At 34.5% G+C, this 72,089-nt stretch overlaps 1 protein-coding gene across 1 annotated transcript; it reads left to right on the top strand.

Moving 5' to 3' along the window:
* The first annotated feature begins 19,655 nt into the window (after nucleotides 1-19,655).
* Nucleotides 19,656-28,218, top strand: LOC115972837. The gene is made up of 2 exons (XM_031093076.1): nucleotides 19,656-19,985; nucleotides 28,102-28,218. The coding sequence occupies exons 1-2, from the start codon at nucleotides 19,656-19,658 to the stop codon at nucleotides 28,216-28,218; spliced, it is 447 nt and encodes a 148-aa protein (XP_030948936.1).
* Nucleotides 28,219-72,089: the final 43,871 nt, after the last annotated feature.

Consider the following 72,089-nt stretch of genomic DNA (forward strand, 5'->3'; position numbering starts at 1 on the left):
ATTGGTAGATAATTATCTTTATTAAATAAATTAAATAGAGATAATTATTTATCTTTATTGATTATTATCTTTATCAAAATATGATCTTTATCAAAATAGGTAAATAGAGATAATTATCTCTAAGAAGAATTTGGACCAATCAAGAGTCTGCTACACTTTCAAGCATATCAATTCATAGTAGAGCTTATCCTCTGAAATCACTCTAAATATAGGACATCCCCTCTCATTTTCATGACGAAGTTTTCAAGAGGCCTAAGCTCTGGAGAAATTCCGTCTCAAGAAACTTTGAAGAACTTGAAGCATCTTTGAAGAACTTGAAGAACAACAAATCTCTATCAAGCTCAAGGCTAGAGATTCGTTGAGAAGACAGTTCAATCCATCTTCCAACCAAATTCAAGAAGATCTATTGTTCGAGTTCTTTGAAGTTCTATTGGAATTAAGCTAAAAAGCCTCCATAAACCTCAACAAACCCAATTCTTTGATGCTCAACGGATCAAGCCTCTAATGCCCCGAAGAACTTCAACCCTAGAGCCTTCACATTCAAAGACTTGAAGAACAATAAATCTCTAATAAGCTTGAAACTAGAGATTTATTGTGAAGACCGATCAATCCATCTTCCAATTAAAGTCAAGAAGATTCTTGTTCGAGTCAAATTCTATGAAGATAGAATCAAAGAGTATTCTTTTGTAAAAGAATCAAAATAGAGATTGTACTCATTATACATCAATACAAATTTATATTTGCAAACCTATTTCTTTTCAATTGTTTGATTTTCTGCAATTGAGAAAAATTTGTGTTTGCAGAGATATAATTATAGAAAGCAAAACAGAGGTGATCACATGGGCTTGGCCATTGCCTATTAGTTATTGCCTACCACTTTTGCTTTGTCCCACTATTGCCATGGCAACAATCTAAAGTCTTTTTTACGATAGAATTTGTAATCATCAAAGATTATAAGAGTGAATTATTTTTTTCAAGTCCAAAAAGTTTAACTTCTAAAGGCTTTTTCTAAGATAGAATCTGAAGACATCAAAGATGGTAAGGGCAAATTATTTTTTTTAAGGCCAAAGAGTTTCACTTCAAACTAGTTTGGAGTTACCTTGTTAGAACTTATTATATGATGATTAAAAATATTATATTCATGTGTTGTTTTAGTTACATAACTTTTTAAATGAATGGTGCAACTTATTTAAATAATACAAATAGATGATTTTATAAATCATCACGTAATGAATTGAAAAAGATAATTCCAAACTAGTTTAGAGTCAAACTTTTTTCTTTCATCATCATCCCCTATGACCGAGAGGAGTGAGGCTAATGATAATCCATATTGCATTTTTAAAATGTTACGGTTAAAAAAAAAAAAAAAAAATAGAGGCTTATGAGGTAAAACAAAAATTACGAAAAAGTTTACCTCTTAACCAGTTTGAAAAAATATTCCACAACCAACTATGTGTCGATTTATATCATTATCCATGTATATTATTTAAATGACTCACATGACTTATTAGAAAATTCATACGACTAAAAGTCTAAAACTACACATAAATTGTCTTTTCAACTGTCACATAGGGGTTGGAGAAAGATTCCTCCAAACTAATTTGGAAATAAACATTTTCCATAAAGAAAAAAGAATAAAGTATAAAATTAAGTGGATTAAAATCTTTTTTGCTTTACTTTGAAATGTTTAAAAAAAAGTTACATTTGATATTTTTTTTTTTTTTTTTAAGTAAAAGATAGAAAACATTTGATAGTGTACATGATGTAACATTCTAAGACCACATTGGCACATTCCACTAATAAATAAGGGTCGATAATAGATCAAATAAAATAAGTGTTAAAAATCGATGGTAACTGATTTTAAAGGACATGTAACATTATATATGTGCACTTACTTTCAATAATGATCTAAAGTAAAAGTCACAATTTACACCTTCCTATACCAACGTGCCGCATTAAATTTTTACAAATTAAAAAACCAATATTAATACACGCTATCATATTCCTATTAAATCATATTCAATGTGTGTGGGTTCTAGTTAGCTCAACTGGTAAAATCTCTGATAGTTGTATAAGAGATTTGAGGTTCAATCCCCGCTTACACCAAAAACTGATTGGTGTCTTGGTCTGATGACAAAGAGCTATCATCAGGAGCGGACGCCATAAGTTAAAACTCTCTCAAAAAAAAAAAAAAAAATCAATGAGTAATTATCAAATATTGAAACAACCATTTTAATCTTAGATTTCAAGCTCCTTCCCTTGCTTCAAGCCTTGTACGTGGCCATCAATGTAGAGGGAGTGAGGATTATGTGCGAATAGGGGATTGCTTGAGAACTACAACAAGGAAGGAGGGTTGGGTTTGTTTGTTTCTTGTATTAGATTTTTTAGTGAATAGCAACAAAAATAACTTAACTGTTATTTCATACTTCTCTTTAATTGAGAAAGTTTAAAAACATCTATCTTTTATGTCATAATTTTGACACAAATTTGATATGGTCGAATGTGAGTGGTGGTGAAAAACTTTAATGGATCATTATGAAAGTGATCATTATCTATCACTCACAATTGACCACTTCAATAAGTTATGGCAAATAGAATGGTCCTAAACAAACTATCTTTAATTAGGTTTACCAAAAAAAAAAAAACTATCTTTAATTAGGAAGTATATTGGTTTAATACATGTACACCAATTTTAATTTACACAGTGCTTATATAGTAGCTATGTCATATTTGAAATTTTGCGCTAAGGAGTATGGAGATTTGAGTCTTAAGGCTCTTAAAACAGAGCAATCCAAGATGAACAATTTTCTGTCTGTTTTCATAATTGTTTAGATAGCTCATACTCCGCATACCTATTAAACTTTTCAATGTGAGATCTAACAAACTTCCGTGCAAATGTGCAATACACATTTATCTAATCTAATTTGATATCCGACCCATTTGAGAATCATATGAGATATTGTAAAATGTAGAGACATTTGACCACCGAATGCTCCTTGATTAAAGGATTTACAAATTAATGAATGAGTAAAATATTTGTCCAAAATCCTTCCCAAAGGAAAATAAAAAATAAAAAATTATAGTCCAAATTTAAAAGTATAGAGGTAAAGACTACCTTTTTATTTCTTTACTCCTTTTTCATCTTGTATTTGTAGTAACTATGCTACGGTGCTACCTACCGTGTTAGGAATTCTTTTGGTTTGCTTTGTTTTGTTTTTTAGTTTTTGGAGGGACCGCTTTAGGAAATCTCAGTTGATTACAATTTCATTAGAGGAAAATAACTATTATGGTGGACCGCTTAGATTAGATTGGTCTTTGCTGCTTTTACCAAAAGTGATGGGGCTTCTGAGTACTGATTTTAAATGAAACGAATTGTGAGCCAAGGAAAACAAAGTAGTCAACAAAAGGCTGTCTTGACTTGACTTAACCATTTTTCCTTTTTAAAGATTAAAATTCATTAAACAAGAGCAACAAGGTATAATTGGAGTTCTCGGTAGAGTTAGGGTTGGCAGCGCCTTCTCTCCATACTGTAGCATTGTGTTTCCCTCATTTTCAAGGAGGACGTTGAGTCCCTATAATAACTAGGTTACTAGTTGCTAGGACATATATAATTCACTTGTTAGGAACATATGTCATTATTTTATGTAATTGGCTAATCCTTTAACAAAACGTACTTTACTTGTAATTGAGTAGATCTAGGATGTGTTTAATATTTCAAGAAACCATATTTCAAGACCAAGTGTTAAAGTCATGCAAGTCTATCCAAGATTCAAGTTGTGAAAGTGTCTGTCATTAAAGCTCGACAGCTAGCATCTATCGAGCTTTAAAAACTGTTCCAGCCCCGTGGCTCGACAGCAGCTCGATAGATAGCTATTTGTCGAGGTTTAGGAAAAATAGAGTTTTAGATCTATTTTGACTCTAATCCGTGATTGTATATTTAGGTTTTCTTTTTTCACAACCCTAGACATATAAAAGGATTATTTTAAGGACCGTCAAAGGTGGACACAAGTTGCACAAGTGTTGAGCAAAGTTTGTTTAAGCAAATTGTGACCGGAGACAGAATTTGCCCTAGTTCATCTCTCTTGTGAAGAAGTTGTTGTATTTGTACATCGAAGGGTTTTGTAACCAAGGAACTTCTCCATTTTGATTGTGTGATTAACTGGAGAATTTTGCAGCCAATAACCTTCTCTAGTTAGTGATTGAAGTTGCGTATTGGAATTTACGCAATTGGTTAGTCACATACTGGGAGCTATGCATTACAAGGAGAGATTATCACTATAGAATAAGTCCAATTGGGTATTGGGGTAAGGGTTCAACTGCAGGTTGGTATAAGGTACTAGGATTCCTTTACTTGTAATCGTTTGTCTTGATAATAGTGGATTTTCGAGAGTGGTGACCTTAAAATCACCCGATGGGGTTTTCTCTATGTTGGTTTTCCCCATTCGTAAACAAATCACCGTGTCAATTTAATTTCCGCTGCACTTAGTTTAATTGGTGATTTATTTGTGCTACCACGTGCTTTACATGTTAATTTGATTAATTAATAAACTTGGCTAATTAATCAATTGATTAATCATAAGGGGTCAATACATTTTTGGCCTATCAAGTGGTATCAAAGCAGGCACACTCTAATTAGGTTTCAATCTTTACTGTGTTAATCCATTGACCCGTGTTGTCATGGCTGCAACCAGCTTGAAGAGATCTTTGATTTCAAATACATCTTGTTTTTCTAATCTCTACTTATTTGAGTGTATCAAAAAATACAAGTCTAAAAGTTGTTTGAATTCTCTTGTGATGACCATTGTAAAAGATCTCAGTTTGCCTAAGAAGAAACTAGACTGTCTCAGAATGAAACTGTGTAAAGGAGTTTATTTTAGAAGAGTGAAAGCTAAAGGTTTAGCTCGTAAAAGGTACATGAGGAAAAGCACCATTCCTACTGATCCGTCATCTTAGCACGAAGTGTGTCTTATGATGAAGTCGGCATTTAAAGTTATGGACACATGTTTGTGGTACCTTGACAACGGTTGCTCAAGACACATGACTAGAGACTGATCTCTCTTCAAGGTTTCGAGTCTAAGAAAGGTGGCAATGTCACTTTTAGTGATGGGAGCAAATCACAGATTAAAGGAAAGGGAATTATCTCTCTACTTGGATTGTTGAACATTGCAAATGTTCTATATGTAGAAGGTCTAAGGGTGAATTTGTTGAGTATAAGTCAGATATGTGATCAAGACTTCATGGTGCTATTCTCAAAAGGAAAGTGTCTTGTTATGGATGAATCAGGAAAGAAACTCATAAGTGGCGTTCGCACTCTAGACAACTGTTATGGATTGGTTCCTGATGCTGATATTGTGTGCAATAGCATTCATTTTCCAAATGAAGATCTATGGCATCAATGGATGGGACATGCTAGTTACAAACATCTTTCTATTGTATCTAAGCATGAATCACTCTTAGGGATACTAAAGCTTATTAGAATGAGCAATGTGGTGTGTGGACCATGTCAACTTAGGAAACAAACGAAAGCTAAGCATCCGGGCACTCAGACATTAGTTACATCTAGACCATTAAAGCTTCTACATTTGGATCTTATGGGTCCAACTAGAACCGAGTCTCTCGGTGGTAAGAGATACATCATAGTTGTGGTAGACGACTTTAATAGGTACACTTAGGTCATTCTCCTACGATCCAAGTCTAATGCTCCTGAGCATATTGAAGCTTTGTGCACAAGAATGCAGAATGAAAAGAGCCTGAAGATTAATCGAATTCAAAGTGACCGTGGTAAAGAATTCGAGAACTCGTATATGGAGTCCTTTTGCACAAGATCAAGTATATCTTAGGAATTCTTTGCACCTATTACTCCTTAGCAGAATGGTGTAGTAGAAAGAAAGAACATGGTTATTTAGGAGATGGCCAGAGCCATGTTGTACAACAAGGATGTGGCTAGAAACTCATGGGGAGAAGTCATTAACACTGCATGTCATACAGTTAATAGGGTGTACTTCAAACCCGGTACCAAGAAGACTCCATATGAGTTATGGAAAGGAAGGAAGCCGAATGTGAAGTATTTCAGAATCTTTGGAAGTACTTGTTTCATCCTCAAGGATAGAGAGAATGTGGGAAAGTTTGACTCCTGGAGCGATGAAGGAATATTTCTGGGCTACTCCTCTACAAGCAAGGCTTATCGAGTATACAAAAAAAAAAAAACTATGAAAGTAATGGAGATAGTGAATGTTGTTATTGATGAGTCTTCAGATTCTGGTTCTAAGAAAGGTATTAAGGAATTCCCCATAGAAATTCTTCCTCCTGAGCCTAAGGAAGTTCAAGAAATTGTTGAACAAGAACCTGCATCTTCAAGTACTCTTGGTACTCCCAGTGTTGTGGAAGATTCTGCAGATATACCTACTTCACCAGATTCTAAATCCCATGAGGAGAAAAGACCTTCCTCTAGGATTAAATTAAATCATCCTCCAGAAGTTATTGTAGGAAACATTAATGAACTCACATTAAGGAAACGTACAGTCGATAAATGTGTAGCTAACTCTGTGTCTTATTCTTGTTATTTGTCACAGGTTGAACCCACTAAAGTTGAGGAAGCTCTTCAGGATGAAAATTAGGTCGAAGCAATGCATGATGGACTGCTTCAGTTCAAAGAAATGATGTCTGGACTCTAGTACCTAGACCGGAGGGTGAGCACATCATTGGCACAAAGTGGATATTCCGCAATAAAATTGATGATGAGGGCAATGTGATCCGCAACAAAGCTCGGCTTGTAGCTTAAAGAACCTCACAAATGGAAGGAATAGACTATGATGAAACATTTGCCCCAGTTGCCCATATAGAGTCCATCAGAATTCTCCTAGCCCTTGCATGTCACTTAAAATTCAAGCTTTACCAGATGGATGTAAAGACTACTTTTTTGAATGGGGTACTTAAAGAAGATGTCTATGTGGCTCAACCAAAAGGATTCATTGATCCACACTTTCCGGATCATGTGTTATACCTCAAGAAGGCACTTTATGGGTTGAAGCAAGCCCCTAGAGCTTGGTATGATCGGCTCACACAATACTTATTGTCACATGGGTTTACTAGAGGAAAAGCTGATCAGACTCTCTTCATCAAAAGGGAAGATGGCGAGTTGATAGTTGCTCAAGTCTATGCTGATGATATCATCTTTGGGTCGACTAAGGATGAACTTGCTTATAGCGTCTCAAAACTCATGCAAGTCGATTTCGAGATGAGCATGATAGGAGAGCTGACTCACTTCCTTAGATTGCAGATTCGTTAACAAGATTTAGTTATATTCCTATCTCAATCTAAATATGCTAAGAATCTTGGGAAAAAGTTTGGTTTAGAATCTGCTAGTTCTGTCAGAACCCCTATGAGCCCAAATGTTAAACTCACTGTTGACTTATTAGGTAAAAGTGTCGATTCATCTCTCTATAGAAGCATGAAAGATAGTCTTCTTTATCTTACTGCTAGTAGACCTGACATTAGCTACGGTGTAGAAGTGTGTGCTAGATATTAGGCTAATCCTAAAGAGTCTCATACGACTGCTTTAAAAAGAATCATAAAGTATGTCAAATCCACTACTGATTTCAGTGTGTGGTACAGCAAAGACACAAATGATGTCTTAGCTGGGTACTCTGACGCTGATTAGGCTAGGAATGCAGATGATAGAAAGAGTACTTCGAGGGGTTGTTTTTATGTAGGTAATAATCTTGTCTCCTAGATGAGCAAAAAGCAGAATTTCATTTCATTATCCACTATAGAAGCTGAGTACATCGCTGCCGGTAGCTGTTGCACCCAACTCTTATGGATGCAAAAACTCCTCCATGATTATGGTATTTGTCAAGAGCATCTCACCATCTATTGTGACAATACCAGTGCCATCAACATCTCTAAGAATCCGGTTCAACATTCTCGACCCAAACACATAAAGATTCGACATCACTTCATTCGAGAGCTTATCGAAGATGGTACTCTCACTCTTGAGTTTATTCACATTGATGATTAGAAAGCTGACTTGTTTACCAAACCTCTTAACAACAAATGTTTTGAATTCCTTCGTCAAAACATTGGTGTTATCTCCATGGATTGATCTATTTCTCTCCTCCTTCTTCCTCATGCATTTGCATCTAGTTTTCATGCTTTGCTTTGCTTTGCGTAACATGTTTTTGTTTGTTATTTTCAGTTTTATTTATTTATTTTTTCATAAAAATTAAAAAAAATGAAAAATCAGAAAATACAAAAACAGTGTGTGTTTGTATACATTGGTACTTGTGTACCTTGGATGGTTATTGAAGCAAAGTGTGATGCCCCATCATGTGATGTGTGAGGGTGTGTAATGAGTCCCACATCGGGTATTTACTGGGTTGAACTGGGCTTTATTAACAACTGTAAGGAGCCTCAATTGTGACTAGTCCTTTTGAGGTATAGCACAGATGTGGCTAGCACTTTTCCTTAGGTTGTTACATATGGTATTAGAGCCGGCCCGGTAATCCCGTGTGGGCTCAGAGACACTACCCTATAAAGTGGGCCCTAACGAGGACATTAGGGATTTAAGTGGGGGAGATTGTGATGCCCCAATTTGATTGATTGTGTGATGTGTAAGGGTGTGTAATGAGTCCCATATCGGGTATTTACTAGGTTGAACTGGGCTTTATTAACAATTGTAAGGAGCCTCAATTGTGACTAGTCCTTTTGAGGTATAGTGCAGATGTGGCTAACGCTTTTCCTTAAGTTGTTACATAAACAATATTTATGGTATCAAAGCCAGCCCGGTAATCCCATGTGGGTTTAGAGACACTACCCCACAAAGTGGGCCCTAACGAGGACGTTAGGGATTTAAGTGGGGGAGATTGTGATGCCCCAATTTGATTGATTGTGTGATATGTGTGGGTCTGTGATAGTCCTACATCAGGTATTTACTAGGTTGAACTGGGCTTTATTAACAACTACAAGGAGCCTAATTGTGACTAGTCCTTTTGAGATATAGCGCAGATATGGCTAGCACTTTTCCTTGGGTTGTTACACAAAGTTTTCTAAATTTTGTATCTTTTGTAACTTAGATGAGTATCTCTATGCACAACTAAGTAAGTGAGCTTTGTGGCTCTTGTTTGTGATGAGTAAGATTAGTTATCTCTTGTACTTAACACTCGTATCACTTTTTTTGACAGGAAAGACTAAAAAATCCTAAGAGAAAGGCATAAATAACCATCTCACCATTGTTGCCCGCCAATCATGAATAACATTTGTGTGCTTTGGCATAACAAAATTGGAATATCAAATGCTTAACATAATTAGATATTTCTTTCTATCTCTTATATGTCCATGCATGGTTTGCTCAAAAGAAAAATATGCAAAGAAAAACAAAAAACAAAAAGATCAAAATGCTTTTAAATATGATTGCAAGCGTGTATTCTAGGAGATATGGAGTTATAAGATGTACCTCAAAGGTGATAGTCCCCATCAAACAGTTATGATTGTGTGTAAGTTAAAGTGATTTGCTCATATCTCAAATCATCATAACTAGTTGGCACTTATGCAATCTTTCAATGTTTTTCACACAACATGCATTATTCTTTGCTATTCTTGATACATGTGCAAGTACAATGTGATTTGGCCATCACAAGGTTTACATGTGTTACTATATGCTTACTAAATTGTTTTAACTTGTTTTTGGAATATAAAATTGGTTAGACTTGTTTAGTGTGTGTATGTGTTTTGGGATCAAAATGCTTGACATTTTTCTTGTTGAGAAATGTTTTTGAGAGTTTAAAATGTTGATTGGATCTTTGGTTGAGTTGCATGTTTGATTGCATTCATATCTGTGTTTTTCCCTTCTTGAAAAACTATTTTTAAGCAATCTTGACACCCCCTCGACACCTGGCTTATCTATTGAGCCCCTCAGCTGTTTTTTTTTTTTTTTTTTTTTTTTTTTTTTTTTTTTTTTTTTGTCATAATCTCGACACCTCTTGACAACTAGGTGGACCGATCGACAAACTTTCTAGGTCCTCGATAGCTCCTCGACAGCTAGGTGGATCGATCGAGCTTCTTTATAAACTTTTATGTTGAATTGTTCCTCGACATAATCTCAATGGATGGCTCAATAGCTGGACACACATTTAAACCTCGACACCTCCTCGACACATCCCGATCAATCGAGCTTTATGAGATTCCTATTTAAGCATTGTTCTTGATTTCTTTCTCACTTTTCTCGATCTCTCTCTTAACAGACTCGTCTCCTCACCTCCCAAACACTCACTTCTCTCTCAAAACCTTTAAACCCACATGATTTTTGGCCTGTCCTTGCTTCAAATCACTTGGTGTGATCTCTTTTTCTCTCATTATTCATGCATTTCATGCATTTAGACCTAGGTTTTGGGGTTTTTGAAAAATTTTGGGGTTTTTCAAAATTGTTAAGTTTTTATTGAAATTTTGGGATAGGTTTTTGTTTAAATGATCTTTAAACCTCATGCATTGTAGCACGTGAGCATTATAACAATATTATCATGCATTTAGATGTGTGCAACTGATTGTGTGTTGGTAGGCTAGGATTGGGATAAGTCCATGATGCTTTTTATGTTGCATGTCACATGTTCATGCGTTCCCATGCATTTGTTCTTTCTCTTCAATATATCTTGATATACTTGAATTGTTTTTGAGACTTTTCTGATTGTCTCTCTCTCTCCCCCTCTCTTTTGTTTGCGTTAGTCTATGTCTATGGCACCCAAACGCAAGTCTACTTCGTCCTGAAACCCTCTTCGTTCCGGGGCATCCACTTCGTCTGATCCTACTCCTTCATCTATTCAGTTCCATGATGAGGATGCCTGAAAGGCCTTCTCAGAGAACTTTTCTCGACAAGGCATTCATTCTGAACGCCAAGTCATTCTGGCAGACTTTGCTGACACTGACCTACCCACTGTGTGACGTCCCGGTCACATATCCATCCATGCTGATCCAGGAGTTTTACTCCAACATGCATGGATTTGATTTTTCAGTACCTCATTTCATCACTTGCGTTCAAGGTACGCGCATTGCTGTCACATCACAAATTATTGCGGATGTGCTCCGTGTCCCCAAGGTTAAGTTTCTTGACTACCCTAGTTGTGATCGTCTGAGGACTATGTCTAAAGACGAGCTTATATCTACTTTTTTTGAGCACCCTTCTGAGTGGAGTGAGTGTCAATTCACTTACTGTTCAGGCTTTGCAAAAGGCCCTCAGTTTTTTAACATGGTCATGACTTTTTTTCTTCACCCTCTATTTCACTATAACTCTATCACAGAGTCTCGTGCTCAATTTTTGTTGTCCCTTCTTGAGCATATTACTATAGATTTTCCTTCTCACTTTATTCTTTCTATCATAGATGTCTCTAGGGATACGACGTCTCGTGATAAGCTCATCTTCCCTTCCGCTATCACGAGGATATTACGCCATTTTTCTGTTCCCTTTCCAGCGTCTGACCACTTTACCTACATGTGTGCCATAGATGCCGCTACCATTAAATGAAGTGAGGCACAGTTTAGGTCGAGGCAGTCTGGGTCAGCAGCTCCTCCCACCCGTTCAGCTCCATCTCGATCTGCTCCATCTGCATCTGCTCCCTCCTCTTCTACGAGCAATGTGACTCTCGGAGACATCATGGCGCAGCTTCAACGCATGGATGCTCGCCTTGATACACTCTCTACTGAGTTGTATCAGGTGAACATCCATGTTAGCCATATTGCCCGACGACAGGCGGTCATGGGTGGCTTCATTTTTTAGACTTCTCCTCCACCTACTTCAGAGGCTTCTAAGGATGAAGATGATGATGCTACTGCTTCCTAGGATGATGATGATGATGCAGATGCTAGCTCTTCTGATATAGATGAGATGTCTACTTGACACTCTTACTCTTTGTCACTTATGACAAAAAGGGGAAGTAGTTTTGGATGTGAGGGTAGTCATACTTAAGGGGAGAGTTAGTATAGGACCATTTTGTTAGGGGAGTGTTGATATTTGAGGGATGTAGTGAGGATTATTTGTATCTTTTTCTTTTCTCCTTTTTAGATATTTATATCTTGTACTTGGGTCGTATGACCATTATTGACATACATTGTACTTATTTTCTTTATATGTTAATGTATGTTTCTTTCACCTACCCTTACATGTGTTTTTTTTTTTTTTCTCTCTTTATGCACATGCTTCTTATTACTTTTATGCAATCTATTATTTCTGTTTTACACAAAAATGCCTTGATGTGTTTTGTTTACAATGTTTCAGAAATATAGGTTGTCAAAGTCTACTTGCCATAAACTCTCTTCTTGCATAGTTTTTCAAGAGTTTGCGTTAGGATAGATTTTATTGTATTCAACAAGTGAATATGAGTTGAGTGATTTATGACTTCTCTCATATGTTCATTTGTTTGTTGCAGTTTTGTCACAAATTGACAAAGGGGGAATTGTTAGGACATATATGATTCACTTGTTAGGAACATATGTCACAATTTTATGTAATTGGCTAATCATTTGACAAAACACACTTTAATTATAATTGGGTAGAACTAGGATGTGTTTAATACTTCAAGAAACCTTGTTTCAAGACCAACTGTTAAAGCCATGGGAGTCTGTCCAAGATTCAAGTTGAGAAAGTGTCTGTCATTAAAGCTCGACAGCTAGCATCTATCGAGCTTTAAGAGTTGTTCCAGCCCCGTGGCTCGACAGCAGCTCGACAGATAGCTATCTGTCAAGGTTTATGTAAAACAAAGTTTTAGATCTGTTTTGACTCTAATCCGTGATTGTATGTTTGGGCGTTCTTTTTTCACAACCCTAGACATATAAAATAATTATTTTAAGGGCCATCAAAGGTGGACACAAGTTGAACAAGTGTTGAGCAAAGTTTGTTCAAGCAAATTGTGATCGGAGATAGAATTTGCCCTAATTCATCTCTCTTGTGAAGAAGTTGTTATGTTTGTACACCGTAGGGTTTTGTAACCAAGGAGCCTCTCGATCTTCATTGTGTGATGAACTGAAAAATTTTGCTGCCAACAACCTTCTCTAGTTGGTGATTAAAGTCGCGTACTGGGATCCGCATAATTGGTTAGTCACGTACTGGGAGCCATGCATTACAAAGAGAGATTGTCACTACAGAACAAGTCGAATTGGGTATTAGGGTAAAGGTTCAACTATAGGTTGGTATAAGGTACTGAGATTCCTTTACTTGTAACCGCTTATTTTGATAATAGTGGATTCTCGAGAGTGGTGACCTTAAAATCACGCGGCGAGGTTTTTGCCATGTTGGTTTTCCCCATTAGTAAACAAATTACCATGTCAATTTAATTTCCGCTACACTTAGTTTAATTGGTGATTTGTTTGTGCTACTACACACTTTGTATGTTAATTTGATTAATTAATAAATTTGGCTAATTAATCAATTGATTAATCACAAGGGATCAATACATTTTTGGCCTATCAATAGTAAGGTTGGCTTCTTATTCTAGTGAGGTAAGGGATACAGTCTCTAGGCTGGTATGGAGGACCTAGCTAATAGTTGGACAAAACTTTCTCTATCGAAGAAAGAATAGATAAACTCGACTCGAAAAAGAATAAGAAAGACCAAAGTTTTGTCTTAGCAGCAAAGTTCATTACTCATCGGTCATTGAATGTAAAAGCGGTGGCCAAGACTTTCAGGCTGTTATGGCGCACTAGAGACAACTTTGAAGTCAATGACGCAGGGAATAATTGTTTACTCTTTGCTTTTCAATCAGATGAGGATATTGAGAAAGTCCTTATAGGGAAATCGTGGTCTTTTGATAGACATATTGTAGTGTTTCAACGCAACAAAACTTCTACTCCCATTAAAGAGCTTAAATTCGATAGGGTTTCTTTTTGGATTCAGATTCATAACCTACCTTATTCCCACTTATCAATAGAGGTTGCACTTAGCTTAGAGGAGTCCTTTGGTATAGTCTCTAAGCCGATAGACACATCAGAGATGAAAGGGGGGAATTTCCTACGTGTAAGAGTTGCCATTGATGTATCTAAACCACTCTGCCGTGGAAGAAGAGTTGATTTTGATGATGACAATGAGGGATGGGTGTCACTCATGTATGAGAGATTGCCTAATCTCTGTTATTGGTGTGGGCACTTAACTCACGATGACAAGGACTGTGCACTTTGGCTTAGAAGTAAAGGCACTCTGTCTAGTAACGACCAGCAATTTGGGCCGTGGCTTCGGGCAAATCAGTTCAATCAGTCGAGGAAAACTGTCGTTGAAGTCCAAGATTACAATAAACCGAATTCAAGGCCAATGAAGAATATGGTGTAGAATACAAGGAAGGTCATTATGGGATAATTCAAGCCACATGAATCTGCAACGACAAAGGATTTCAGTGGAAAGATGGGGAATGGTGCTATTTCAGAGGTTATAGAATTTTCGAGGCAAGTCCAACCACATGCAGATTTTTTGGGAATACTTCAGGAGATAGATGAGGCAATCAACGTGGATAATATTTTTCAAAAATCAAATGTTGCGGATATGGAGTTGTCTTTGAATTAGGATGGCAAAATGGCGTGTTTAATAGGATCAGATGTGCTCGCTAAGTTTTCGAGGTCTTAAATTTGAATAGGGAAGAGGATGTCTCTAACAACAGATTGGTGTACACGTGGGATCTGATAACTTGTTCAGTCCAAGATGGATTAACAAGCCCACAAGTAAGAAGTCTAGGAAAGGTGGGGCCTCAAGGAGTAAAGCAAAAGCCCAACAGATCTCAAGAAGCCCAACATGTGAGTCTGAGATAATTGGCGCTCAAAAGAAAGGAACGTGGTTCCAAGTCAGTAGACCTCACGCAATGTTCACTAAGGAGGATCTTGTTGAGAAAGAAGGACCAAAAAGAAATATAAGTAAAGCAGGGTGGAAGAGGAGTCCAGGGAGAAAGAAAAAAGGATTAAAGTTGATGATGAAGCTAAACAATTTAGTTTGCTTTTGGCATCGGAGTTTAGATCGGCAGAGGTTGCTGGGCAACCCCGTCGGGACCAATGAGTCTCTTAAGCTGAAACTGTCAGAGGCTTGGGAACCTCTAGTCAGTCAATGCCTTGAAAAAGGTAGTTAAAAGAGAAGAACTTTACATTTTCTTTTTAATGGAGACAAAATTGAATGAAGATTGGATGGTTATGGTTCATGATAAATGCAGATTTAAACATGGTTTATTTGTTTCAAGCAACGACTCTAGTGGTGGATTGGCAATGTTATGGAAGGAAGAGGTTCAATTGAACGTAAAGACATTTTCTATGTCTCATATCAATGCTTGGGTGGATGGTGGATCTGAGGTTGGTTGGTGGCACTTAACTGGCTTTTATGGTAATCCAAAAATTGCGAGGCGACTGGAATCATGGGCAAAGCTTATGCATTTGCATTCTACTTCTTCACTTCCATGGTTGGTCATTGGGGATTTTAATGAGCTTATGGGGATGTCTGAGAAGGAAGGTGGCAGCAATAAACCAAGGTAGCAAATGGCAAATTTTGTTAACGCGGTTAATTGGTGTGGTCTTAGGGACATTTGATTTATTGGTACAAAATTTACTTGGCTGTATGAAAGGAGCGATGGGTTTAAAATAAAAGAAAGATTGGACAGAGCTCTTGCTACAACAAATTGTGTAAATTTATTCCCTATTGCACGTCTGCACCACCTAACTTCTTCAGCCTCGGATCATTCTCCTTTGGCTTTGTGTTTTGAAAGGAAAATCAATGCTAAGAAAACAAAGAAGATGTTCAGATTTAAGTCAATGTGGCTCAAGGACTCTCAGTGTGAGGAGGTGGTTTTGGATGCTTGGATCGAAGGTTTGGCTTCTCAAACAAATTTCCCGTTGATTGCTTGTTTGAATGTTTGTAGGTCTCAGTTGGATGCTTGGAACAAGGTAGAGTTCGGTCGTGTAGGGAAGAATATTATCGAATTATAAAAGCATTTAGAATGGCTAGAACTACAACCGTGCTCTCCAAGCACTATCCAGGACATGAGAAACACTCATGTTGAATTAAATTGTTGGCATGAGAAAGAAGACGTTATGTGGCACCAACGATCTAGAATTAATTGGTACCAATCTGGAGATAGGAACAAGGGTTTCTTTCATGCCAAAGCTTCATCAAGATAGAAGAAAAACCAAATGGAGGGGCTGTTGAATGTAAATGGGGTGTGGCAGGATAATGAAGTAATGGGTGAGATGGTGGTTAATTATTATAAAGATCTCTTCACTTCCAGCAACTCGACAGAGTTTTCGGAGATATTAGAAGCAGTGCAGCCAAAGGAAACTCCCATCATGAATCAGAAACTCACAATGGATTTTACTGCAGATGAAGTTAGAATGGTTTTGAAGTTGATGTACCCCCTCAAGGCGTCGGGACCAGACAATATGACCCCTTTATTTTATCAGCATTTTTGGCCAAACATAGGAGATATGGTTACACAAACTATCCTAGATTTTCTTAATCTTGGTCTATCTCCGCCCAATTTCAATGAGACCCATATTGTTCTTATACCAAATGTTAAGGAGCCAAAAAGGGTGACTAATTGTAGGCCTAGCTTGTGTAATGTGGTGTTTAAAATTGCATCAAAAGCAATTGCAAATAGATTGAAGAAATTTCTACCATCCTTTATTAGTGATACCCAAAGTGCTTTTGTGCATGGAAGATTAATTACTGATAATGTTTTGGTCACTTTTGAAGCAATGCACCATATCATCCAAAAGAAAGGGGAAGATGGGCAATATGGCATTGAAATTAGATATGAGTAAGACCTATGATAGAATAAAATGGGTTTGGCTAGGGAAAATAATGAGCAAGTTGGGTTTTGATGAGAAGTGGAGGAAGCTTGTCATGCAGTGTATTATATTGGTTACATGTTAGGACATATGTGTTTCACATGTTAAGAACATATGTCATGATTTTATGTAATTGGCTTATCCTTTGACAAAACACACTTTACTTATATTTGGGTAGATTTAGGATGTGTTTAAATACTTCAAAAAACCATGTTTCAAGATCAAGTGTTGAAGTCTTCAAGTTTGTCCAAGAAAACAAGTTCATAGTGCAAATTCATTAAAGCTCGACAACTAGCTCGACAGTTGTATCTATCGAGCTTAAGAAAGCTGTTCTACATTCGGTGTGCTCGACACCTTCTCGACAGTTGTTCGGCACCTCCTATCTGTCGAGGTTTAAGATTTTCATAATTCAAATATGATTTTCTTGGGACCCATGAATTTGTCTTTGGGCTTTCTTTTCTCCTAACCCTAGACATATAAAAGGATCAGTTTAAGGGCCATCAAACAGTTCACAAATTGCACAAGCTTTGAGCAAACTTTGTTCAAGCAAATTGTGACTGGAGACGAAGTTCTTACCCTAGTTCATCTCTTTCTCTTGAAGAAGTTGCTATGTATGTGCACAATAGGGTTTTGTGACCAAGCATTTTCTTGATCTTTATCGTGTGGATGAACTGAAGAACTTTGCAACCAACAACCTTCTTAGTTGGTGATTAAAGTCACATACTGGGATCCGCGCAATTGGTTAGTCACGTACTTGGGAGTCGTGCATTGAAAGGGGAACTGTCACTACAAAACAAATCCAATTGGGTATTCAGGTAAAGGTTCAACTATAGGTTGGTAAGGTACTTGATATTCCTTTACTTGTAACCGCTTGTTGTGATAATAGTGGAGTTTCGGGAGTGGTGACCTAAAAATCACCCGGTGGGGTTTTTGCCGTTAAGTTTTCCCCATTCGTAAACAAATCACCGTGTTATTTATTTTCCGCTGCATAATTAGTTTATTGGTGATTTGTTTATGCTACTACGCGTTTGCATGATAAATTGATTAATTAACAACTTGACTAATTAAAATATTAATTTCTATCACAAGAGGTCATTCAGTTTGTGGTTTATCATTACATATTCAGTAAAGGTGATCAATGGGAAGCCTGGGGGCATATTACCCCAACTAGGGGTATACGATAGGAAGATCAATTATCACTATACCTATTTCTGTTATGTGCTGAAGGTCTTTCATCTCTGATTAAGAAGGCGGTGGATGATGGTGTTATGGAAGGTTTAGTAGTTTGTCGTGGTGGCCCTAAACTATCACATTTATTCTTTGTAGATAATAGTCTCATTTTCTGCAAAAGCATCACTTGAAGAATGTAACTCCCTGCAAAGAATCCTCATAGTTTATGAACAAGCTTCTGGTCAACAGCTAAACTGAGCAAATACTTCGCTCTTTTTTAGCAACAGTACACCTGAGGGCATTCAATAGGAGATAAAAAGCAAGTTTGGGGCACAAGTGATTAGACAGCATAAGAAGTACCTGGGCCTTCCATCTTTGGTAGGAAGAAATAAGAGGAACACGTTCAATGCCATAAAGGAGAAGCTTAGTAAAAAATTAGCGGGGTGGAAGGAGAAATTACTCTCTAAGGCAAGCAAGGAGGTGCTAATAAAGGCTATAGCTCAAGCCATACCTACCTACACAATGGGATGCTTTAAAATACCAGACTATTTATGTGATGATATAACTATTATGATTCGGAATTTTTTGTGGGGTCAAAAAAGGGATGAGAGGAAGATGGTATGGCTTAGTTGGGATAAATTGTGTGAGCCTAAGGCAGAAGGTGTAGGCTTCCACCAATTAAAGCAGTTCAATCTTGCATTACTAGCTAAATAGGGTTGGAGACTTTAGACACAACATGAGTCATTGGTATATCAAGTATATAAGGCGAAATATTTCTCCCACAGTGATTTTATTCATGCATCACTCGGCACTAATCCCTCCTATACTTGGAGAAGCACAACGGCAGCCTAACATCTGGTGCAAAAAGGGATTCGTCAGAATGTAGGCAATGGTGAATCTATTCATGTATGGGAGGACAAATGGGTCCCATCTCCCTCAACTTTCAAAGTCACCTCTCCATGGTAATTCCTACGTGCTAAAACTCAGGTCAGTGAATTAATTTCACATGAAGAGGCAGCTTGGAAACCCAGATCATTGAAGCCATTTTCCTTCCTCACGAAGCTGAATTGATCAAAAGCATACCTCTAAGCATACGCTTGCCTAAAGATAAGCTAGTGTGGGCTGCCACTCCTAATGGTTTATTTAGTTTCCGCAACGCTTATATGTTGGCAGTGGAGGATTTTCGGCCTAACAACAGAGGGGCCAGCTCGGATAACAGCAAAAATCCTAGATTTTGGAAGCTACTATGGAGCTTGTAGATTCCTCACAAGGTTCACCATTTTGCCTAGAGAGCTTGCCGAGGTGTCTTGCCAACAAAGGAGAACCTATCGCGGAGGGGTGTTCAACTGGATGCTTGTTATGATGAATGCAAGGAGGAAGCTGAGACCTCGTGACATCTCTTCTGGTCATGTCAGCGGGCAAGGGAAGTCTGGCAATGCACCAAGCTCAAGTTCCATTTTGATCAAGCTCAGGTTAAGTCCTTCTATGACCTGTTATGGCTATTGCTGATGTCTGACTCTCATGACGAAAGGGATGCAGCACTAGTGGTAACTCTGGCATGGTCAATATGGTTTAATCGCAATGAGGTTCAACATGGGGGTAACAAGAAGAGTGGCATGACTCTTGTTCAGTGGGCGCAGTAATGTTTGCAGGAATATTAGGAGGCAAATAATGTGGATTTTATACCAGCAATGCCTCGGGTGGTTGGGTGGATTCCTCCTCCAGTGCTGAGATACAAGGTCAATGTGGATGGAGCGGTTTTCTTAGCTCAAAAATCTACTGGTGTTGGGGTGCTGATTTGGGATTCCTATGGACAGGTCATTGCTACTTTGGGCAAGAAAATCAATGCTTTTTTGGGGGCAATGGAAGTGGAAGGGAAGGCGTTTGATGCTGGTCTGGAGTTTGCTCGGGACGTTGGTGTTCAAGACTACATCCTTGAGGGTGACTTAGTGGGGATTTTTAACGGTTTCCGTGGTTTCTCTACACCACCATCCTTAATAGCTTCTATAGTTAGGGGTATGGTAATGGCGTGGGGGTCTTTAGGCTGGGTTGAATTTTCTCATGTTTAGAGGCAAGGTAATAGACCAGCACATCTATTAGCAAAATATGTGTTAGGCATTGTTGATTTTTTCGACTTGGATAGAAGAGAATCCTTACTTTTTAGAGCAAAGTCTTCTCCATTATGTATCTTTTCTTGGTGTTTCTTAATAAAACTCTCAGTCTAACCATAAAAAATAAAAAAAATAAAGATAAATTGGGACATCCTTCTCAAAAAATAAAATAGAATAGAAATAACAAAACAAAACAAAAAAAAAACTGGTACATAAACTTTTTATAACTAGAATCTAACAGTACACGCAATTATAAGTATATATAACTATAATTTTTTTTTTTTTTTTTTAATGGATATAAGTTATAACCATACTACTTTAACTCATCAGTTACTTTAATATTAGTTTATGCCCTCCAATAACCTCTAGATACATGGATTTATGCATGGTTTTAAAAACTGGACCGGGGAAAAACTAGATTTGTCTCCAATTTCCGGTTTTTCTCGGGTTTGACCAGTTTTTGGCCTTTTTTTGGGGACTAGACTGGCCTCTTGTTCCTGGTTCAGCCGGTTGGACTGGCCGGTCTGGTTTGTTTTTAAAACCATGGTTATATGTGTGTGTATATATATATATACAGGGTTGGGTTCAAGTTACACCTAGTATAACTCTAAGTAATACATGTTTAGAAAATATAAAACATGCAATCCAATGGTGAAATTTTCAAAATATTAATTCATTAACAAGTCATTAAGTAGTGTAACATTGCTTAGAGTTATACTAGGTGTAACTTGAACCCAACCCATATATATATATATATATATATATATTTAGTGTTTTTGATTAAGATGTTTAGGATTTGAATTTCTCTCCCTCTCCCCTACATAAAATGTATCTAAAACAAAATTAGCATATATTCATTAATTTGATCATAGTAACATATATAATTTTATAGGAGTAGTAACATGTGACCATTAGCTTTTTTGTTGTCCTAAATTGCTTGTATTATTTCTCATAATTTTTTTTTCAAAATAAAATTAGAGTTATATTTAGTATTTTCTAATCATAAACTTAATTAACTCATTATTATAGGAGGTTAATTGAGCCAAACTTAAGAGTGTTAGTAGTTTAGTTACGTTATAGTTAGAAGCCAAAATACAAGCAAACAAACAAACAAAATACAAAACAAAAATACATGTTAGACAACGAATTCTCAGTGCAGATGAAGGATGTTCTTTCACACCTTTCTCTTGTAATCCTAGCTGATTTGACTATTATTCCTTAATAAGATTACAGTTTTCTTCTAAAAAAATTAATTACAAAGCAAAAATTTTACATACACAATTTTATTTTTCAGTTCTTTTATTTATTTATTTATTTATTTGCCAATTGTGAGTGATAAGTTTTCAATAGTAGATAATATGATATTAGTGGTAGGCTAATGTGAAATCAATAACAAGTTGTCATCTCAAGAATTCTGAAAATTGTTGTGTTCGCAACATTATAGAAGGAATTTATTGTTTCAAGAATTTAAATTACTTTAAACTTTCATAATAAGTCTCTCTCTTTTGTAATTTGATTACATTTTCTTAAGAGGCAAATATAACTTTTATGGTGGACCACTTAGGTTAGCCTATGCTTAGGACCGTCCATCAATAACCTAACTTTGACGAATCTAGCCGACCAATAAAAGGATTCAAACCAACTATTTAGATAGGGACAGATTTTGGGCTTTTGCTTTGGTGATGTAATGGTGAGTTTTTGGCCCAATTTTTTAGTGACGTGAGGTAGGCCCAAAATAACTTGTGAAGGATATATGTGATTCTATGTATTTTTTTGGCTGACTAAGCAACTGAAAATTTTAGCTTATCTACACTTTTAGATTATTTTTCTTACTATTTATAAGTTTTATTGCATTTTTTGATACTATCCATGGGTTCCACTATACTATTTAACTTATTTTTTAACCTATTTTCTACACTTACAGTAAAAAGTTTTCAGCTTCAACTAAATAAGCTGTTCCCAAATGGACATCGAGTAAATGAAATATAATAAGATTAAAACGTTTGACTTGGAAAAAATTGTCTCTCAATAATATGCAATCATTCAAAATAGTCTTTATCTATTAATATTTCTTTCCTCAATCCAAGCTTTAGCAGGTAATTGGAGATTGTGCTTGTATGGAAAAGCTTAGGTAGTTGAGTAATTATTGAGTACTCCTGAAGTATAAATACGTACTTTCCCCTCTCACATTTGTAAGTATCACTAAAACTAATTAAATTTATTGTGAAACCCATAATTCATGTGAGAGGAAAGAATACACATTTATAATACTCTCGGATTATTCAATAATTTTCCTAGCTATTCAAAGAACATTGTACATCATGGTTCTTTAAATAAACAAAGAAGTTGATGTTTTGATGTTCTAAACAATGATACGGAAACACGAGAAAATACAATATAAGAAAACTCGAGAATTGTTATGCAATCCCTTTATCAATTGAGGATATAAAAGATATGAATTTTACTTTATTTTTTTGTGCAAGATATTCGGAGGTTGCAATCATTGAATTGAATGATAGGAACCTTGCGGTCCCCACCTCAACCGAGTGATTGGCCAAAACTAAAGTAGGATGAAAATGAAAGTTAATAATGGAAAAATGATCACTAAAATGAAGACAAATTTGCTAGAATGAGAAAAAGAAACGTAAATAAATAATCAAAAGTGTTTGGCCATTGCCCACCACTTTTGCTTTACCCTCTTATAAAGGCTATAATAATATGGTAGGTTCTAGTTAATTCAATTGGTAAAATCTCTGATAATTAAATAAGAGATTTGGGATTCAATCTTCATCTATACCAAAAACCAATTGATGTCTTAAATTGATAATAAAGAGTTATCATCAAGAGCGGAAGCCATAGATTGAAACTCTCTCTAATTTTTTATCTTTTTTTAAATCTATAATGATGCTGTGAGATTCGTGAGAATCCTATTGGGCCATAACCATTCTTGTGTCTCCTAGCTTAGGTAGGACCATTTCTATCACCCATAATTTCTTTGTCGCGCTCCTCTTGCATTATCCTTTTTTTTTTCTTTTTCTTTTCTATTATAACATAGTGAAGTACCAAAAATAATTTTAACGTTTTTTATTTTTAAACAAAGAGTACAAATTTAAAAATTTTCTTATATATATATATATATATATATATATATATTTTTTTTCTTTTTAATTTTGTTATCAAGCATTAACAAATGACGAGGAGATTCATTTAAAAATAAAAGCAACAAAGGGGAAGTTAGGCTAAAGAATTTAAAAATCCATGGAGACCTAAATTTGCTAACAATTGCAAAATAATGAAGATAATAATTTTTTTAAAAAAAATATGAAGTATCCATTGATCATTATTTATATACTTTGCAAAGAATGTGACATAATTTGCATACACGTGTGTGTGTATATACACATATGAATATAAAAATGCTATGCAATTAGGATGCATCAAGAAATCAAGAATGGTGGGTGAGAATTATAAGGACCCTTTTGCTTTTATGTAATCTCATTAAACCTACACAAAGTTCAGATTCAACAGAGAATTTGAAGTAACTTCTAACATCCATGTCGTTGGAATATAATTGTCTTTAAGAGCGGGCATCCCAGGGATACTTTACAATAATTTGTTAGTGCGTTTGGTTGTGTAAAGACAGATAATTATTCTTCATTTATTAGTGATTAATATAAGATTATATATATATATATATATATATATTTATATATAAACTTTTTCAGCATATGATTTTTCATTATACATGCATCATGCAAATTGATTATGAGCTTCTGTGTTCGAAATCTCTAAACAAAAAACAAGGGTCATTTTTAAAAGATTCTTCATTTTAATACATTATATGTATTGGACAGGAGACTATATACACTTAACATAGTCGGATACTAAAAAAGAAAAACTATATTAATATCACACTAAAATAAATAAGGTTGACATTATGTCAATGAGAAATAGTATGGAAAGTGGAAACACGAGAAAAAAACTTTGTAAGAAAATTCGAGAATTGCTATTTAATTCCCTTGCCAATTGATGGTATAAGATCTTATTTTTAGTCTATTTTTAAACGCAACAGCTTCGAAGGTTGTTTGGCATGATTCACGTAGTCCAGCTGGTCACCATTCTTGGGTTGAATGATTAGGAACTTTGTAGTGCAGTGCCCTTTATTGAGTGACTGGCTAAACTAAAAGCAACATGATTGATTTGATGGGAAATGAATGAAAGGTAATAATGGAAAAAGTGAATTGGAAAATGAAAACGATTGATTGAAGAGGACAAAAAAAGGTGATTATGCCATAGTGTTTCAGGTAAGAGAAGAGATAGAATTATAGAAACAAAAAACAAAGGTGATCACGTGGGCTTGGCCATTGCCTATTGGCTATTACCTACCACTTTTGCATTATCCCACTATTGCCATGTCGAGAATCAAAAGTCTTTTTTTAAGATAGAATCTGAAATCATCAAAGATGATATGCGCAAATTATTGTTTTCAAGTCAAAAAAGTTAAACTTCTAAAGTTTTTTTTAATGGATTTTACTAATGTATGCCCTTAGGGCACACATTAATTTCCATTTTTAGAAAAAAATTTCTCGAGAATTGAAAAAGTAATGACAGCTTTTTAAATTCCCAAGAAAATGTTTCCAAAAATAGAATGTTTAATGTGTGCCTTAAGGGCACACATTAACCGAATCCTTTTTTAATATAGAATCTGAAGTCATCAAAGAGGATAAGTGCAAATTATTGTTTTCAAGGCAAAAAAGTTTGATTTCAAACCTGCTGAGAGTTATCTTGCTACAATTTATTATGTGCGATTAAAAATATTATATTTATGTGTAATTTTAGATATATAATTTTTTAAATGAGACATATAACTTATTTAAGTAATATATATATGTAATACTAATGGTCACATAATGAGTTAAAAAAGATAATTCTAATCTAGTTTGGAGTTAAACATTTTCCTTTCATCATCATTCCCTGTGACGGAGAGGAGAAAGGCTAACAAATAATCCATATTACATTTTTTAAGATGTTATGTCTTTTAAAGAAAAAAAAATGCTTATAAAGTAATACAAAAATTACGACAAAATTTACCTCTTAACTTGTTTGAAAGAATATCCCTCAACCGACTATGTGTCAATTTATAATTTATAAAATTATTCATGTATATTATTTAAATAACTCACATAACTCATTAAAAAATCATGCAACTAAAAGTTTAAAAGTATACATGGAAGGTATTTTCAACCATTACATAGAGGTGGGAGAAAGATTCCTCCAAACTAGTTTGGAGACAAATTATTGGAGCATTACACAAACTTTTTCCATAAAAGAATAAAGCATACAATTAAGTGGGTTAAACCCTTTTCTACTTTAATTTGAAATTTAAAAAAAAAAAATGATTATGTATTTTTTTTAAGTAAAAGATAAAAATCATTTGATTATGTGTACATAATGTAACATTCTAAGACCACATTGGCACATTCCACTAATAAATAAGGGTTGATAATTGATAAAATAAAATAAAATAAGTGTTGAAAAATGATGGTAAGTGATTTTAAAGGACATGTGACGTTATATATGTGCAACGTAATTTCAATAATGATCATATGTAAAAATCCCAATTTACTCTTTCCAATACCAATATGCCACATCAAATTTTTACAAATTAAAAAATAAATATTAATATGTTGGATTATATATTAAGTATATTAATTATTATTATTATGTGAAAATATATGGCTATTTCAAGTGTTCTAGCACATTCTTCTTAAGCCAAATTCATAGAATTTAGAATTGGGTTGTATGATATGTATTAGGAAATATTTAACGACTATTTCGTTTCATCCCCATATTATCGTAAAACTTATAGCATTTATTATTCTTTTCAATAGTTTTCATGTTGAGTAATGCTATAACCACAAATTATTTTATAATATTTTTACAAATTGTTGTTGCGGCTCAATTTTTATTGATTCTCATTTAGGCCCATCAATAACATCACTTTTTTATTTACCAATAATTACTCACCATATCAATAATTTCTATAAAAATTTTGTAAAAAAGTTTACATCTCTATCATTTTCCTTTTATATATATTGAATATCAAGAATTTGTATCTCGGCAAGGTTACATGTACATTTTTTTTTAATTAATTTACATTTATAAAAAAATTATTGAGGTTGCTTCAACACAGCTTGAAATCCCGGTCAGAAGTTTCAACTTTTAACATTAAATTTTAAATGATACCATTGACTAAGTCAAGTTACAATTATAAAGTATACTTGTAAATGGTAATCACTTATATACTTTAAATACACCTAATAAATATTCAAGGTGCAAATTTTAACATAGTTTGAGGAATTACAATTAGGTGTACTCGCAATCCTTATATAGTATAAATCTATTGATACAAATCTCATATCTTACTGCTTTTGTTCTATTTTGTGCTCCACTAATCATGATATGTTATGTATTTGATTCTTTTTCTCAATTCTATAAGAAAATTTAAATAAATACATGACAAATTGTGATTGGTGAAACACTAAAAATAAGATAGAAGATTTGTATAATTGTATTCCAAATCTACCTAATAAATAACCAATTAGGTTCAAAATTTGGATAATTTGGGAAATTACAAAATTTGAGCTAATCTTAGTTTGTACATGAAATTAAAACGGCTTAAGTTATAAACTTCTCATAGAAAAATGGACAATTGTTCCCAATTCAAAGGGGTCTACCTTCACAATTGGATGTATTCCACTTTGGGAGGATTTTTCAAAACTTAAAACGGACCAATCAGTTTTTGGCAACCGATAAGCAGAATGGCAGAGCCATCATCACAGACACTAAAGAAAGATGGCTTAATGGTTTTTCTAGAAATAAAGCACCATGTTAAGCATTATAGCAAAATTGTGAAAGTTATGTGATGGCCTCAACATGGCAATGGAATCCAATATCCACAAGCTTTTCATAGAAGTAGATGTCCAATCTGTTATCTCTCCCCGAGAGAGACTCTAACCTAAGGTTTTGAATGAGTCAAGTCGAGCTAAGTTTTAAATTTTTAGATTTGTTTATTTTATTTTATTTTGAACATAAGTCAAGCTTGAACTCATTACTAAACAAGATTAACTTATTCTTTTCTTTTCTTTTCTTTTTTTTCTTTTTTTTTTTTTTCATATAGAATAAGAGCATGACAAAAATAAATATGAAATAAAATTACCCTTCACAAATCTATGAAGTAATTTTTACCATGAATGGGCTATTTATATTATCAATGAACTTCAAATAATAATTTAATGTCATATAAACCTATTTATAAGCATATACAATTAAATCTTAAGTCTATATAAGTATATTTTTGATGAAACTACAATATTAGTTCCTTAAGTTCACCTTGTGTGCGTAATTGATCCCTTAAATTTGAAGCAAGCACAATTGGTCCTTCAAGTTTTAAAACTGAGTTGTATTAGTCCTTTTACTAACTGCCGTTGGTAGTGTTACTTACGTCAATTGGTCCTTCAAGTTTTAAAACTGAGTTATATTAGTCCTTTTACTAACTGCCGTTGGTAGTGTTATTTACGTGGCTAACGGAACAATGACTTAGCATTTTTTAATGACGTGGCATTTTTTTAATTAAAAAAATTACAAATTGTTTGGTGCTGATTGGGTCTTAGTGCCGACTTACTTGTTAAACCTTACAAGTAAGTTAAAGATTAAAAATAAAAAAAAAAAAAATTTAAAAAAAAAAAAAAAAAAAAATTAAAAAAAAAAAAAAAAAAAAAAACTGCTTGCGTACGGAGGCTTCAGCCTTCAGCGAGTGTCCCACCCCTGTGGCTTTTAAAAAATATTTACTGATTTAGTTTTTTTTTTTTTTTAAATGTTTGTTGAAATCCAAATCATGTAGCGTCGTGTCTTCCATTGACTTGATTTGATTTCCTTAATGAATTTTTCTTGTTGATGTATATGGAATGGCCCCTCTTCATGAACTGCGGTAATCTGACATCTTAAACAAATTTCCATTGTCTAGGAAGTGAAGAGGATGGAAGTAAACTACCTGCAGTATCATTCAATCCAGATGGCCTACCGTGTTGCTCAACGGCTTATATGTTTGAAGTACTCCGGCCAAGATGAGAATTCAATTTGAAAAGCATTGCAGGATCTAAAAGGGCAATATATTGACGGAGGGCTCTAGAGTTTGGTGTAAAGCAAAATTATGTATTTTGGTACTTACTTGGTACTGAAAGAACAATATAATTGGTTTGCTATCTGGCCTGGAGATGTATCGCCAAACTTTTGCAAAATAATCATTATGTCTGTGTTAACCAAAAGCCAGAATGTGCAGGTTCAAGTTTTAATTAAGAAAATTTGTAATTTTTTTAATGATGCGGCTAGGGCTTGGGTTCCTCACTCTCTCCCCTTCTCTCTCTCTCTCTTGTTACTAGGTTGTGAATCAAATTGCTTATTACTAACTTTATTTTGTAATTTTTTTATTAAAAAAATGGCACATCATTAAAAAAAATGCCAAGTCTTGTTCCGTTAGCCACATAAGTAACACCATTAACGGAAGTTAGTAAAAGAACTAATACAACCCAGTCTTAAAACTTGAAGGATCAATTGTGCTCGCTTCAAACTTGAGGGATCAATTACGCATACAAGATAAATTTGAAGGACCAACGTTGTAGTTTTGCCTATATTTTTAAACAAATATAAATATAATATATCGCTAAATTGAGCTTCATGTTCGCAAAATTATATTTACAAACACATTATTATGTTTGAGTTTGGATGTTTAAATTGTCAAGCCTAAACTTGGACTTGGGCTAAGTTTGACTTGTTTGCCAAACAAATTAATATTAATAAGCATTTTTCTTGAGCTACATTTTGTTTTGTTTTTTTTTTTTTTTTTTTTTTTTTTTTTTTTAGAAACACAAACATAAGGGTGAGAGAATAAAGTTTTAACACAAAAATACACATCAAACGAGTCAAAACTTCATAAATATACTAATATATTATATTAAAGATAATTTTCTCCCCCTATAAAAGACAAATGTAAAATCAAAACTTGCTTTTTCTTATTATTATATTAGAAAGCTTGTAACAAGTTATTACCCTGTTTTGACATTCTGAAATCAAAAATCAAGAAAAAACGAAAATTAAGAAAAATCCTAATTTCCCCCGACATGCAAAATAATGCCAAGAAAAAACTCAAACCTCCCCACTTAGCTAGATTTAGTAAAACCAAGTCAAATCCGGAAATTTGGGAGCATGATCTGAAGTTTGACCTTTGACCAAGTTTTACTTACTTTGACTGCTTCATTCTCAAAATCCGACCGTTCAATTGCACCACTATTTTTTGTCAATATCAATATTTGACCACATTATTTCAATCCAATGGTGGGTTCATGAATCGAAGACTGCCTGAAAATCATTAGCAATAAACATTAATCTCTACACTTGTAACTCAAATAACTTTGACTACCTTGACTGCAAGATATATCCAACCATCGGATTTCAATGATTTTTCACCCACATGAATTATCTTCCCATAACCTTCAGATCCAACAGTGTGTTTCCCAACCACAGGCAAAACGGACGAGACATCATTAAACCGAGCCAGAACTAGGGTTTAATTCATAATATGAAACTTCTAGCTTCTCACTTTTCTGGTATTAGTTTTTCCCATGTTTGCTGTCAAGGGAACGTTGTAGCGCATCTTTTGCTAGAAGGGCAATTATTTTACCCAATTTACTTGTTTGGATGAAAGATGTGCCACCAAACATTCTTTATGTTGTTCAAGCTGATATGTCCTCTTTAGGGGCGGCTTCACATAGAGTCTAGGGTGGTCACAGGACTACCCTGACCTAGGAAAAAAAATTATTATGTATAAATTTAAAAAAAAAAAAAATTTATCCTAAAAAAAATTGTGACCACCCTAAATTTTTTTAGGCCCAACATATTTAAACTTTGGCAATAAACTTAGTTGTAAACTAATGCTACAACTCCATTCAATATTTTTTTTATTGGATGTGAATTTTAACAAATCCACCATTTAATTACATTTTCTTTTTTTATCCTCCATACTTGCAAAATTTCAAGAAAATTAAAGTTCAATAGCTATGTTATCAATCAAATGTTTAAATTTCAAGTTTTTGTAATCTAAAATTATACATATAAAATAAGTTCATGGATTGAATAGTAAATAACATCTGATTGGCATGAAATTTGTCGTGTTTTAAGAACATAGAGAACATGCAATTCAACAGTTAGATTTTCAAAATATGTATCAATATTAATTTGTTTAGTGAGATTTGTAGCCTTAGGCTACAACTAAGTTTGTAGCCAAATTTTGTTCTTAAACTTTAATCCCCTTAACAATATATTAGTTCCTTACAAACAAAAAGAAAAAGTCCAAAAAGAAAATTTATTTAACTAAAATTTTGAAAGATATGTAGCTTGCAATGTTAATAATAAAACTATCATATAATGATTTCAAAATAAGAAAATTTGTAGAAAAAAATTATAAGATTTTATGTGTTTGCGCGTATGTTTTTTCGTTAATATATGAAGTTCTCTTTTTATTTAAATTTTGTATAATTTAAGTTTTTTAATGACTATTCTCAAAAAAATTCCTAAAACCGTTACTGGTCCTTTTTTTATTAAAAATGAAATTAATGTCTTTCTTCAAAAGAAAAATTCTTTTTCTTTTTAGTCAGGTTTTACATGAAAATGAAATTAAAGGTCCGCCCCATTCTTTTTAAGGAAAACTCCATGCCATCATGTTTCAATTTCTATTTGTTATATCTCGCCATTGAATTTTGGCCTTACTTACGCGTCACGCAAGCTGTTCTGTTAACGAAGAACGATTAAAAAAAAATATCGTTCCCATAAAAAAAAATAATAATAAAATAAAAGGTCGATAATTGTTATACAATTCTCTTATATCAGTTGAGGATATAAGAATTGAATTTTACTTTATTTTTTATGCAACAATGTCGAAGGTTGTTAGCGCATGATTCACGTAGTCCAGGTCGCCATCTTTGGGTTGAATGATAGGAACTTTGCTGTCCCCTCTACTGACTACTGACTGAGTGATTAGCCTAAACTAAAGCGACATGATGTACAATGAAATGTAAAATAATGGAAAAAGTGAATGGGAAATGAAGACTAGAAAAATAAACTTGAATAAGCAAAAACTAAGGGTCCGTTTGGATATAGCTGAAAACTGAAAATTGAAATTGAAAACTGAAAAATACTGTAACAAAATAATTTTTAAATATGTGAATAGCATCGTGGGACCCATTTTTAATGAAAAAGTTGTTGAAAAATGTAATTTGTGGGTCTATAAACAGTACACGGTATGCATTGTTCACAGAAAAAAAGTCAAATATTGCTGCTGAAAAGTTGCTGAACAGTAACAAAATTGGCCAAAACGCGTGGGAAAAAAAAAAAAAAAAAACAGGCTGAAAAGGTTGAAAATGCAAAACGTGCGTTTGGGAAACGCAAACGCGCTTCCCAAACGCACCTTTAGTGCTTGCTTTTTAGATTCAGTCATAAAGAGATTTGTTAGTTTATTATCCTTTATTCTAATCAGACAAGGCGTTACCACAGAATTGGGATATTCTCAGTTATTCTTTACGTATTTCGAAATTTTAGAAAGAATACACACAAATTTCAGATTTTGAAAGAGACAAGAGACCCACTAGTTAACATAAAATTAGAGTAATGCTAAGAACAGGCACAACTTTTTTCCACATGATCAGCCCACCATTGATATTAGTTTAGTAACATCATTGGCGGGCAATATCAAAATTAGAATTTGGCTCTAATTAATGAGAAATTATACAGTCTTCTAGTAAACCATATTATTTATCAACTATTCCACTAAAAGACACTCACTTGTTTAAAATTGCTGAGTCAGTAATTAGTTTTTGTTTAAAAAAAATTTCTAACTCAGAAATTTTAAACATGTGTGAATCTTTTAGTGGAATGGTGAACTACGTCACTTGTCCACCATGAGAACCTTATAATTTCTCCTAATTAAGGGCGCTAAAATTTATACACATACCTTTGTGCACTCAAAGATTAAATATATTTAGGGTAAATTACTTTTTCTTTTTCTTTTTTTGAGAAGGAAAACTTTGAATATTATTAAGAAATAGGTAAACTACGTATTTGGTCATTATCTTTTACACTATATTTCAATTTGGTCCATAACCTTTCAATTGTGTCAATTTGGTTAATAACATTTTATTGTCGTGTCAATTTAGTCTTTGCCTTTGTTTTTTAAATGAAAATTGAGAACATGGTAAAAGGCCAAAATAAAATTTTAGTTTATTCTCACATCAACAAAAACTAATTTTTTATTTTGGCCATTAAACAAGTCATCAATTTTTATCTAAAAGATAACAGTATAGACTAAATTGATACAGTACTAGAAATGATAGGGATCAAATTGACACAATTGAAATGTTAAAAATCAAATTGAAATATAGTATATAGGATAGAGACTAAAAATATATTTATGTATAAATTATCTTTAAAGATATCTTTGCATGAGTCACGTTACGTTTGAAAAATAACAATAATATTTTTTCCTTGTATTAAAACTATAGTTTCCTTATTTTCCTTTTTATTTTTGACTTACCTTCATTTCCTTTTTAAAAATTTTGAATCTTAAAAAGACATCAGTGAAATAAGAAATATTTTCCATTGGGAAAATTATACTGTAAATCCTATAATTTAGGGGTTTAACAAATTTTTTTTTTTTTTTGAGAAATAGTTTTAACCTATAAAGGGCATCCTCTCTTGATAATTGTTATTTTATCTTCAGAACACCAGTTGGTTTTTGGTGTAAGGATGCCCTAGATATCTTATTCGACGATAAAAGACTTTACCAATTGTGCTAAAAAGAACCCACAAAAAGGCTTAACAAATTAAACCTTATAATTACCTTCTTATTTTTTTAGAAACCTTATAATTACCTTAAATTTTCAAAAAGTAACAAATTAAATTTTATATTTTTAAAAATAACAAATTAAACCCTAAGTGACAAATTAAAGGTCACCTATTTAAGTTAAATTACATTGTGTTTTGAATTTAACATGGGTTAAAGGTCCAAAGAATGAAGATTCTGTGTCGCAAGAAAATTTAGTGAACTCCAATCAAAACCGTGGTGTATAGAAGAAAATTTGGGGCCTATTGGTACCAAGAAAGGTCAGGATTTCTTGTGGAGAGCCTGCAAAAACGCCATCCCAACTAAGTTGAACCTTGTACACAGAACTGTGATTGAGGATCCGACCTGTGACCTGTGTAGATAAAGAGTAGAAAATGTTCTACATTCCTTATGGCTCTATTCGAAACTAACTTAAGTTTGGAGTGATGATCCACAGTGGGATTTTAAAACCTGGGATTTAATTAAAACCTCTTAGATTTTCCCTTGCTTCTCATCTCTGGTCCAACATGTCATGAAATCGAGTAAGAACTTTGAGCTTTTCTCTTTGATTTCGTGGACTATTTGGTTTAGAAGGAACCAATCTCGACTATCACCACAAACCTTCCCCAGTGAGTAGATTAACCAGCGAGCTTTTGATGCATGACACGAGTTTGTCAAAGCTCAACCTGGACTCCTAGCAGCTACAAGAGCTTTGGATTTTGCTTTAGAGATTGGTATTGACTCGGTGATCCTTGAGGGTGATTCGGAGATTCTCATCAATTCTTTAAGAGAGAAGTCTACTTCTATGTTATCTTTTGGTCATTTGATTCAAGATGCTAAGTTTACTGCAGAGGCTTTTATGAATTTTTTTTTTTTCTCATGTTTGGCGTGAAGGTAACTCTATACCTCACCACCTAAACATGCTTTAAATATCACAAGTTTTATGATATGGATGAAAGATGTCCAACCGCATCTCTTAGCTGTAATTCAAGCCAACTTAACCTCAATTACTTAATAAAATTTACAGTTTTCATCTAAAAAAAAAAGATACATGGGTTGATGATTGAATTTGTTACACCTCATAAACTATGGACTTTAAAATATAATTTACCCTTCTCTTTTTATGAATTTTGACATATAAAAGAGATAATAGTATATCTACTATAAGCATATAAAAAAAAATTATATATATATATCAACAAATATATGAATTAAATTCACCAAAAAATGAAAATTATATTTGGGTCAAGCTAGACAAAGTCACAAGCCAAAGACAAAGTATTGAATAGAGGCTACCACACACAATCAAATCTCACGAATCCACATAATCGATAACGAAAATTATTAGGTATTCCCAGAGTACCATAAATTCATACTCCCCCCTTTCACATAAATGGTGGGTCCCACCATGAATTTAATTAGTGGAACTCACCATTCATGTGAGAAGAGAGAGTATGCATTTATGGTATTCCGCGAGTACACAATAATTTCTCAATCGAAAAACCCAAAACCATCATTTTACTAAAGAATGGCCTATAGTTGGGAAGCCGCTAGAGACGCCATTGTACCAAATATGCTACTGGAGTATGTATAAAGACACCAAAGCTTCCTTTTGCATGACTCTTTTTTCATGTTTTTCACTTGATTTAGTATGAGTTTTGTTGTTAATCTACACTTTTAGTCTCCACTACACCAACCGCATCAAATGGATGTAGAAATGTGAAATATTTTGGTATAGGTGTTGCTTGTAGTCTCTTAATCTGCGTTTTGCTTTTAAGTTTTAGGTTTTTTTTGGGTTGCCTTTCGTGCCACGACCAATATTATTTTTCAGCTTAAAAAGTCAGCTTATTTTTGCATCTATTCATGGGCTCCACTGCACTTTTTGGTACTATTCATGGGTCCTACTATACTATTTCAGCTAGCTTTTACTTTTATTTACAGTACTTTCAGCAAAAAGGATTTAGTTTAAGTAAAAGAAGCGAATTCCAAACAAACCCTAAGTCTAGTTTCTTTTCTCTTAATTTTCAGTTGTGGGATTTTTGGAGGAAGCCATTGTTTTATTAAGCTTTTGACTTTTGCTACTAGGAGTGTTTGTTTCTTAGATTTGGGGTTTGGAGTGAAAATGGGTAATGGCAACTTCGGTGGCTTCTCCTCATCTTTGGCATCAATCGTGGGGGTTGGGTTTTTATGTTTTGATTTTAAGAATTTTAGAATTAAAAGGGAGTGATTGTGTGTGGTATGTATTATACCTTGATTTGTGAAATCTTAATATGACATGCTATGATTGGAGGGTATAAACCATAAGTTTTTCACCACATACTTATTAAATTCAAACTCTTTTAAATTCCCCACCCCCACCCATTTCTAGACCCCCTAGTTCTTTTTGTCGCAGGGCCACATTAAGACTATGGCCACCCAAAACTATTGAAATTTTTTTTATTTCCCATTGTAATATAATTTTATTTACAAATGGTCTTGAGGAATAGTGCCACTTGGCCCTCTCAAAAAGAATTCATGTTTATTTTCTTGTTAGTATAAGTATATTTATATATTATACCCAATCAAATTAAGTCATAATTTCTCTTACACAATATATGTCGAGTGATGCCCAAATACACACATACATAAAATAGGTTATGAATTTAGCATAAGCCTTTTTTGTCTAAAGCATAATACTCTCTCTCGAAACTTGATTCCATTCTTATTATGCTACTTAGTTCACAATTGTTTTGATCATGTGTCAATTATTTATATTAGGCCACTTAGCTCACAATAAATAAATATATATATATATATATATATCAATTATAAAAATTAAGATTAAGTAAATCCGCCAAAGAAAATTTTATTGTTACGTTATCACTGATTATTTACCACCTTTAACAGTTGTAAAAATGTTGTGTGTATAATTAACCTTATTGTTTTTTCTAACCATCATGCTAGTGAACTATCCAGACTCATACCTCCAACTTACTTGTGACTGGCTCAATTAACAACCTATACGTACAGGGTTAATTAAGCTTATAAGTAGAAAATATTATAAATAACTTTCATTCTATTTTACTATAAAAATAGAGAAGTAACACAAGCTTTTTTATTTTTTTTGGTTACAGGATTAAAATATATAAATACAACTCGGATAATAACTAGAAATAATAGAATACAGAAAACATTAAGGCAGCCTTGAAGAAATGCTGATTCACAGGAAGTTAACAACAGCATTTTTACTACTATTATTATTATTTTTGTTTAAATTGAAAGCTTCTCGTTCACATCTTTACTATAAAGAATGTATATATGTTAGGAACCCGGTGATTTCTAATATAATTTTTAGGGGAATTGACTTAATTCGAGATAGTCACCCTCTATAAAGAAAGAAAGAGATTAAGAGAAAGAAGAAATGCACTAAGCAATCAATTGGTTTATTCTTCAATATATCTAATGTTGAATTACAATTATTTATTTATAGGATACTAGCTCTAATATCATTGGCCCATATGACTCAAGATAATTGGCTAGTTAATTCAATATATGCTTTATGAATTAAGCCATATGTTAAATGAGCTACATGTGCTCAAATCTTAACTAACTTATCATAATATCAACTAACTAACTAAAGGAATTACAACAACTATCAGGAGATTACAAGGCATATGATATAATTTGGGGTTCCTATCAATATATCACTATTTTTTTTTTAGTTTTATATATATATATATATATATATATATATATTACTATATATAAATGCATTAATAGGTATATGTTATAGGCTCATCATAGGCTAATTTTTAAACTAACTCATTTAAAGTAGAATTGTTATAATTACTTGTAATAGTATATTCCAAATTATATAGATATATAGGTAGATTGTTGGGAAAGGGAGAGGGGTTCAAATCACACATACGAAAGGTACCGCATAAGATAGGCCTCTTATGTTATCACTTAAACTTGAAATTCCAAGTCTAACTCTGTTATTTAAAATTTTGTTTAATAAATTCTTATGTATATATATATATATATATATATATAGAGAGAGAGAGAGAGAGAGAGAGAGATTGGATTTAAATTAAGCAATGTTACACCACTCAATAATTTAATTAATTGTGAATTTTGAAAAATTCATGTTGGATTACATTATTTTCGTATATTTTTCATGCTTGCGAAATTTCAAAGTGATAAAAAATCAATAGTCATGTCATCAAACAATTTTTAAAATTCAATTTTTGTAGTTCAAAACAATGCATAAAATATCAATTTATGGATCAAATGGTAGTAACATCCAATTCGCATGCATATTAAAATCATATAGAACATATTATTCAACTGTAGAAATTTCAAAATATGAATTGCTTAAAATTACATTAGATATAACTTAAACTCAACCTATATGTGTGTGTGTGGTCTTTATATACTTTTTCAAAAAATCTAAGACCACACACTTGTTCATACACTTTAACACAACTTAAACATGCAATAAGTTTCTTTTCACTATGTACTAGTATTGGAGTTGTGTAGGTGATATAATGTAAACATTGATAAATATGGAAATTGTGTCAAAGCATGTGAGCAATAATGTGTATTGTTACTTTACTTGTAGTTGTTTTTGTGTCTTGCTTGAGTTGCTTAGGATTATTTATCCACAAAAAAGAAAAAAAAAAAAGAAAAGAGTTGCTTAGGTTAGGATTTCGTTTCAGTAGTATCATCAGTCTCATCACTACTTTTGCGAAAGCAGCCTAAGCCAATCTAAGCGGTCCACCGTAAAATTTATATTTGCCTCCAAAGAAAATGTAATCAAAAATTGTTAAAAAGGTCATGTCAACAAAGTTCAAAAAAAATAAAAAAATAAAAAGGTCATGTCAACGGGTATCCTTAGGATAATTGTTAATAAACTGTTTTAAGAAAGTTTTTATAGCACTTTTATTGAAAATTGAAAAAACTATCAAAAATTTAATTTCTATTTTTTTTTCCATAAAGACTTTCCTAAAATCACTACAAAAAACACTACCTCTAGTGGCTTGTTTTTAGTGGCGTTTTCTAAAAACGTTGCTATAGGCTATCTATAGCCACATTCTAAAGGCTCTATAGTGACATTTTCTAACACAAGGCCTGTAGCAATGTTTTAAAAACACCACTATAGGTCCTAGGATTTACAAATACCTATAACGGCGTTTATAAACACCACTATAGGTTCTTTAAAAAAACATCAACTAAAATAATAATAATAATAATTAATTAAAAAGGACCTATAGTGGCGTTAATAAACACCACTATAGATCCTTTTAAAAAAAGAAAAAGAAAGAGGCCAAACCAAAAATAATAATAATAAAAATAACCTATAGTAAACACCATTATAAGTCCTAGGTCTTACAAGGACCTATAATGACATTTATAAACACCACTATAGATCCCCTAAAAAAAAAAAAGATTTAGAATGGACCTTTCTAAATGCTACTATAGGTCCTTTAAAAAAATTTTAAATGGCCTGAACGCCACTATAGGTCTTGGGTCTTACAAGGGCCCAAACGAAAAATATAAAAATAAAAAATGACCTATAGTGGCGTTTATAAATGCAAACGCCACTGTAGGTCCTTTAAAAAAATTAAAATTAAAAAATGGTCTATAGTGGCGTTCATGAATGCCACTTCAGTTCATGAACGCCATTATGAACACCACTACATAAACACCACTGTAAATCCATTAAAAATAAATAATAAAAAATAAAACCCAATTGAAAAAAAAAATTAAAAAATTAAAAAAAATTAAAAATTAAAAATGGCCTATGGTGGTGTTTATAAACGCAACTACAGGTCATGTGTCTTCATGGGCCTATAATAAACGCCACTATAAATCCTTTAAAATAAAATAAAAGAACCCAACTGAAACAATAAAAAAAAAAAAAAAAAATGACCTATAATGGCGTTTTATAAATGTCACTGTAACTCTTGGATCTTACAAGGGCCTATAGTGGCATTCATAAACACCATTGTAGGTCCTAAAAAAATATTAAAATAAAGTAAAAGCCCAAACAAAAAAGAATTATAAAAGGATCCATAGGGTGTTTCTAGGTCTTACAGGGGCCTATAATGATAGCCAAAGGAAAAATAAATTAATAAATAATAAATAAAATCAAATAAAAATCAACACTTTCTCACCTACTCTACCCACATTATTCTCCCACATTCTCACCAAACCCCACTTTCTTCTTTTCTATCTTTTCTCTCTCTTTTTCCTTCTTTCTTCCTTTCTTCTTCGGGTCACACACCTGGTTCTTTCTTTCTTTTTCTTTTCTTTTTTTTCTTTATCTTTCTTCCTTCTTCACTCCAGTGCAATTCTTTTTTCTTTTTTGTTTCTTTGCGGCTGCTTCTTCTTCTTTTTTCTCTCTCTTTCTTTGTTTCTTTTCTTCATCTCTTCACACCGATTTGAAGCCATGCCGCCGACCCACCCACACCGACACCATCCACCCCGGTTAGCCCTTCCCCTTCCTCTTTCCCTCCCCTTATTCCCTCTCTTTTGTTTTTATGTGTTTTTTTCTTAGTAGATCTAGTGTTTTTTTTTTTTTGGTTCTTTCCTGTTTGGTTAGTAAAAAAATGGAGGAAATGATGAAAATTTTGAATGAAGTGGATATTCTAGCAATATTTGTGTCTATGTCTTGATTTGAATTTGGGTTTTGATTTTGAATTTTTTGGATTTATGCTTGGATTTGTGCTATCGTTTTGTTGATGTTGTGCTTATGTTTAAATTTGGGTTTGTGCTCTTTAACATGTGCTTTTGTGTTTATGAGTTTGTGCTTTTATGTTCCTTGAATGGATTTGGTGTTGGATTTGGGTTGGTTTTGTCGAAGGAGAGAAGATTTATGGTTTGTGTTCTTGTATTTTGGAGCATGTTGTGTTTAATTTTGAATTTTCTGGGTTTGTGTTTGATTTTGAATTTTCTAGGTTTGTGTTTGTATTTTTTAAATTCTGTTTTGAATTTCTTAATTTAATTAAAATTTTAATTTAAAAAAAAAAAACAAAAACAAAAACTTTGATTACCAAAAATTAATTTTTGGTAATCAAATTTTTTTTTTTTCGTTGGTGGATGTTGGTTACAGTGGCAATTTGAAAAGCAGGCAATTTTTTTTTTTTATAAAAATTGATAGTTTTTAGACCCTTTAAGAACACAATTGGATTAACCTAGGTAATTAGCCAAGTTGTTACTTAGTCCAAATTCCAAATCTAGGTTATCACAATCAAACAATCATATCATGAAAAGTAGCAGAAAGATAAATAACACAAAAATATGATCACCTAGGAAACCAAACCGATAAGAACCTGGGGAGGATTTAACCTAACTATCCTTAAGGTAAACCTGAATCCACTATGAAAGAATTGAAGTTGTTCAACAGCACTTAGACCATTAACATCCTATTGCTACCCACCAGTAGAAACTTACTGACACGACCACATGCAAACTCCGAAACCACGGACTCCTTCTTTCTTGGATTCTCTAGCAAGTACAAGCACACCCGCTTGTGTTTCTTTAAGTTCTTATTGATAAGTGTAATTTTTACATGATTTTTATCATCCTCTTATTTATTAAAATTGCTAGTTTTCCTTTATTTCTTTCGATTTGATTTGATTTTTATTTATATTTATCTATTCATTTGTGCTTTGAAGGAATGAGAAGATTTCAGATTAATCTACAAGGGCTTTACATGCAAAGTGGGGCTAGGCCAATTGAATCAAGTCAACTTACATCCAGCCAGGCATGAATTCAAGAGAAGACCAACCCAATTAAATTTAAGTCCAACTGGAGCAAGGAATCAAAGGAAATTTGTACCAAATCCAAGTCCAATTCGGATTAGGATTCCAGCCTGTATATCAGTTAGTATTTTCAGCATAACTTTGGACTCAGATGTCCAATCGAGATGATTCAAGTTGGGCTGGAAAGTTAACTAAAAGGGCTACAACTTTGTAGTTGACCAAAAGTCATAATTCTGAAGTTAAATGAGCCAAAATAGTCGGTTAAGTGAAGCCTAAAAATCTGGGATTTTCTCCAAACGGGAATAGGATTCCTTGACCTATTTAAAGGCTCTTTAGGGAAAAAAGAGAGAGAGAGAACCTGAGAGGCCAGTGCTAGGGCTGCCTGTGCCGCATAGAAGAAATTTTTTTTTGAAGAGGAGGATCTGAGGACAAAGGCGAGAGCTTCATGTTGATCAACCAATTCAGATGAAAGACATGAGTTTTATTTGTTTTCTTTTCAATTTTATTATGAACTAAATTTTATTTTCTAGAGCATTGATGTAGTCTAGCAATGAACACACAATTTATATTCTGAGTTATTTTATTTTTAATATTTCCATGATTGAGTGTTTAATTCTTATTCTTAATGCTTAATATTTCTTTTTACGAATTATTGATTGATCAATTGAATGACAATGAGACCAAGAGATGATTTGTTATTTTAGTTCTAGAATTAAACACCAAGAGATGCTTTACCGCGATTAATGTGATTTTTCAGAAAATTCAAAGTACATAATGAGTCTCCAATTAATTAAATTCGCATAGAGATATGGAATTGTTAGTTGAAGATATTTTTGATATTATTCAAGAGAAGATATTGAATACTTAAGGAATTTTTAATCATCAACGGAAGATTATTAGAATTTAATAATTAGGAAGAATAAATTGTGTGGGATTTGTTAGGTGAAATCAACTGCTCTAGATCCATTCTTATTATATTTTTACACTGTTAGATTTTTATGCTTTGTTAATTCTTTTTATTTGTAGATTTATTTTTATTAAATAGTTTGATTTAATTCAGATAGTAGAACATTCCATTTATTTTCGATTTTCCAAATAGTAATTAATTTAGTGAACTTTGGTATTCAATAACATAGTTAATCCCTGTGGGTTCGACATTCGTTTTCTAAAAACACTTTACTACTTGTTACGATTCTGTGTGCTTGCAGATTATTTTTTGTGAACACTTATGGCAGCAACTGAATGATCATCAAGCTCTTGAAGAAATCTCATTCTTGATAATCCTAAGCTTGTGTAAAGGAAAGCTCCTCACAGATCTCACAAGAGATTTACACAAACAGCAATATGAGCAACACAAAAACGTGGCTAGGGTTTGCCTTTTATACCTAGGGCAAATTAGAAAACCCTAAACGTTTTAAACAAACTAGGGCTGAGTTGGAATTCTGCAAAAAAACGCATCTGACCAGATTTTCGATTGATCAAGCCTAAGCTTCGATCGATTGAACCAGGCCAAGAAGCATAAATAACTTCTGCAATAGCTTATTCCAACTTTACATAAATGAACCAACTTTGAGCAAGTCTAAACACGACTAACCAACTTGTTTTGATCATGGTTTGCCAACAATACATATTAGAGTTCTAAATGCATAAAATCTAAGTTTTTAAAACCTAACAAACTCCCCATTTGGCAATCTATGACAAAACATATCTAAAAGCTCAAAGTTTACAAAAAAAAGCCCTTTACAAAAATAATGCTCATAAAAAAAACAAATTCAATCCTAACTACTATCCATCAGTTGCAAGTGTAGACAGCAGCTCAATTGAATCAACCTGTATATTTTCTGAAACACTAAACAAAATGCATAACCGCATGTGTGGAAAAAATAAAAGTAAACAAATTAAATTCTTAATTTCAAACAACACACAATAAAGGCATATATCAATGAATAACTTATAAATATAAATCAATAAGCAGTTGAAACAAGAAACATATAAAGCAATAAAAGTATCTCCCCTTAACATAAATAGCCCAACAAAAATATGGCAAGAGCTAAAAAAGGTAAAATACAATGTGAAGCACCTAGATACAATCTAAACTCCACAAGCTCCAACCAACCAAAAATGCTCTCACCCTGAAAACAAAACTCTACAATGTACTCCCCCTTTTTGTGACGGAATGCCAAAGGGCAATCAAAATCCATCATTAAAAGGAGGTGGCGGTAAGGATCATCGAAACTGTGCCAACTCTGCGTGCAAAGCACGGATCTCATCGAGCACGTCCACCAAAATCTATCCATGAGCCGCCTGAATGGTCAAGACATGATCCAACATACGTCGAATGTCTGAATCATCTGAAGTAGTTGGTGGAGGAACATCAACATCAGTAGCAGCAGCACCAGATGCCTCAGCCGTATCAGCACCTATAGAAGAGGGAAGAGGAGGAACAACACCAGATGACGCACCTCTAGGACGCGTAGGACCAACTTTCAAGTGAGCAGCCCTCTGCCTAAGGAAAGAGGCACCTACGGGAGTTACAACATCAACGGGCTCACCGGAAGGGAAACCATCTAGACCAAAATATAACAAAATCCTATGAATGAAAATAGGATGAATAAGAGCATGTGCTACGGTAAAACTCCTATGAACTTCGTTCAAAGAATGAAGAAACAGATGAGGAAAGCTGATAAACGCACCGACACAAAAGCATACAAAAATACACATTGCTCAAGAGGGATGGTGTGGAGATGAGAAATGGGCCACAAAGAATGACACGCTATCCTAAAGAAAAGATAGGCAGTCTCAGTAAGCTCAGCGGACGTGATCCAAGGATCAGAACCCCACTAGATAGAAGACCTAGTGATGTATGACATGACGTCATCTAAGGGTGGAGATTCCTCATAGGGATAGACAAGCTCCCTAACAACCAAAACCCCAAGAGCATCAGCCACTACCTGAGGAGTAATGGTGAACTCTACACCTCGTATCCATCTCCTAACAAAGGTGTTGGAATCATAGACGTGACAAGAGAGATTTGAGAAGAACTCTCTAATCAGGACAGTCGGGGGTGGATGATCTATCTCTAACAAGGAGAACCAACCTCTAGACTCAAGGTTTGCCCTAATGGCCGGATCAACCTCATCTAAAACCACAAAACGCTCAGCCCAAATCTTACGCTCACAATTTAGCTTATCATAAACCTCTCTACTTTTGTCATTCCTAAATAACTCACTCCTAGAGGGAGACTCAGAGGAAGTGGAGGGGGTCCTATGGGCTCTAGTCTTCCTAGGTATGGTGCTAGGATAAGGACAAGGACACAAAGCAAGAAAGAAAGAAAAAAAAAAAACAAAAACCAAGGGCAGACTACAAGTTAACACAAAAAAATATAGAACAAAAATCTATATGATGCATGAACAGATTAAATGACATGATGCATGCCATAATGCAGTGAAATTAATTTCAAATTTAGTTCAAGTTCACAAAATTTGGCTTAAGCATAGAGTTTCTAACAAAAACCCCAAAAAATTTGAAAAACCACTTGATTAAATTGGACCAATTGACCAATTGATCATCATACAAGATAGATTTCAGAAAATAATGATCAATTACATCAATTCAACAAGCAATTTCATCAATTGAAATCAATTTGAACAAAATCCCCAATTTGGGTTCAATACAAGCCCTAGAATTTTTAATTTTTCACAAATCCCCAAATTGATCAAATTAACCAACATCGATCATGAATATATCATTGTAGCAACAAAACCCATTGATCAAATTCACAAAATAAGGTTTGATTCATCAAAAATCCCAAATTATGCATAGTCCGAAAATTTTACCCAAAAACCATGAATTAATGCATGAAACATGAAAAACAATGCAAAAGTAAGGGTAATAGGGACATACCGGCTTATGGAGAGAGAAACCCAGCAAAAAATTTGGAGGAAAACGACAAAAAATCCTCTGTGGAGCCTTGTCGAGTCGGAGAGAGAGAGAGAAAGTTTTGAAAAAGTGGTTTGAACAAGTCAAATCTAATTTTTTTTAAAACCTAATTCACAAGTTTCGATTGATCAAAAAATAGTTTCGATTAATCAAAACAGACAGAGGCTTCCAAAAAATTTAAAAAAAATTCAAAACAATTTCGATTGATCTAAAAGTAGATTGGATCAATCGAAACATACAGAGGCTTCCTTAAACAATTTAAAACAATTTCGATTGATCGAAAAATAGATTGGATCAATTGAAACTGGCAGAGGCTCACAAAATTTTGAGGAAAAACACAGTTTTTGAAAAAACATTTTAGGAACAAATCAAAGCATTGAAATTGATGAACAAAATGCATGAGTATGTGATGATATGAATTTCAAAAACAAAGAGTTAAGCCCAATTTTCCCAAAGTTAAAATTTCTTACATTCTCCATAAATTTTCAATCATAAAATCAGTTTTGCATAAAACTCAAAGTATTTGCAAACTTGGTTGGCCAGACCAAAGACACACACACTAACATGTACAATGTTTAACAAAGAGTAACTTATGTAGTGTGTGCAACTAGCAAAAACTTGAGATACATGTGAGGTGATATGATAATATCAATCAATCACAAAGTCTACAAAATTCATCACAAGGATTTGAAAGAGACTATTACCAAAAGAATTACATCATATAACTCTCACATCTCCTAAATCATAAGCTTGCACTCATGTAAGTTTCTTGATTTTGCCTCATATTATACACACAAATTTTAATTATTCAGAAACTTATTAAAATAGCCGGGATAATGTACACACCAATTTTAGCATTTAAACCGAGGCTACACCTTATGATATTTTTGTGCATGTGCTACACTTTCTCGAACACAAAATCTTACGATATGCGTTAAGGTGTTCATGATTGGCTAGTGAACAGTGGTGAGATGGTTATTTATGCCTTTCTCTAAAGGTTCAAGTCCAACAGTCAAAGACAAGTGACTTCAAGATCAAGACAAAGTGATTAAAAACATAAACATCTTTCCCACACAACATGCACTACACAGCTTCAACTAGTAAAGTGCAATAAGTAAGCTCATCAAAGCTAAACAAGGTACAAAAGACATGTTATGTGAAAATAAATTGACCAACCTTGTTTTCAAAAACCAAGAAAATGGTGCAAAACATAATTTGGTTCCTTTTTCCTTTTTTTTTTTTTAAATTTAAAAAAAATAAACAAAAACAACTTAGAATGAAATGCATGAATGTTATGCAATGCAAATCCTAAACACAGAGATAAATAAAAAAGCCAAAGAACAATGGTCCCAAAGAATAGCAATGAAGCACAAGGTCCCAAAGAAGGACTCAATTAGATTGAGCCTTTTGCATCCAAAACTTTTTAGATGCACCACAAGCATTGGAGTTCTTATTCACATGGGAATGATTACCAACTCCTGAATTGGAATAAAAGTTTAGAGCCTTTACCAATTCACCAATGAGTATCACAGGATCTTGTGCTTGAGGCACATGTACTTTTGGTTTGGTTGCTCTCTTAGCAGCTTGCAACTTGTAACAGTTTGGACGAATGTGTCCAGACTTTCTACAAAAATGATAAACCCATGCAGGTTTATCATGTGACTTGTCCTTAGAAAGGGTAGGCTACTTAGGTTTAGACTCTTTCAGATCAACCATAATCTTCCTAGTTGATGAAATTTCTATGGGTTTGACAACCTCACTCACAGGGGGTTTGACAGTTTCACTCACAATCTCACTCATAGAAGGTTCAGAAGAAGATGAAGGGACAAAGTTTGTGGAATGTGGAGCTAACACAGAGATGCTTTCAACAAAACCTAATCCAAATTTGTCAGAAGGAGACTTTTGAACACTCAGCATTTGATCAAGTTTAGAACTAACAAATCTAGCAACAGATAAATCAAGTTCCAATGATTTAATTTTATCAAGCAATAGCATATTTTCAGTTTTCACATTGTTCAAAAGTTCATTAGCATCAAACAGTTTAACAAGAAAATTTTTCTTATCAAGTTCAAGAGATGCAATTTTCTTCAAGCCTAATTCAACATTCATATCATCCTTTGCAACAACTTTGCAAAGTTTATTATAGGCTTCTTGAAGATCTACATTCTCAGAGAGTTCCCCATCAAAAGGGTTCTCTTCAGCAGATATGCTTTCATTGACTACAACAGTAGTAATGAAAGCAATGAAGTTTCCATCCTTGTCACAACCAGACTCATCATCAGAAACTTCACCATCACTAGGGGTTACAGCCATAGCCTTACCCTTAGACTTCAAGTAGGTAGGACATTCAGATTTCATGTAACCATACCCTTGACATCCAAAACACTGGGGACCCATAGAATTATTAGAAGATTGATATACTTTTTCTCTAGGTTTATCAGTGTTGTTAACCTTAGCGGGATCATTCTTCCTAAAGTTTCTAGATTCAGCAATGTTCTTATCTCTTGCCATTTTGTTGTTGTTTCTAAGCAAATTCCTAAAGTTCTTGGCAAGGTGAGCAATCTCTGTAGCAGAGAGCTCATCATCAAATCCACCAACATCAACATTATCAACTGACTTAAGAGCCATTGATTTGGATTTGCTAGTCTTAGGTAAGTCCAACTCATAGGATTGAAGAGATCCTACAAGCTCATCAACAGGGATAGAGTCCACATCCTTACTCTCAGTGATGGCAGTCACCTTGGGTCTAAAGTCTTCAGTCAAAGATTTAAGAATCTTCCTAACAATTTTAGGTTTACCATAGATTTCACCCAAGTTATATGTAAAATTAACAATATCATTGAGTTTAGCATAGAATTCATCAAAAGATTCATCATCAACCATCCTAATGCTTTCAAATTTAAAAGTTAACTGTTGCAATTTGTTGATTTTGACAGCCTTTGTGCCTTCATGCACAGTCTTGAGGATATTCCAAGCAATATGAGTAACCTCAACATTAGAGATCCTCTTAAATTTCTCCATAGAAACAGCGTTAAAGATTGCATTCATAGCTTTGCTATTGAACACAGCTGCTTCTTTTTGAGAAGTTTGCCACTCACTAATAGGAGTAGTGGGCTTCTCACATCCGTACTCGATGGAGTTTTAGACTCTCTCATCAATTGATTTCAAGAATGCTTTCATCCTTACTTTCCAATAAGCATAGTTATTCCCATTAAAGTAAGGAGGAATAACAAGAGAATGTCCGTGTTCCATGACAACAGGGGTCAAGAATCAGCTCAGTGATCAAAAGATCAACAACAAGACAGAAACCTGCTCTGATACCACTTGATAGTTTTTAGACCCCTTAAGAACACAATTGGATTAGCCTAGGTAATTAGCCAAGTTGTTACTTAGTCCAAATTCCAAATCTAGATTATCACAATCAAACAATCATAACATGTAAAGCAACGGAAAGATAAATAACATAAAGATATGATCACCTAGGAAACCAAACCGGTAAGAACCTGGGGAGGATTTAACCTAACTATCCTTAAGGTAAAGCTGAATCTACTATGAAAGAATCGAAGTTGTTCAACAGGACTTAGACCACTAAAATCCTATTGCTACCCACCAGTAAAAACTTACTGACACGACCACGTGCAAGCTCCGAAACCACGGACTCCTTCTTTTTTGGATTCTTCAGTAAGTACAAGCACACCCGCTTGTGTTTCTTTAAGTTCTTATGGCAGCAATTGAATGATCATCAAGCTCTTGAAGAAATCTCCTTATTGATAATTCTAAGCTTGTGTAAAAGAAAGCTCCTCACAGATCTCATAAGAGATTTACACAAACAGTAATTTGAGCAACACAAAAACGTGGCTAGGGTTTGTCCTTTATACCTAGGGTAAATTAGAAAACCCTAAACATTTTAAATAAACGAGGGCTGAGTTGGAATTCTGTAGAAAAACGCCTCTGACCCGATTTTCGATGGATCGAGCCTAAGCTTCGATCGATCGAACCAGGCCGAGAAGCATAAATAACTTCTAAAACAGCTTATTCCAACTTTACTTAAATGAACCAACTTTGAGCAAGTCTAAACATGACTAACCAACTTGTTTTGATCATGGTTTGCCAACAATACACATTGAAGTTCTAAATACATAAAATCTAAGTCTTTAGAACCTAACAAAAATATAAGGGTCTATAGCAGCTTTTTAACCACTATAGGATATGGACCTATAGTGACGTTTTAATATGCTGCTATAGCCTATTTAGAAAAAAAAAAATGAAGCAAATTCGGCCTATAACAACGTTTTATAAACGCCACTATAGGTCTATAGTTACGAGACAATAGTGACATTCATAACTGCTACTATAGAAAAGACAAAAAACAAAACAAATTCGGCCTATAGCAGCGTTTTATAAACGCCATTATAGGTCTATAGTTACGAGACAATAGTGACATTCATAATTGCTACTATAGAAAACACCATTATAGCCTAAATGGACCCATAGTGACGTTTTTAGTACTTCTAGTAGTGTTTCACAATCGTCACAATAAACTCAGTTTTTTGTAGTGAAGAGTTCACTAACAATGCCTTTAGGATCATAATTTTTGTCACAATTTTTGCAACAATTTGCTCACATGGCAAATTGTAAATGATAAAATTGTAGACTCATCACTTTTACTCCACCACTTACGACTTGCCATGTGAGTAAATTGTGACAAAAATTACGGTTCTAGTACTTCCCATAATAATATAGGAGAAGTCTGTAAACAAAACAAATAAATTAAAAGCAATAAAAAAAGACTAAAAGTTCACATCAGATTAACGTGGCAAAGTAGTAGCGGTATGTGTTATCCAGTCTTGTAAAAGCTTTTCTTCTTCTTCTTCTTCTTCTTCTTCTTCTTCTTCTTATTCTTTTTTTTTTTTTTAATACGTAAAGTTTGAATCATGCAGTATGTGTTATCCTGTCTCCTCTCCAACATATAAAGGAGAATAATTTGCCCCTATCAACTTTGATGACTTCATATTCTCTCCATGTCACGAAAGTGGGATATAAAAAAACATTGAAGGCGATGGTCAAGCCCACGCGATGCCCTTTGTTTTGTTTTCTATCTCTTCTCTCAGATATAGTCTTCATTTTCCTGATCAACTTTTCCATTAATCATGTCACTTTAGCTTTAGGGCTCATTTAGTAATGTTGTTCTAGTAACGTTGTTTAAGTGTTGTGAAAATACGTATGGGTAAAAAAGTGTTATGGAAATATATGTTGTGTTGTTTAAACAACAAAACTGTTGTCCAAACAACATTACCAAACACTCCCTTAGTTTTGGCCAATGACATTGAGGTCTTATATGACCAATTACACCACAATGGTGGCAAGATGGAACAAACTTAGATCCATCCAAAGCCTCAGGTTGAGACCTAAACCTTTGACTTAACAGCCTTTCTCTCTACCTTTTGATTTCTTTTTTGTAAAGGAATGTACACCGATTTGTCCTTAGAGGTAGAACCCACAATAGGCACGAAATCGGGTACCACAACATGATTGCAACATATATTATTATCCTTTTTAGCAATAGGTTCAGCAATCAAACACTTGACATGCATCTTAAGAGATTCATTTTCATATTGTAGCTCATCAACAAGTTTGTTAGACAAAACAAGTTTAGCATCCAAGTCCATATTCAAACATTCAAACTCTTTTAGCTTTTCAATAGAATTTTCAGCAAATTTCTTATATTTTTCAACCAATTTGTTGGGTTCATTGAGCTTAGCAATCAAATCATCCTTTTCACAAAATAACTTGCTCAAATCCTTATTAAACTTCTTAACCTTTTTCTTCAAGAGTTTAATGTTAGGAATATCAACAATATCCAAAGACTTATGTAACATAACATCACAATCATGAGGATTATCACTCATAGAGGCATTTTCACAAACACATGACATGCTACAATCATCATTAACCAAATCATACAAAGAGGCATACAAAGCACTATCCATGGCAAATAAACACAAGGGGTCAAAGATTACACTTAGGTATTTAAACCATAACAAGTGCACCCGTTCTGATACCAAATGAAAGTTCAATAAGTGTATAAAACACCTTGAACGTTTAGACTCCCAATTTACAAATTACCAATTCAAGCTTAATATCAAACAATTAATATGCGGAAAATGAATATAAGCTTAATACAGAATTGATAAAGAATTTAAACCAATTAAATTCACATCCATAGCAGAAATTAAATAGAAAAGATTAAGGGAAGAGAGATGCAAATGCAAGGACAACACTCAATGTGTTATCGAAGAGAAAACCGAAGCCTTCAGCGTAAAACCTCTCCACCGCCCTCCAAACGGTAAACAATCCACTAAAGAATGTAGTTGGGATACATGAACAACAGAAGACCCTCCAAGCCTAATCTACCCAATGTACATAAGCTCTCCAAGCTCCTACTCCAACGAGGTTACGCCGAACCTATTTCTTCTTTAGCTTGCTGGATTCCGCTACTTGACCATAGCATCTACCAATATGAAATTGGTCCCTTCTTAACTACTTCCTAAACGCCAAATGGTCTCCTCACAGATATGGGTATGGTGAGAAAAGGTTTTAGTAATGTACCTCTCAAGGATTTGACAATAGAAAGGAAGAGAGTAGAGGAATTTGAAGAGTCTCTATGTGAAGATTGTGGATGAATCAATCTTGTTTTTCTCTAGGGTTTCTCTCTCAAAATTCTCTTTGGAAGCTCTCTTAATATCGTGGGTATAAGGGTATATATATAGTAGGCTGAGAAGGAATGTGAAAAGTCAGTTTTTCCCAAACAGGGTGTTCTAGCGACTTAACCTCGCGACTGGGTTGAGTCACGAGTTCAAGCCGCGAACTAACGGCTTGGCTAGCCTGGGACTTTTGTTCTATAATGCAACAGCTGGCGTGACTCTTCAACTTCTAGCATGCTTGATAAGTGTGCACCTTTTTGGCGGCTTGCAAGCCGCGAGCCACCCGTGGATCCAGTCGCGAGCCCCTGCTTCTTTGCACAATCTTGAGCATTTCTTCACACTCTCTCACACACTACCCTTACATGATTCCTACCTAAATACAGGGTTACTAATTGTTAAAATACAAGCAAATTTGGTATGGAATAAAGCCAATAAGATGGTTGATAAAATTCAACCTTACAATATTGGTACCTATAATTGAATGACCTTTTGCACAAATAAGAACAACACTTATAATTGAACAAACACAACTAAATAAGTTTTTCTATAGCTGAATGAGTTCGCATACTTGAATAGTAACATCACCTACCGCTAGGAGAGTTTTTCCCCCTATTACATGGGAAAAAAAAAAAAAAAAAAGTCTCTATAATTAGAGAGTCTCAAAAACATGTAGTAACACATTAGATATATATTACATCCCAACAAAGTTGTCCACTAGAGAAATGAACTAAAGTATGAGTAGCCTAATCCAATAAGCCACCAAAGGATTCCGCAGAGGACGAGCCACCGCTGGTGGGTAAGGGCAGCATGATGGAATTCTTTTGACTTGTCAAAAGGGATTTTTTTGCTGACTTTGCTGCAATTTCTTTCTCTAAATCTGAAATCTTCACCGCAAGCTCAGCCAACTTTATCTCACCGTCATGAGTGATGCATAAGGCAGCAGTAGTTTTGAGCCAATCAAAATGAACCCAAAATAAGTTTAAAAGCATTTTTTTCATCCAAAAGAAAGGAAAGCGTAAGGAAGCATCCAGCAGCAAATCACAGCCACAATGTGAATAAACTCGACTACGAAATGGAGGTATATATCATTACTCATGATGACGCGTAAGGCTTGGTTGCCTCAAATAGAAGGGTACTAGGTCGAATGAAGCTAGTACAAAACTTACGGTTGTATCCAGAAGAGAACACATCTAATGGAAGAAGAATTCTTGTCCAGCAGTATAGCTGAACCATTCAAGGAACCTCCAGCAGTACCTGACGTACCTTCTCCGTCTAATAAAAAGTATATTGACATCTTTGCTTAGGAGTACAACATGATGCTCAGTCCAAATCGTAACTTGGTGATACATGCTCTCAATATCAAACCATGGAGAGACCTTTCGTGGCATATGGACTCTCCAATGATGTACTCACGTCATCATGCTGTTGGACTGCCATAAGTTCACTAACATACGGCTAGAGCCACGAACTTTCAAGATAAGTCATTACGTCGCTATCTTTAAATTTATATTGAGGAGCTACTCATCCCTAGTGAGAAATCATTATAGCCTCTTCTCCTTCCCTCTCCCATTATCATACCTTGAGAGGAAATTTGTACCCAAACAAAATCCACACATTTTCAGAGTGTAGTGAGTGTTTTTGGTGTTGCTGGGAAGCATTGGAAGATACCAAGGTTGGCGGATGCAACATGGAGCTTGTTGCAGGATCTGGAGAGCTAAACAAGACACGATTCCGAGAAGCCTTGTTGGAGTAGGAGCTTGGAGGACTTAGGTACAGCGGGTAGATTAGGCTTAGAGGGTCTCTTGCTAACCCATGTATCCCAATTGATTATCTAGTGGATCGATTATCGCTTGGAGGGTGGCGAAGAGATTTTTTGCCAAGTTCTTTGGTTTCCTCTTCGATAACACATTGGCGTGTTATCTGTGTTTGCATTCTTCTTCCCTACTCTTTTACATTTCATTTTACTAGTGTGATTATATGAATATGTGTTATAGTAGCTTGTTTGTTTATCCGCTCGCATTTACACTATTTCGCACTTAGAATTAAGTTATTGTAAAATCTATTGAGCCATAACTTTTATTTGAGGGGGTCTAAACAAGCTCTTGTGTTTTCACACATTTTCGGGCTTTCAGATAGCTTGACCTCGGTTAATTAATTCAATTACCCAAGTTGATTAATTAGGTTCAATTGTATACAAATCATGAAAGCGCCAACAAATCACCAATTAAACTACATGCAGCGAAAATTAAATTAACACAATGATTTTTTGACAAATGGGGAAAACCTCTCGCAAGGCAAAAATCTCACCAGGTGATTTTAAGGCCACCACTACCAAGAATCCACTAATCAATAATCAAGCGGTTGCAAGTATAAGGAATCTTACCAACTATCCTGGTCTATCCTAAAATACCAACCTACAATTGAACCTTCGCTCCAATACCTAATTTGACTTAATCTTGTAGTAGCCTTCTTTCCTTTGATGTGCAAATCTCCAATTTGTGACTAACTCTTTGCACGGATCTCAGTACGTGACTAACTCCAATAACTTGAACGATGTTGTTGGTTGCAAAGTTTTTCACTTCATCAACAATAAATATCAAAAAGCACTTGGTTACAAAATCCTATGGCGTACAAATGCAGTAGCTTCTCTCAAAGAAAATAAATCTCTTGATCTTTGTATCCATATGTGACGGCTCTTAAAATAAGCCATATATATGTCTAGAATTGTGATAAAAGAAACCCTACACAAATACATAAGCCTTGGTCGAATTCCAGATCTGCAAAACTGAAAATCGCAATTCTCAATATATCGAGTTTCACTTATTTCTTGGACCAATCTTCATGACTTTAAATATGAACACTTGATATGCTTGAACAACATATTCCTTGATGTATTAAACTCATCTTAAATCTACCCAATTACAAGTAAAGTGCATTTTGTCAAATGATTAGCCAATTACATAAAATATGACCCTTACAATATATATATATATATATATATAGTGTTGGAGAATTTTAATATTATTTAATTAAGATGAATAAATATGACAACATAAATATAATAATATGGGAGTTAATATGGAAGATAAGGATTTAATGGAATGTTTAATCCCACATTGAAAAGGAGAGACTTTTTTATTCTTCTTAATTATGGTGATTAATGGGCTGATTTGTATTAATTTAGATATTGGCTAGATGCATTTAGAAATAATTTCTATATTCATTGGTGAGTAAATGACCTTTTTATTACGGGAAAAAAGAGTCATTCACCCACTTAATGGACTAGCCTTTTGGCCTATATATTTCTTCAAAAACTCCTTATCTGATCCATTTATTGTGTAAATCCAGCACCATCAGCATTACATCTAGAAATTAATATTGTAACACCCACTACATTAGAATAATGGACCTAATTAATCAAAAAAATTTGCATAATAATTTTGTGAGACCCATTAAGCCTATATATAGACTCCTTAAGATCCAATACAATATACAGAGAGATTCTTGGCAAGAAAGGGTGTTCTGTCTGGTGGAGCTTTAGGCTTGAACACTTTGTGCAAAGGTTGTTCTAGTCATACGGCATTTGTTGGGTTGTTACCTGGGGCTTGAACACTTTGTGCAGAGGTTATTCTAGCCATACTACATTTGTTGGGCTATTGTATCCTTGGGGAGACAAGTCAGAGAAGGTATGCGCCGGTTACAAAGATTAGCCAACTAATGGCTTGAAACTCCTAAAAAAGAGCGAGTGTCATGCCTCAATCCAGTGTTGCGTATTTTTATCTTCAAATTAATAATATTCAGAAGTATTATTCAGTTTCTCTTTGTGTTATTTCCATTATCATTATCTTTGCACCAACAATTTTAAGGAGATTCAGACATGGAGCCTACATAAGACAAAACCAAATGAGATTGTTGGAGATCTCAACAAACCATTCCACTTCAAGGGAGCCCACTTCAAGAGGTGGAAAGGAAAGACCTCTTCTACTTGAGTCTTCTTAGGGTCGCCTACATCCTCACTGAAAAAAGGCTTCTACCAATGAGATGAGTGACAAAGAACTTTGTCTCCATCAAGTAAAAATAGATAAGTATACAAAAGATAAATATAATTGTCGCTCTTATCTTTTGAATTGCCTTGCTGATCATATCTATGATTATTATGATACAACTTATAATTCTGCCAAAAAAATATGGAAAACTTTACAAAGCAAGTACGATACCGAGGAGGTTGGTGTAAAGAAGTACGCTACTAGTAGATTTTTCCATTACCAAATGGTAGATGTGAAATCAGTGGTGGATCAAGCACAAGACTTCCAAATGATTATGGCAGAATTGAGATCTGAAGGCATAAAGATTGAAGATAATCTGGTGGTAGCTGGCATAGTTCATAAACTACCACAATCTTGGAGGGAATTCCAATAGACTTTGTGACACAAACAAAAGAAGACATCCTTGGAGACTTTGATCACACACATCCATGTGGAGGAGGAAGCTAGAGCACAAGATGCTCTCATGATACAAGAGAGCAATGGTGATTCAACCACAAAGGTAAACCTTATTTCTGCCAATAATAATATGCCCACAAATGATTTTCCTAGAAATGGTCAATTGAATCCTAAAAAAAGAGTTTTCAAAAATAATAATAGACTTCAAGGAAGTGGAAACCCAAATAAAAATAACAAGAACCAAGGTTCTTGGGAGTGGTGAGGTCAATTTGAAATTCAACTCTGGATGTGTGCTATCATTGAAATATGTACTCTACACTCCGTCCATAAGGAAGAATTTGATGTCAAGTTTTTTGCTTAATAAGGCTAGCTTCAAGTAGATTATGAAATCTGATAATTATGTAATCACTAAATAGGGATTATTTGTGGGAAAGAGTAATGCTTGTGATGGAATGTTTAAATTAAATGTTGAGAATAATAAAGCATCTACCAATTCAGTTTATATGCTTTCTTCTATTAATTTTTGGCATGCTCGTTTGTGTCATATAAATAGTAGACATGTGGGAATCATGAGTAGTTTAGGATTAATTCCATGACTGTCAAAAGATTTTGAAAAATGTGAAACTTGCAGTCAAGCTAATATTACAAAAAGGTCTCATAAAAGTGTTGTAAGAAATACCAAATCGCTTGAGTTAATTCACTTTAATTTATGTGAATTTGAGTGAATTTTAACTCATGGAGGAAACAAATATATTATCACTTTTATTGATGATTTTTCAAAATATACAACTGTTTATTTGATAAAAAATATAAGTAATGCTTTTGAAAAATTTCAAGATTTTTTTAAAAGAAGTTGAAAATCAATTTGGTAGAAAAAAAAAATACGAAGAAATAGAGGCCATGAGTATGATTTAAGTGCATTCGACTCATTTGTTCAGTCTTTGGGAATTATCCAAGAAACTACTGCACCATACTCACCTGCTCCTAATGGTGTGGTTAAAAGAAAAAATAGAACTCTAATTGAGTTAACAAATGCCATGTTAATTGAATTTGGTGCCACATAAAATAAAATAGAATAAAATAAACATATTCCACACCTTTTGAGATATGGAAGGGACATAAGTCAAATTTGGGATATTTGAGAGTATGGGATTGTCTTGCTTATGTAAGGCTTACTGACCCTAAAATACCTAACTTAGGTATAAGAGCTACTATCTGTGCTTTTCTTAGTTATGTGATTAATAGTACAACCTACACATTTTTTAATCTTGAAAAAAAAAATTGAATCTGGTGATGTAATTTTTCATAAAAAAAATTCCTTTTAAATTGAAAAATAGTGGGGATGAATAAAATATTTTGTCACAGCCTAGTTCTTCTACTTCTCATTTACAAAATCAAGAAAATTTTGCAATAGAACCTAGAAGAAGTAAAAGAGCTAGAGTTGAAAAAGATTTTGGACCTGATTATTACATTTTTAATATTGAGGAAAATATCCAAAATTTAAAAGAAGCTTTGACATCACCTGATGCTATATTTTGGAAAGAGACTATAAATGATGAAATAGAATCTCTAATTTCTAATAGAACTTGGAAATTAGTAGACCTTTCATCGGATTATAAAACCATAAGTTGTAAATGAGTCCTTAGAAAAGAGCTAAAACTGGATTAATAGGTAAGTTTAATGCTAGACTTGTTGCAAAAGGCTTTAAACAAAAAGTTGATCTCGATTTCTTTGATACATTTTCTCCAGTAACAAGAATTACATCTATTAGATTGTTAATTTCTATTGCTACAATTTTTAATTTGAAATTTATCAAATGGATGTAAAAACTGTTTTTCTAAATGGGAACCTAGAGGGAGAGATTTATACGGATCAACTTGAAGCCAGTGTAAAGCCTAGTGTAGAGCCTGGACAAGAAAGCAAGGTATATAAGCTAAATAAATCCATATATGCCTTAAAACAAGCACCTAAACAGTGGCATGAAAAGTTAGATGCCTACATGATTGAGAATGGTTATAAATCAAATGAATGTGATAAATGTATATATTCTAAATCATGGAATAATTTACATGTTATTATTAGCCTCTATGTGGATGATATGTTGATTTTTTGCTCAAATATGCATGTTATGAATGAGACAAAAAATACGATTAAAAGCCATTTTGATATGAAAGATCTTAGTGAGGCTAATTTTATTTTGGGCATGAGAATTACAAAAACACATGATAGAATATTTCTTGATCAATCCCATTATATTGGGAAAGTTTTGAGAAAATATATTTTTCATGATCACAAAAGTGTAGCTACTCCTTTTGATTCTAATGTTCATTTATTTCCTACGAATAATGATGATGAGATTTTTAATCAGAAGGATAATACTAGCATCAATGGTAATTTGCGTTATGCTACTGATTGTACTAAACCTGACATTACAAATGTAGTAGGAGTGCTTAGTAGATTTACTAGCAAGCCTAGTAGAGATAACTAGCTAGCTATTAAGCGAGACGTGAGATATTTAATTGGCACCAAAAGTTATGACTTATTTTATGAGAAGTACCCTGCTGTAATTGAAGCTTTTAGTGATGCCATTTGGAATACTTTGTCAAGTGATTCTCTCTCTACCACTGATTATATTTTTACCTTAGGTAATGGTGCCGTTGGAAATCTAAAAGGCAAACAATTATTACTAATTCATTACTAACTCAACAATGGAAGCTGAATTAATAGCATTAGCTTCAGCTAGTGAAGAGGCAAATTGGTTTAGAGATTTATTATATCAAATTCCACTTTGGGAAAAGCCAGTTCACCTATATTAATTCATTGTGATAGCACTGCCACAATTGTTAGAGTTTAAAATCGTTATTACAACGCGCAGTAAATCCAAACCTATCAGAAGAAAACACAGTACCATGCGATCTTATTTGAGTAGTGGCATCATAATAGTGGATTATGTTATATCTAATAATAATCTTGCAGATCCATTTACAAAGGCCTTGGCAAAAGATAGGGTTTGGAATACATCAAGGGGGATGAGACTAAAGTCCATATATTCATAAGCCATGTATGAGGATACCCAACCTAAGGACCAATGATCCTGAGAAATAAGTTCAATAGGAAAAACGAACATAGGATGATAGTCAGAAATGTGCTATTTATTTCTTTAATTATTTATTTTGTAAATAATTTTGTAATTGTTCATCCCTATGGTATAAGTGCATTTGTTTTGTAATGTTGGAGAGGATGAGTAAAAAAACTCTTAATGAAATTTGTAGCTCGTATAAGTGGGTTGTTAGAATTACAAGAGCATCCTTGACAAAATTTCACCAATGTGAATGTAGAGGTAGGGCCGCTCCCTATGAGTTTTGGACTTAATCTCAAATACACTCATGAAAATGGGATCAGCGCACGGCCATAAAGTGCTAGCTATAAAAGCTCATGTCAACTCCTGAATTGTTATGTGTAAGCAGTGATGCTTAATTTCCACAAAGCAGTCATAATTCAAGTCGGAGACCACTACAATTCTAGAGTTGAGATCGTCATTGTTAGGGTACTTTTTTTAAACACCTAATTTTATTTGAGTACCACCTATTTATTTTCAAATACCACTAATAAGTTATTGGGTTTTCCCAAATATTTTTTGCTCTACTATTATGTTAATAACAAATGTTTCATATCTCATCGCTTAAATTGGGTTATGCTATAAATTATCTAAAAAAGCCCAAGAACTCATATTTTATCTAATTTTATTATCATTATTTAGCTAAACCCAAAACCGGCCCTATGAACCCAATACACACATCCTATTCTATTTAAAACCCAAGAATACTTATGCTTGACAATATTTGAAAAGCCCATGATTCAAATCCATGGCAAAACAATTTTATCAATGGAATTCAAATCCATAATCAAAGCCCATGGTTTAAACCTATGGCAATTTATTTATTCAAAACCCAATTCACATTAACAATATCAAAACCCAGTTCTCGCTGGCAATATTTAAAACTCAATTTTCATTGGCAACATCAAAGCCCAATCCTCATTGGCAATATCAAAGCTCAATTCTCATTGGCAATATCAAAGCCCAGTTCTCGCTAGCAATATTTAAAGCCCAATTCTCATTGGCAACATCAAAACCCAATTTTCATCGGCAATATCAAAGCCTAGTTCTCGCTAGCAATATTTAAAACCCAATTCTCATTGGCAAAATCAAAAGTCCAACTTACGTTAGCACTATTAAAAGCCCAAGCTAACTACTTGGCACTATTTGTCGAAAGCCCAAGGTTATCAATGCTTGGCAAAATACAATATCATAATTATTTCACTTAAAAGTCCAATAATGAACAATACTTTAGATCCTTAAACCTATTACCATAATATTACAAGCTCATGTGATAGGCCAAAAACGAAATGACCCCTTGTGATAAATTAACCAATTAATTTAGCCAAGTCAATTAATTAAGTTAATTAACATGCAAACGCGTGGTAGCACAAAAAAATCACCAATAAACTAAGTATGCAACGGAAAATAAATTTGACACGGTGATTTGTTTACGAATGGAGAAAACCAACATGGTAACAACCCCACCGGATGATTTTAAGGTCACCACTCCCAAAATTCCACTATTATCACAACAAGTAGTTACAAGTAAAGGAAGCACAGTACCTTATACCAACCTACAGTTGAACCCTTACCCCAATACCCAATTGGACTTGTTATGTAGTGACAATTTCTCCTTTTGATGCATGACTCCCAAGTACGTGACTAACCAATTACGCGAATCCCAGTACGCGACTTCAATCACCAACTAGAGAAGTTTGTTGGCTGCAAAGTTCTTGAATTCATCCCAACGATGAAAATCCAAAAGATGCTTGGTCACAAAACCCTACGGCGCACAAACACAGCAACTTCATCACAAGAACGATGAACTTGGGCAAAACTGTGTCTCCGGTCACAAATTGCTTGAACAAACTTTGCTCAACACTTGTGCAACTTGTGTACTCTTTGACGACCCTTAAAATAATCTTTTTATATGTCTAGGGTTGTGAGAAAAGAAAGTCCAACCACATAAACACTGATTGGAGTCAAAACAGATCTGAAATTCTGTTTTTCATAAACCTCAACAGATACCCTATCTGTCAGGCTGCTGTCGAGCCACGGGGTTAAACAACTCTTTTAAGCTCGATAGATGGCTAGCTATCGAGTTTTAATGACAGACACTTTTCAACTTGAATCCTTGACAGACTTGCATGGCTTTAACACATAATCTTGAAAAAAAGTTTCTTGAAGTATTAAACACATCCTAGATCTATCTAAATACAGGTAAAGTGCGTTTTGTCAAAGGATTAGCCAATTACATAAAACAGTGACATATGTTCCTAACAAGTGAATCATATATGTCCTAACAATCTCCCCATTTGGCAATCTGTGACAAAACTACAACAAACAAATGAGATATGAGAGAAGTCATAAATCACTCAACTCATATTCACTTGTTGAATACAATAAAATCTATCCTAATACAAACTCTTGAAAAATTTTGCAAGAAGAGAGTTTATAGCAAGTAGACTTTGACAACCTGTATTTCTGAAACATTTTAAACAAAACTCATCAAGACATCTTTGTGTGAAACAGAAATAATAGATTGCATAGAAATAATAAGAACCATGTGTATAAAGAGAGAAAAGAAACAGCACATGCAAGGATAGGTGAAAGAAACATACATCATCATATATAAAGAAAATAAGTACAATGTATGTCAAAAATGGTCACAAGACCCATATACAAGAATAAATGCATCTAAAATAGAGAAAAGAAAAAGATACAAATAATCCTCACTACATCACTCAAAAATATCAACATTCCCCCTAACAAAAATATCCTATAATTACTCTCCCCCTAAGTATGACTACTTTCATAGCCAAAACTACTCCCCCTTTTTGTCACGAGTGATAAAGGGTAAGAGTGTCAAGTAGACATCTCATCAGTAGAGCTAGCATCTCCATCATCATCATCATTAGAAGTATAATCGTCATCACCATCATCATCATCCTCATCCTCAGAATCAGAAGCCATAGGAGGAGGTGGAAGAGAAACCTCTGGAGCAAAGCCACCCATGATCGCCTGCCACCATGCAATATGACCAACATGAACGTTTACCTGATACAGCTTTGTAGAGAGTGTATCAAGGCTAGCATCCATGCGCAGCAATTGTGCCATGATGTCCCCTAGTGACACATCGCTCGAAGAAGATGAGGGAGCAGATCGAGATGGAGCCGAACGGGAGGGAGGAGCTGCTGAATCTGACTGCCGTGACCTAAATTGCACCTCACTACGTTTAATGGTAGCAGCATATAGGGTACACATGACAGAAAAATGGTTGGAAGAAGGAAAAGGAACAGAAAAATTGCATAAAATCTGCGTGATAGCCAAAGGGAAGAGGAGCTTATCACAAGTAGCCGTATCCCTATACACATCTATAAGAGAAAGAATAAAATGTGAAGGAAAATTTATAGTGAGATGCTCAAGAAGAGACAACAAAACAAAAGTGAGAGAGTGGGTGCAAAACAAAAGTCATTACCATATTTATGAATCTAGGACCTTTAGCAAAGGCCTTACAGGATGTAAACCGATGATCACCCCAGTCAAAAGGGCACTCTCAGAAAGAAAAATTCATCTCGTCTTTGGACACAGTCCTCAAACGATCACATCCGGGGTAGTCAGGATGCTCTACCCTCAGAACATGAAGCACATCCGCAACAAGCTACGTTGTGATACAAATGCGTGTACCTCGAACGCGAGTACAAAAGAGAGGTACTGAATAATCGAATCCATGCATGTTGGAGTAAAACTCCTAAATCAACACGGATGGACATGTGACTGGGACGTCACACAGTGACTCCCAACCCCGACTGTGAATGACATCGGGTAGGTTAGTGTCGGTGAAGTCCGCCAAAATGACTCGGTGTTCCGAATGAACACCTCATCGAGAAAAGTTCTCCGAGAAGTCCTTTCGGGCATCCTCATCAAGGAACTGAATAGAAGAAGGGGTAGGATCAGAAGATAAAGTGGAGGCCCTAGAACGCAAAGGGTTCTGGGATGGAGCAGATTTACGTTTTGGTGCCATAGACACGACTAACGTAAAAAGAAAAGAGAGGGAGAGAAAGAGGCAATCAGAAAAGCTCCAAACAGTTCAATAATAACAAGTATATTGAAAAAGGAGTATGTATGCATGGGGAATGCATGAACAAGTGACATGCAAAAGAAATTGCATCATGGGCTCAGCTCAATCCAAACCTACTAGCACACAAGCAGTTCAACATGTATAACACATAACTAAATGCATGGAAATATAGTTATAATGCACATGGAATGCAATGCATGAAGTTTTAAACTCATTTAATCAAAAACTCATCCCAAAATTTCAACAAAAACTCAACAATTTTGAAAAATCCCAAAATTTTTCAAAAACCCCAAAACTTAAGTTTCAAAACATGAAATGCATGAAGAATTGAGAGAAAAAGAGATCATACCTAGTGATTTGAAGCAAAGAAAGGCCGAAAATCACGTTGGTTGAAGATTTAGAGAGAGAAGAAAGTGTTTGGGAGGTGAATAGGCGCAGACAGATCAAGAGAGATTAAGAAAATGAGAACCAGATCGCGAAGAACATATATATAGATCCTCAATAATTCTCGACAGATAAAGGTGTCGAGCGATCTATCGAGGAAGGTGTCGAGAAAAACAACGTCGATAGATGAAGCTGCCGAGAAGGTGTCGAGGAACAAAGCAAAGACACAATAACAGAGTCTCGATCGATCCACCAACTGTCGAGAAGCTATCGAGGGTCCAGGAACTTTCTCGATCGATCCACCAGCTGTCAAGACAGCTATCGAGATTGCGATAAGAAACAACTTAAGATCTCAATAGAAAGGCCAAGTGTCGAGGAGGTATTGAGATTGCTTAAAAACAGTTTTTCAAGAAGGAAAAAACATAGATATGAATGCAATCAAGCATGCAACTCAACCAAGGATCTAAAAAACATTTTAAGCTTCTCAAATTCATCTCTCAACAACAATTTTAAGCACAAAGATCCCAAAAACACACACACACACACTAAACAAGTCTAACCAATTTTATATTTCAAAAACAAGTTAAGACAATTTAGTGAGCATATATTAACACATGTAAACCTTGTGATGGTCAAATCACATTGTACCTAAACATGTATCAAGAGTAGTGAAGAATATTGCGTGTTGTGTGAAAAAAATCGCAAGATTACATAAGTGTATACATGTTATGATGATTTGAGATATGAGAAAACCACTTTAACTCACACACAATCATAACTGTTTGATGGGGACTATCACCTTCGAGGTACATCCTATAACTCCCACATCTCCTAGAATACATGCTTGCAATCATATTTAAAGCATTTTGATTCTTTTTGCTTTTTATTTTCTTTGCATATTTTCTTTTTAAGCAAATCATGCATGGCCATATAAGAGAAAGAAGAAATACCCAATTATGTTAAGCTAAACATCACAATTTTGCTATGCCTAAGCATATAGATGTTATGTTATGATTAGCGAACAACAATGGTGAGATGGTTATTTATGCCTTTCTCTTAGGATTTTCTAGTCCTTCCCATCAAAAAGAGTGATACGAGTGTTAAGTACAAGAGATCGCTTAACCTTACTCATCACAAACATGAGCCACAAAGCTCACTTGCTTAGTTGTGCAAGGAGATGCTCATCTAAGTTACAAGAGATACAAAGTTTAGAAAATTTTGTTTCAATAGACATCCAATGTACACAAGTACCAATGTACACAAAACACACACTATTTTTGTATTTTTCTGATTTTTCAATTTTTTTATTTTTATTTTTATATGAAAAACAAAATAAACAAAACTGAAAACAAACAAAAACATGTTAAACAAAGTAAAGCATAAAACAAGACTGGCTTAAAATAAAAGCAAAACACACAAGTTATGCAAAACAAAAACACAAAGAAAGAGAAGAAAGTGATAGAATCACTTGGAGCCATTTTCCTTCTACAACCTAGAAGAACCTTTCCTTTGAGTGAACCCTTGAACCGGCGGTAAGGGGGAAGAATTGAAACCGTTCAAGTTTGAAAGGAACATGAGGGCTTTGAGAAGATCCCCAAGGGGAGCAAGAGAGGATTGAAGCTGATTTTGGCTTCCAGATTCTATCATGCCATTGCCCTGTTGAGTAGCTAACCACTTATAGCAATTTGGTCTAGTATGATATGTAACTCCACAATGATGACAGAGATGCTGTTTCTTCTATTTAGGCTTTTGAGAGTTAGCCTTCTTAACCCAAGGGTTTTTAGCTTCCTTCTTATCTTGCTTAGGGGGTGCTCCTAAGATAGATTTACCCTTGTCTATGTTCTCACTAGCTAAATCAGTTTTAACATCATTGTTCTCAATTTCAACATTATTACTAAGAGGAACAAAAACAATAGTACTAGTAAAAGCAGTATTAGAAGAAGAGAAACCATACCCTAAACCTGTTCGATCAAAAGCAGATTTCTAAAGACTGAGCATCTCATCAAGCTTTGCACTTGAAGTCCTCTCGAATTGAGCTCTGACTTGGAACAGCTCCGCTACAAGCTTCCTAGTCTTCTCAGCCAAGAAATTGTTCTCAAACCTCAGTACCCCAATAGTCTGATTGACTTCATCAACCTTTATGGAAAGCTCTTCATGTTCAAGCTCCACATCACTAAGCTTCTTGGAGGCCAACCTATACATCTTCTCATGCTTCTCTGAGAATTTGTACAACTTTGCATAGGCTGTGTGGATGTTATCTTTTTCATCCATCTTTTCAAACTTGGACTCCATCAATTCCTCTTCTTTATCCACATCTTCAACAATCCCCTCAGTAGGATTGACAGTGGCAGTGAAGGCATTCAGGATTCGGTCATCCTCATTATTGGAATCATCCTCAAGCTCAATGTCACTCAAAGTAGTAGCTAGTGCCTTACTCTTCCCAATGCTCTTAAGATATGTAGGACACTCCTGTTTCATGTGACCGAAGCCTTGACACCCAAAGCACTTAGGTCTTGCGGGAACAGTATACTGACCGCCATCCTTAGCATCCTTCTTCCCTTTGTCTTAACTCTTGAACTGAGAAGAACTGGATTGCCTACGGTCCTTGTCGAAGCCCTTCCCATTGGCATTCTTCATGAACTTCTTCAATTGCCTAGTGATGTAGGACTTCATCTTAGAATCTTCATCGTCTGAAGACTCATTTGTGTCACTACTCTTGGCCTTCAAGGCCATGCTCTTGCTCTTGCCTGACTTACCAATCCTTGTTAACCCAAAATCGTAAGTCTGCAGATTACCAACCAGCTCTGTCAAAGGAATCTTGTCAATATCCTTTGATTCCTCGATTGCCATAATCTTGGCATGGAATCTCTCAAGTAGAGATCTGAGCACATTTCTCACAATCTTGGGTTTAGGAATGGTTTCCCCAAGATTGAAAGCTGAGTTCACTATGTCCTTGAGCTTGGCATAAAACTCATCAAACGACTCATCCTCTTCCATCTTGATCTCTTCAAAGCTTGTAGTGAGCCTCTGAAGCTTCGAATCCTTAATAGCCTTAGTTCCTTCATAGGTTGTCTGGAGGATGGTCCATGCTTCCTTCGCAGTTTCAGTAAAGGATATCATCTTGAACTCCTCATTAGTGATTGCACTGAATAAAGCATTCAATGCCCTGCTGTTGAAGCTTGCCGCCTTGATCTTGGCATCATCCCAATCAGCCAGCGCTTCTGTAGGCTTAGTCCAGCCTATCTCTACAACTTGCCACACTTTCTCATTTAAAGACTGCAAGAAAGTTCTCATGCGTACTTTCCAGTATGCATAGTTAGTGTCATCAAATAAAGGAGGTATAATTAATGATTGTCCTCTATCCATGACAAACAGGGGTCAATGGATCAACACAGCAAAGATTAACCCTAATCAGAGTGTGCCTGCTCTGATACCACTTGATAGGCCAAAAACGAATTGACCCCTTGTGATAAATTAACCAATTAATTTAGCCAAGTGAATTAATTAAGTTAATTAACATGCAAACGCATGGTAGCACAAACAAATCACCAATAAACTAAGTATGCAGCGGAAAATAAATTTGACACGGTGATTTGTTTATGAATGGGGAAAACCTACACGGCAAAAACCCCACCAGGTGATTTTAAGGTCACCACTCCCGAAATTCCATTATTATCATAACAAGCGGTTACAAGAAAAGGAATCTCAGTACCTTATACCAACCTATAATTGAACCCTTACCCCAATACCTAATTGGACTTGTTCTATAGTGACAATTTCTTCTTTCGATGCACGGCTCCCAAGTACGTGACTAACCAATTACGCAGATCCCAATACGCGACTTCAATCACCAACTAGAGAAGTTTGTTAGCTGCAAAGTTCTTCAATTCATCCCAACGATGAAGATCTAAAAGATGCTTGGTCACAAAACCCTACGGTGCACAAATACAGCAACTTCTTCACAAGAACGATGAACTAGGGCAAAACTGTGTCTCCGGTCACAAATTGCTTAAACAAACTTTTCTCAACACTTGTGCAACTTATGTACTCTTTGATGGGCCTAAAATAATCTTTTTATATGTCTAGAGTTGTGAGAAAAGAAAGCTCAAACACATAAACACGGATTGGAGTCAAAACAGATCTGGAATTCTGTTTTTCATAAACCTCGACAGATACCCTATCTGTCGAGCTGTTGTTGAGCCACGGGGCTGAACGGCTCTTTTAAGCTCGATAGATGGCTAGCTGTCAAGCTAGTTGTCGAGCTTTAATGACAGGCACTTTTCAGCTTGAATCTTGGACAGACTTGCATGGCTTCAACACTTGATCTTGAAACAAAGTTTCTTGAAGTATTAAACACATCCTAGATCTACCCAAATACAAGTAAAGTGCGTTTTGTCAAAGGATTAGCCAATTATATAAAATAGTGACATATATTTCTAACAAGTGAATCACATATATCCTAACATCATGGAATTTATGAATTATCTACTCTCAAAACCCATGGCGATCATCTTATAAAAGTCCATGGAAAGATATGATTATTAGACCCATGACATTTATTTATTTCATATTATAAACTCATGTTCACTATCCATCTTACATCACAACATTCATAATATTTATTACCAAAACTGATGCTAATTATTCATCCTACATGTCCATTATGATTACCTATAGAGAAACTCATGAGAACATCACATTATTCCATTATAATGGTTGTTACCATATTTATTTAAAATCCATTATAAATATTATTCTCAAGAAAAATATTGGAGGCCATTATTTAAAAAAGCCCCAAGGAAAATATCATTTACAAAGTAATCCATAATAAAAATTATGAGAAGTTGTTTAAAGCCCGTGGGAATTAATACCCAAAATCTATCATAAATATTTATTAAAGCTCATAGATTCATTTTATTTCTACTAGCAACTAAAGCCCATGAGGAGTAAAAAACTCATGGCAAAGCACGCCTTTAATGCCCATTTTGTAGGCCCAAGAATCTCGTGGAGAAGGGAGCAAGCGAAAGCAAAGAAAGGGCCATGTGGCCCAACTAAAAGTACTGAAATGAAGCAAAGTTCCAGCCCAAAAAGGCCCCAATAAGAGGCTTGAAAGTGGGCAACCAGCCTTTGTTCATCCCTAACCAAAGAAACAACTAGAGCCCCCTACAAGAGGACCAAGCCTTTGAGGATGAACTTGGGGCTATCCCATCATTTTTCTACCACCCTCTACCTGATGTGAACAGTACCTAAAGGCTGTCATATCAGCTGAAGTCAAAAGGATGAAGGGACTCCATCATCTTCCTCAAGACTACACCTCCAGCAGAAGGAAAGCTGAAACCAAATTATCCAAACTTCAGCAAATTGATGCTATAAATGTTAAAAATGTTCAAGACGTGATTCATGTGCCAAACCCATGAATCCTAAAGTGGAAATTTGGGAACATGTGATTTGAAGGGCATAAAGGGATCTCCAGCAAAACCCTCTGAAGTGGACTTAAAGTTTGACACTTGGCTTGGGGTGTTGAATCCTACTTCCTAGGGTCTAAATCTCAGTTGCAGCACTAGGATTCTTCCTTAATAATTGCCTTAATCCCATTGGCTAAACACAATCTTAGCAATCTTAGCATTTAATGCAAGATTACACCAAATACTATCCATGTGTAACATTGCCCAAAGAAACAAAACAGTCCCAAAAGCAAATCTACCATTTTTAGGCCAAATCCAGGTTATTAATTCAACTAACCTACTTCCTTGAATCAAACCTAAGTTTTTTTGGATTCTTGTTAATTAATGCTTCTCTAAACTCTATTATAAAAGCATAAGCACCTCAGCCCATAAGGGGACGGCCACTCCATTTGAAACTCTTGGTTTTGTTTACTACTTTGCTTGTGGTTTAGCTTTACTCAAGCTCGCCACTCATCATCTTTAGCCCACACTCATCTAATCTCAGATACTCTTTTCCCCTTTCACACAATCACAACCCATAAATGTCTCTCAACTAGTCATAAACAGCCCCCCACTCACAAAAAGCCTTAACCTCAATGTTAATCCCATTCCACTCACTCAAAACAGCCCACATTACCTCATTCATGCCTTATGCACACATACTCACCAAAATCTTAGTTTAATACTTGCTGCACTGAGCTGGGATCTCTCTCTCCCTTCATTCCATCCTATTTTTCCTCTTTTATTTGTAACTATGAAGCCTTTAATCCTCATTTATTATTATTATTATGAAGGTCATAATGTTTTGGATACTATGGAAGTTTTCCTTTATGTTGACTTAATAATAATAAAGAAAACATATGATTTTTACCTTGTAAACACACTTATTAACCTAAAATTATCCTACTGCTGGAGATAATACCGTACCGCTACAATACTGATTTGGACTATGATGCTGTAAAATGACTAATAATATAACAAACTAACAACAGTAACGTGTTTATTGCACTTTATTGTTGTCTTCTTGTTAGGGTGCAACCTCTATCTCTTGCTTGGGCGGGCTTACACAACACCGAAAGCCTTTGGGCGTTATTTCAAGGGCCCATCGTCAAGTTTTGGGCTTGGATACCCCATATTCTATTTGGGAACATCAAAATTTTCCCCTCAACATTTTGACGGCTCCATTAGGGAGCCAACCATAGTGAAAGTCTATCGTGCCCTCGAGGTTGCATAATAGCCAACAAGAGACAAGTCAACATGATGTTAGCTCGGCGGTACAAACTAAGCACTCTACAGCTGCACTTGATGCTAAATTTTAGAATAACAGCCTCTACTGCCTTGCTGCCTTGCTGCAGCCTCTACAAAGCTAACATTATGTGTGTGTGTGTGTGTGTGTATTACTTATATATATATATATATATATATACACGTATGTATATGTAAGTGAACACTCTTTTTTCTTTCCTTCAAAAAAGAAACAATTTTTTTTTTTTAAGTGTCCTGAAGGTGAACAGTACAAAATTTACACATGGATAGTCAAAAGGGAAAAGATAACAATGCACATATGTATGTTTATATACATGCATTGAAGAATGGGCACTATTCGTTTTCTTTCAAAATCACAAAACTTTTTTACTTTGCCCTTGGCTCAAAAATGTTTTTTGCAAAAAAAAAGGAGAACACAGTAGCTACGGCTAAAGGGTGTCCTTTGCCATGAAAAGTACAATATTTACACGCAAATGGCTAAAACAAAAGAGTAATGATGCATATACGTATGTTAGTATACATGTGTATACATATATATGGATGAATGAACACTATTTGATGATAAAACATTTTTCTCCTCCCTTTTGGGTTCAAAAAATCATTTTTGCAAAAAAAAAGGGCACTACAACTACAACTGGAAGTGTCCCCTGCTATGTACAGTGCAATATCCCCACATGAACAGTGAGAAAAGATATGTGCACACATGAAAAAGTGACAATGGACAACCCCTTTTATGCAAAAAATTTCTTTTGGGCATGAACCTTTTGCAAAACAATGACCATAGTTAACTAGCCCTTCTTTCGCGTGTAGTATTGGTACCTACAATTGAATAACCTTTTGCACGCATAAAAAAGTAACAATGGGAAGCCCCTTTTATGCAGAAAAATCCCTTTTATGCAGAAAATTTCTTTTGGGCATGAACCTTTTGCAAAACAATGCCCATAGTTAACTAGTCCTTCTTTCGTGTGTAGTATTGGTACCTACAATTGAATGACCTTTTGCATGCATAAAAAAGTAACAATGGGCAGCCCCTTTTATGCAGAAAAATTTCTTTATGCAAAAAAATTTCTTTATGCAGAAAAATCTCTTTATGCAGAAAAATTCCTTTTATGCAAAAAAATCTCTTTATGCAGAAAAATTCCTTTTATGCAGAAAAATCTCTTTATGTAGAAAATTTTCTTTTATGCAAAAAAATCCCTTTATGCAGAAAAATTTCTTTATGCAGAAAATTTTCTATTATGCAGAAAAAATTTCTTTTAGGCATGAGCCTTTTACAAAACAATGTCCATGATTGACTAGTTTTTCTTTCGCATGTGATATTTGAAAGTTCAATAAGTGTATACAACACCTTGAATGTTTAGACCCCCAATTTACAAATTACCAATTCAAGCTTAATATCAAACAATTAATGTGCGGAAAATGAACATAAGCTTAATACAGAATTGATAAAGAATCTAAACCAATTAGATTCACATCCACAGCAGAAATTAAATGGAAAAGATTAAGGGAAGAGAGATGCAAACACAAGGACAACACTCAATGTGTTATCGAAGAGGAAACCGAAGCCCTCAACGTAAAACGTCTCCGCCACCCTCTAAGCAGTAAGCAATCCACTAAAGAATGTAGTTGGGATACATGAACAGCAGAAGACCCTCCAAGCCTAATCTACCCAATGTACCTAAGCCCTCCAAGCTCCTACTCCAACGAGGTTACACCAAACCTATTTCTTCTTTAGCTTGCCGGATTCCGCTACTTGACCATAGTATCTACCAATATGAAATTGGTCCCTTGTTAACTGCTTCCCAAACACCAAATGGCCTCCTCACAGATATGGGTATGGTGAGAAAAGGTTTTGGTAATGTACCTCTCAAGGATTTGACAATGGAAAGGAAGAGAGTAGAAGAATTTGAAGAGTCTCTATGTGAAGATTGTGAATGAATCAATCTTGTTTTTCTCTAGGGTTTCTCTCTCAAAATTC

This window comes from Quercus lobata, unplaced genomic scaffold (genome assembly GCF_001633185.2).
Source record: "Quercus lobata isolate SW786 unplaced genomic scaffold, ValleyOak3.0 Primary Assembly Scq3eQI_53, whole genome shotgun sequence".
NCBI lineage: Eukaryota > Viridiplantae > Streptophyta > Magnoliopsida > Fagales > Fagaceae > Quercus > Quercus lobata.

What these genes read in the sequence shown, in the direction of transcription:
- LOC115972837 (XM_031093076.1), top strand. Translation starts at nt 19,656, where the DNA reads ATGCCTCGGGTGGTTGGGTGGATTCCTCCTCCAGTGCTGAGATACAAG. An exon ending in CTTCTATAGTTAGGGGTATG is followed by an intron (nt 19,986 to 28,101) that starts GTAATGGCGTGG and finishes TCCATTGTCTAG; the next exon opens with GAAGTGAAGAGGATGGAAGT.